The sequence below is a fragment of the Ailuropoda melanoleuca genome, unplaced genomic scaffold, assembly GCF_002007445.2.
Source record: "Ailuropoda melanoleuca isolate Jingjing unplaced genomic scaffold, ASM200744v2 unplaced-scaffold7480, whole genome shotgun sequence".
NCBI lineage: Eukaryota > Metazoa > Chordata > Mammalia > Carnivora > Ursidae > Ailuropoda > Ailuropoda melanoleuca.
In genome coordinates this window covers 748,353-820,441 of record NW_023250281.1, presented here as the reverse complement: position 1 = coordinate 820,441, position 72,089 = coordinate 748,353, and the positions used below count along the sequence as shown (strand labels likewise).

General features: G+C 42.4%; 2 pseudogenes; one reads left to right on the top strand and one right to left on the bottom strand.

Annotated features, from left to right (window-relative positions):
* Window positions 1–12,176: 12,176 nt before the first annotated feature.
* LOC100482973 lies at window positions 12,177–36,884 on the bottom strand (annotated as a pseudogene).
* Window positions 36,885–41,538: 4,654 nt separating this feature from the next.
* On the top strand, window positions 41,539–42,577 carry LOC100483227 (annotated as a pseudogene).
* The last annotated feature ends 29,512 nt before the right edge of the window (window positions 42,578–72,089 follow it).

Below are 72,089 nucleotides of genomic sequence, written 5' to 3'. Positions count from 1 at the left end.
TTCAACATGATAATAGGAAAAATATGCAGCCAAGGATAGTGTATCCATCAAGCCTGCCATTCAGGATAGAAGGAGAGATAAAGAGCTTCCAGGAAAAAACAAAAACAAAAGCGATTTGTGAACACTAAACCAGCCATGGAAGAAATATTAAAGGGGCTCTTTTGAGTGGTGAGAGAGCCCAAAAGTAACAGACTGAAAAGGAACAGAGACAATGTACAGAAACAGTAACTTTATAGGTAATACAATGCACTAACTTCATATCTTTCAATAATTACTCTGAATGTAAATGGATGAAATGCTCTAATCAACAGACATAGGGTATAAGAATGGATAAAAAAAAAACGAGACTCATCAATATTCTGTCTACAACAGACTCATCTTAGACCCAAAGCTACCTCTAGGTTGTACGTAAGCAGTACAAAACCCATTTATCATGCTAGTGGACATCAAAAGAAAGTGAAGTAGTCATCCTTATATCAGACATACTAAATTGTAAACCAAAGAGTGTAATAAGAGATAAAGGACACTGTATTATAATAAAGAGGTCTATGCAACAAGAAGATCTAACAATTATAAATAGTGATACCCCTAACTTGGCAGCAGCCAAATATGTAAAACAATTAATATCAAAATTAAAGAAACACTTTGATAACAGTACAACAGTAGTAGGGGACTTTAAAACCCCACTCACAACAAGGGACAGGTCATCTAAGCAGATCACCAAGGAAAAAAGGGGCTTTGAATGCCACACTGAACCAGATTAACTTAACATATCCATTCAAAGCATTTCATCCTAAGGAACAGAATATACATTATTTTCAAGTACACATGGATCACTCTCCAGAGTAGATCACATGGCAGGTCAAAAATCAGATCTCAACCAGTACAAAAGACTGAAATAATATCATGCATCTTTTCAGACCACAATGTTTAGAAACCTGAAGTCAGCCACAAGGAAACATTTGGGAGAATCACAAACACAGGGGGTCAAAGAACATCCTCCTAAAGAATGAATGGGTCAACCAGGAATTTAAAGCATATTTAAAATACTTGGAAGGAGGGGCACCTGGGTGGCTTAGTCATTAAGTGTCTGCTTTCGGCTCAGGGCATGATCCCGGTGATCTGGGATCGAGCCCCACATCAGGCTCCTCCACTGGGCGCCTGCTTCTTCCTCTCCCACTCCCTCTTCTTGTGTTCCCTCTTGATGGTTGTCCCTCTCTCTGTCAAATAAATAAATAAAATCTTTTAAAAAAATAAAATACCTGGAAAGAAATGAAAGGAAAACATGACAGTCCAAAAGCTTTGGGCTGCAGCAACGGTAGAAGTATAAAGCAGTACAGGCCTTCCTCGAGAAACAAGACAAGTCTGAAATATACAATGTAACGTAAAGGAGCTGTAAAAAGAACAGCAAAGAAAGCCAAAATCCAGCACAACAGAAATAATAAATATTGGAGCAGAAATCAATGATACAGAAATAATTTTAAAAATCAGTAGAACAGACCAATGATATCGAGAGCAGTTTCTTTGAAAGAATTAATAACATCAAGAAAGTCCTAGGTAGACTTATCAAAAAAAAAAAAAAAGAGAGGGAGAAAGGACCTAAAATCATGAATGAAAGAGGAAAGATCACAACCAACACCACAGAATACAAACAATTATAAAAGAATATTATGGGCAGTTACATGCCAACCAACTGGTCAATTTGGAAGAAATGGATAAATTCCTAGAAACATAGAAACTACCAAAACTGAATTAGGAAGAAATAGAAAAGCTGAACAGACAGCTGGTCATTGCATAACCAGCAATGCAATTGAATTGGTAATCAAAAATCATCCAATAAACATGAGTCAAGGTCTGATGGCTTCCCAGGGGAATTCTACCAAAGCAATAAAGAGGAATTGAGGATTGGGTGTTAACTCAACTAATGAAATGTTGAACACTAAATCAAAAACTAATGATATACTATATATTGGCTAACTGAACATAAAAAAATTAAAAATAAAGAAGAATTAATGCTTATTCTTCTAAAAGGATTCCAAAAAAAATAGAAATGCACTGTAATTTTCCAGTCATTCTATGAGGCCAACATTACATTGATCCCCAAACCAGACAAAGACCCCACAAAAGAAAGAATTATAGGCCAATATCCCTGATGAATATGGATGCAAAAATTCTCCCAAGATACTATCCAGGAGGTTCCAACAGTATATCAGGAGGATTCATCACCATGACCAAGAGGGTTTAATTCCTGACCTGCAGGAATAGCTCAACATTCGCAAATCCATCTATGTGATACAACATATTAATGTAAGAAAGGAAAAGAACCATGTGATCCTCTCAATAGATGCAGAAAAAGTATACGACAATATACAGCATTCTTTATGGAAAAGATCCCTCCACCATGTAGGAATAGAGAGAATATACCTCAATATCATTAAAGTCATGTATGAAAGGCCGAGAGTGAATATCATCCTCAACGGGGATAACTTCAGGAACCCTGTGGTGTACATGCTCTCCACTGTTGTTCAACATTCTACTGGAAGTCCTAGACACAACAATCAGACAAAAAAAAGAAATAGAAGGTATCCAAATTAGCAAAGAAGAAATCAAACATTCAACCCTTCACATATGACATGATACTGTGTGTAGAAGACTAAAAGACTCCACCAAAATTGCTAGAACTGATACAGATCCAGCAAAGTCACAAGATATAAAATCAAAGAACAGAAGTCAGCTGCATTTCTATACATTAACAATGAAGCAGCAGAAAGAGATTTCAAGGAATCAATCCATTTATAATTGCACCAAAAATTGTAAGATACTGAGGCATAAACCTGCCAAAGAGGTGAACGATGGACTCTGAAAACTATAGTATGATTATGAAAGAACTTGAGGAAGATAGAAAGACATGCAAAAACATTCAATGATCATAGATTGGAAGAAAACTATATTGCTAGAATGTCTATATTACCCAAGCATTCTAAAAATCTAATGCAATCCCAATCAATATACCATCAGCATTTTTCAAAGAACTGGAAGAAACAATCCTAACATTTGCGTGGAACCATAAAAGACCCTGATTATCTAGAGGAATATTGAAAAAGAAAACCAAAGTTGGGCCAACACAATACCTGACTTCAAGCTGTTTTACAAAGCTGTAATCATCAAGACAGTACAGTACTTGCAAAAAAACAGACACTTTGATCCATGCGACAGATTGGAGAATCCAGAAGTTGACTCTCAACTCTATGGTCAACTAATCCTCAACAAAGCATGAGAGAATATCCAAAGGAAAAAAATTCGACAGCCACATGCAGAAGAATGAAACTGGATCACTGTTACACACATTACACAAAGATAAACTCAAAATGGATGAAAGATGTGAATGTCAGACAAGAATCCATCAAAATCCTAGGGAGGAGCATAGGCAACGACTTGTTTGTGTTCAACTTCTGCACCATCTTACAAGACACATATTGCACGGTGCACTGGGTGTTATCTGCAAATAATGAATCATGGACACTACTTTAGAAACTAAGGATATACTGTATGGTGACTAACATAACATACTAAAAAATTATTATAAAAAAGACACATTTCTAAAGCCAAGGGAAACAAAAGTAAAAAACTAACCATTGGGACTGCCACAAGATAAAACAAACAAAACAAAACAAAACAAAATGAAACAAAACAACACAACTTTTGCACCACCAAGGAAACAGTCAAAAAACTAAAAGGGAACCTAGAGACTGGGAGAAGATATTTGCAAAAGTCTTTTCAGAAAAAGGGCTAATATCCAAAATCTATAAAGAACTTCTCAAACTCAACACCCCAAAAAACAAATAATCCAGTTAAGAAATGGGCAGAAGAAATGAAGAGATAAATCTCCAAAGAAGACATACAAATGGATAACGGCCACATGAATAAATGCTCAACACCACTTGCCGTCAGGGAAATACAACTCAAAACCACAATGAGGGTGCCTGGGTGGCTCAGTTGGACTTTACAAAAAACAAAAACAAAAAAAAAAAAACTCTACTAAGAAATTCTGTTCCTGGCGCACCTGGGTGGTGCAGTCCTTAAGCGTTTGCCTTCGGCTCAGGGTGCGATCCTGGCGTTCCGGGATCGAGCCCCACATCAGGTTCTTCCACTGGGAGCCTGCTTCTTCCTCTCCCACTCCCCCTGCCTGTGTTCCCTCTCTCGCTGACTGTCTCTGTCTAATAAACAAATAAATAAATCTTAAAAAAAAGAAATTCTGTTCCTATTAGGAGCATGAAAAAAAAAAGCTATAGGCTAGGTGAACATATCAACAAACCACATATCTGACAATGAAATTCTATCCTGAATATATAAAAAAACTCAAAACTCAACAGGAAAACAACACAAAACAAATACAAAAACTAACAAAAGAACTATCCAAACAGAAAATGGACAAAAAGGCATGAAAGATATTATGTCAAAGAGAATGTGCAGATGGCAAATAAGCACAAGGCAAAAATGTTCAACATCTCTAGCCATGAGGGAAATGCAAATGAAAAAATGATAATTATTCACTACTCCACACCTGTTAGGACAGAGGGTTAATACAACACACAGTAAATACATCACTGTTTGAAAGAGGCAGCTCTCCTACACTGCTGTTGGGAACGTAAATCAAACAGTGACTCTGATAAGACAGTTTGGTAGTTTCTACAGAAGCAAAACATAAACCCTATAACCTAGCAAGCACTGTCCTGGACCTTCATCCCAGAGAATGAAAATTTAATATCCCATGAAACACGGTGCACACATGTTCACTGCAGGTTTATTAGTAATAGCTGAAAGACTGGAAGTAACCAAACTGGGTGAAGGGTGCCTCTGTGAAGGGACATTTCTGAAATACCAGCAGCTTCCTGTGAATTTGTAAATCTACCTCTCTACCACCCTACCTATCTGTAGCAGTGCTCTACTTGTCAGCACACCTCAGAATAGTTCCCTAAGACTAGCAGTCCGACTCTGAATAACTGAATCTCCTAACATCCCTAATAAAGACACCAGGACCCTAATGTGTGGGAGTCAAGCAGCAGTGAAGGAGGCAGGAGGGGTCTGGTGCTGGTCTGTGATTTGGCAGGGGCTGTGCTGTGACACCCTGTAGCCCTAAGGAGCAGAGAAGGCCAGATAAGACAAAGGCCGCTCCTACACTGCTGTCCTCCCAAAGCTGATGTTTTGCCTTTGGGGAGGAAAGGCCAGGACAAGGACCTAGCTCACAGGCTATCCTCCTTTCTTCCCTCTCTCCTCCGGACTGCATCTGTCCCCCACCTTTGTAGATCCCTTCACCAACACTGCCATCTCCTGCCTCCATCTCATACAAACACCAGCAAACCAAAGTCACCACAGCTCTAGGCACTTCCCCTACCACCTCAGCTGGAGACACAGGTGGGACCCAGCTCACTGGGATTTGCACTTCACCTGAGCTTCCAGCCCACATCCCTGGAGCTAAGAAGGAACATCTCCCAGGAGGTGCCAGCCTGGAACCTCACCTTCCAACTCCCTTCTGACCCCCAATATTCCAATTTATCATAGAATCTTGGAAGTGTCCCCTTTCCTTCATGCTCAAGCAGATCCTACAGTCTCCAAGATGCACCTGTCCTCACCTCTCACACTGTGCCTTACTCTGTGCAAACACCCAGGCACATGAAGCACCCTATGTGAATCCCACATGTCTCCCCCAATTCCTGCTGCATTTCTTTGCTCAGAACGGAGCCCACCATCCTGGACCCTCACACCGTTCTGCCTATAGTCCTGACCCCACACCTCCTCACCCAGAGACAGGGAATGGTCCCATACCTCTGGACTCCCTCACCCTGGTTCCCTGGCCTTGTCACATTTGCTCTTCCAAGGACTGCATCACACAAGTACCTGTCATGGTGGAACACCTGCTGCCGTGGCCACAGTTTGAAGCCATAGCATCAGATTCCAACCTAAAATTTAGCCCATGATTTGCTGGGAGGAATCAAGTAGAAATGATTTATGCAGAAATACTTGTGTACAGACATACTGCTTCTCTTTTCCTTCTAATCGTAATGGTGCTGATCTCAGTTTTGCTTGCATTCTAGAAGAATATCTGATCATTTGATGTGGACAGGCAGGTTGTGCTCAGTGTCAGCTCTGTATACTTTGCCAACACTTTCTCAGAACCATGGAGACCACTGGCCAGCATCAGGAGAATGTGATGACTCACAGGGGACAGTAGTGACTGTAAGTCAAGCTGCACATCACAATCATTCAGGGGTTGTTTCTCATAACTTACTCAGAAATGACCATTTAAATTATTTAATTAGCACAGACACTTCAGGGAAGGTCTTCATTTGAATGAATAACCTCTCCACATCATGGACCTGAGCCTACCTCTCACTGCACTGCATGGCTTCTTATTTTAAGGTCTCCACACCTCCCTTAAGTTTGGAATAGCTCTCCTTCAACTGGAGGTTCTTGGACAATGCTTCCACAGTGCTCAGGGCCTGGGTCTCCTCTACAAATTCCTCCCATCCCCCCTCCTCATTTCCTGCCCTGAGTTTTCATACAAAGTCTTCAAACCACTGGACTGTTTCATTTCCTAGGGCATGGTGTCATTTTCTTCTGAGAACCCCGCCCCCCGCAAAATGCATAATGCAGAGATAGCAGGCCACAAGAACTCAGGCTAAAGTAAATCTGAAGTGAGAAGGGATTGGAATGTTCACTTCTCTGCAGAGTTGAAAGGCACCCATTCAGAGGGTTTGGGGTCAGGCTGGTGTTCCAGTGGCTTTTTAGCCTGGTGTTAAGCTGGGATGGAGGGCTCATAGTTTGAAGGCTCCCAGGTGGCCATTGGTCCCATGGACACAGTGGTGCAATGCTGAGCAGGTTTGGACGTCTCATAATTTGACACCCACTGGCAAACCCCCTGTTTGAGTGCTCTGTGCTCTGAGGAGGAGGAAGTATAAATGTCCAAGGGCACACGGTGAACTCTCTGTCCAGGGCACGGCTTGGCCAGGTGTAAAGCTGCATTGTTAGTCTCCAGGCCCAACGGCACCTGATGAGAATACTGTCCAGGTACCTGCTTGGCCTAGAGCAGAACTGCATTGTTCATCTCCAATTTGATGCACGCATGGTGAGACCACTTTCCAGGTGCTGAATTGTTGTTACTGATGTCAAAGGATAAATGGTGAGCCTACTATCCAGGAGCCCTCTAGGCCCAGCACAGAGCTATGTTGCTGGTATCTGGATCCAGGAGTATGTGGTGAACCCACTGTCAGGGTATTGCTCAGCCAGCCCAGAATTCCTTTTTTGGGCTCCAGGTCCAAGGGCACATAATAAGCCTGTCACCCAAGTTTCTGCTTGCCCTAATAGAGAGCTGATTGTTGGTGTTTGGGCCCGAGGGCACCTGATATGCCTGCTGTCCAAGTACAGGCTTGGCCTAGCACAGAGCTGAGTTATTGGTTGCCAGGTCCAAGGACACATGGTGTGCTTGTTTTCCAGGTGCCTGGTTGGCCTAGTGCAGCGCTGTGCTGTTGGTCTCCAGGTAAAAGGGCACATGGTGAACCTGCTGTCAAGGTCCCTGCTTTGCCTAGTAGAGAGCCAAGTTGTAGGTCTCCAGGTCCAAGGAAAAACGGTGATGAGCACTTGGTACAGGTGCATCCTTGACCTAGACCAGGTATTCTTGGTTGGTCTCCAGTTCCAAGGGCACATAGTAATCCAACTGTCAATGTGTCTGCTTGACCTACCCCAGGGCTCCTTTCTTGGCCTCCAGGTCCAAGGCTGCCTGGTGATCCTGCTGTCCAGATACCTGCTTGGCCTAGTGAGAGCTGAGTTTTTGCACTCCAGGTCCAAGGGCACAGGGTAATGCTTCTCTTCAGGTCAATCATTCTTCCAATACTGACCTGGGATGCAGGACTCATGGGTTCTTTGCACATGGCAAACCTGGTGTTCTCTGAACTTACCTGCATTGTGCTTCACTGGACTGGCCATCTTGTGGCATGAGGATTCTTTGTCCACCAAGTGTCTGTGTGACTCACCTGCCCAGCGTCAAATCGGTTCAGAAGGCTCCCAGTCTTTGGGTTCCTGGTGGGTGCTCTGTTTTGGGTACTGAGTTTCTGTATGTTATGCCGTGTTTGAGGGTTTGCAGTCTGTGGGCTACTGGTTGGCCAGGTGTCTGGGGGATTAGTTTGTCTGCTGCTGAGCTGGTTCAGATAGTTTGTGGTCTGAGGACTTGTGTTCCAAGGACTCACACTATGTCCACTGATGTGATGATTCCTTCTCCCAGTACTTACTTGTTTCCTAAAATTCACTCTCTGCCAGGTATCTGGAGACATTGTACACATCATGCACATCTGGGTTGGCTGGATGTTCAGGGCATTCATATGTCCCATGCTCAGCTGGTTTAGAAGACTCCAGAGTAGTAGTGTGCCCAGTACTCCCTCAGGATGTGGACTCAGCTTTCCTGTACTGAGCTTGGTTGTGACCCCACAGTTGTGGGGCCCAAGTGTCTGAGAATCCACAGTACTATGATTTTTGAAGGCCCACTCCCACGTGCCAAATGGGAATGTGTTTTTGAGCAGTCAGGCCATCCTCATAGTGGAAAATGGGTCCAGGAGCTGCCAAGTGTGGGTTAGAGGACTCTCAGGACCACAGAGCGGCACAAAGGTAGGTGGAAACATGAAGGTGGAGTGCAGAGTGTTGGCTACAGGCCCAGGGCAGGAGGTGTGGGCAGGGGGCTTGCCATCGGCAGGAGCAGAGAACAGGGCAGAGAACGCAATGAACAGAAGGACGGGCTGTGGATGAAGTACCATCTCTCTCCTCAGTGCGGCCTTGGCTGTTGCCGTGCTTTTATAACAGCCATGAGGCATCACAATGCCTTCTTGTGATGTGACCACCATGCCCTGGCCAATCATCAGGGTTTTCTCAGATTGGCCTCTTTTGGTTGGCTAATCACCAGGCAGTTCAGCTGGCCCATGACCAATACCTATCTCAATGATGCTCATGACATCATTGCCTGGAAACCATGTTAAAAAAAAAAAACAGGTAAACTTTCCTTCAAGATTAAGAATTAATCTGTAGGTTGTATTTATCATGACTGTCATGTAGGTTGTATTTATAGTGAACGTCATGAAAAACTCAACCAATACAAAGCTAAATGTGTCACACAGAGTCACCATTCACTAAAACACTGACACCAATGTTAAAGAAAACATGGGGTATTAGACCCCATGAAAGGTCACTCTTGAGGGGTAAGTCAGACAACATGTCACTACAGCAAATGCTAATCTCACGTCATCCATCAGAGCTTAAATATATGTATAGAAAAATGTAGGCATTATGTTTGGTACATCTTCCCACACTAAACCTAAACCTGGGAAGTATGAAGCTGTGTCACAAGTCATAACCTGTTTACAAAACTACATTCAGCCTCACAGAAGGGGGACAACAGAATCCAGCCTGTCAGCAAGTTCACAGTCTTCATGTCCAGATCCAATCAGAAAGTACAGGAGGGAGGAGTTAAGTTTGTCTCCTGCCTGGAATACAACTACATACTTATCAAATCATTCTGAACATCCACAAAATCAGAGATCTGAGAGTATAAATGCTGCAATGCTACATGTAGAAAAGCGACCACCTTTTGGAAGGTAGGAAGTGTGGAGACTTGAGGCAGGTGCGATACAGCTGAGGCTACAGCAGAGGGGAGAGATCTGCTTGAGGAGGCTACCACAATGTATTCTAAGCAGTGGGGTGCAAAGACAGATTTTTGGAAGTCTGGAGAAAGAAAAGTGGTATATATGTTCAGTGGAATATTATTCAGTTACCAAAAGGAATGCATTCTTGCAATTTGCAATGATGTAGATGTAACTAGAGGGTTTTATGCTAAGTGAAATAAATCAGTCAGAGAAAGACAAATACTGTATGATTTCTCTCATTATGTGTAATTTAAGAAACAAAACCGATGAACATAGGGGACGGCAAGAAAAAGTAAGATGAAAACCGAGAGGGAGGTAATCCATAAGACAATCTCTGCTGTAGGGAACAAACTGAGGTTTGCTGGAGTGGAGGTGACTGGGACATGGGGTGACTGGGTGATGGCCATTAAGGAGGGCACTTAATGGAAAGTGCACTAGGTGTTATACATGACAATGCATTACTAAATTGTACCTCTCAAACTAATGTATTACTAAATTACTAAATTACTAAATTGTACCTTTCAAACTAATGTAAAAAACCGGGGATGTGTATTTGTTCCCCACTGGCACACAGTAAGCTTCCATTAAGTACTTGCTGAAAATGTGAGGTCAGATGGATCTGTCTCCTCGCTGAACTGATACACAGGCTCTGGAGCTCAGGGGAAAGAAGAGTAATGAGCAAAGAGGTGCTCTCTGAAGCAGGGAGATATATGGGTTTCCCCGTGAGGACAATGAAGAGAAGAACATGTGGCCTAGAAATGAACACCAACCAATGCGACACAGAGGAAAAAATTAGCAAAGGAAGCTGAAACAGAAATCAGGAAAGAATGGAACCAGAAGTATAATTATCACTGAAATAAAGAGCGGGGTGTCCCCAAGAGTCCAGAGTTACCTGCTGCCTCTAGTCAGGCTGAGTGAGGCTAATTCCCCTGGATTGGATTTGGGTTTTTGTCACTCTCAGACAAACTCAATTCTGTTATATACATATAGTTTCTGACTCATTTTTTTAATGGAAGCATCATTGATACCCAATATAATTTTACTGTGATTGGACAAGGTTTTACCTTGTGCTACACTCACCCCAAGTTTAGGTACCGTAAGTCACCAGAGACACTTTTTACAATAATATTGACCATATTCCCTATGCTGTGCCTTTTGGCCTCGTGACTTATTCATCCCATAATGGGAAGCCTGTGTCTCCCACTCCCATGTTCCCCTCACCTCCTGTCGGGCAACCATTACTTTGTTCCTTGTATTTATAGGCCTCTTCTGCTTTTTGATAGTTTGTTTACTCATTTGTATCGCTATTCAGATTCCACATAGGACTGAAATCCTATGGTATTTTTCTTTCTCTGTCTGACCTATTTAACTTAAGTTTATACCATCTGGGTCCATCCATGTTGTTCCAAATGGCAACATCTCATCTTTTTTATGGCTGCGTAATTTTCCATTGTGTATATATACCACCTGTTCTTTATCCATTCATATCTTTGCTGTAGACAGTAAGATTTATTTCAATTTTTGAATTTGACAAAAAAATCACACTGTGCTCATATATATGTAGAGTGTGGACATGTTCAGATGAATAACATTAGGTAACATTGTTTCTCTTCAACCACATGACAATACTGCATATGCCATAACACTTGAAAACAACAATCCATCAGCAGTCATACAGACATGATTTATCATGTCTACACATGAGAAGAAAGTTGATATATTCCCAGCACTTTCTTTCTGAATAGTGGCTGTCTGTTTCCAGCCTAGCAGAACAGGTCCCCACACATGCTATGGAAACTATAGCTTTTAAATTCTAACAGTGGGTGTATTAGAAGTCCTGTTTTTCCAGATCCAAACACAAATAAGGAAGTTGCCATTTACAATAACAACCAGAATTTTATTAACAGGTTGGTGAAGTTTACCCTCCAATGTGTAAAATATTGCAGTGAGTAAAAATAAATAAAGCTGTGGTAGTCTTGTTTACATTATAGATCACAACACACACTAAACATAAAATTGTCCTTATCTTTCACAATCGAATCATTTAAATTCAAATTAGAGCTGTTCCACAAATTTAAGGAAAACAAACTGGTTCAAGAAAGGTTCAAAGACATTCACACCCTGACACCATTTGGCTCCAGTTGCCATGGAACACAGTGATGAAATACCCCGTGTGTTAATAGAAGGCACGAGGCCTGAATAGGCCATGCTCTCTCCTTATGCTGTTTTTCCTGTTACAGACCAGTGAATTCTTTGAGATGAAATTGATAAAAAATTCAGTACACAGTGCACTTTGATAACATATAGCATCTGAAATTATTCAAAGGTCTGAAAACAGTCTTTTAATGCAAGCCTGAATCATATTATATTCGGTCTCACCATCACTGGAAAAAATATCCTTCACTAAACCATGATACTCATTTGTAGCCATTTCACCATCTTCTATCATGGTCAGTGTTCAGGAGGCAAAGCCTGACCCAGAATTCTTGTTCATGTTTTCTCCAAGGGCTTCTGCATGCACAGTGGCATTCTGCTTCTGTCTCCTTGTTTGGCAACTGCAGGCATGAGTATCAGGGCTTACCACACGTCTGACAGGGAAATGACACCCAAGATGCTATCTGCTTCACTTGTGACCTGCAGCCCAGAGGTCACCCCTCACTGATATGTCCAGGATTTCCAGCTTACCGTACATAACAACACCCTCAAGACACTGTGAGTGGAGCTGAGGGCCTGGGTCCCTGTGATATCTAGGTTACTGAACGTTTTCTCAGCAGCAAGCTTAATTACATCAGACTTGGAATAAATATCCATAACTTCTCCTACTCATGCAACACAGGGAAGGCCAGCAGCTGTCTTTCTACAAAGACATTCAAGGATGTACTGACGGGGGTCTCCTGGTGGATGAAGGGATGTTGCGGTGTGTTCCAAATGCAAGAACATCCAGGTCCTGCTTCATGAAGGCAGGCTTTGGCAGACCAGACCTAAAATGCTGGGGGAATATGAGGATTCCTTAGTGGGTACATATACAAATTGCAGACCACTGATCGATCAATAACTGGCAATGAGTGGATTTTATTAGTGATTAATGGGTATAGCATGGAAGACATTTGCATCTGGAGCTATAATCCCTGAAGGCTTACATGTTTCCTGGGGATGAGGCTCCCTCCCTGTTTATTTTTTTAAGGTTTTTTTTTTATTGTTTTTATTTTTATTTGTTTTAATAATTTTTATTTTGTTACATTAGTCACCATACAGTACATCCTCAGTTTTTGATGCAATGTTCCATAATTCATTATTTGCGTATAACACCCAGTGAACGAACCATGCAATATGTGCCCTCCTTAATACCCATCAGTGGCCTATCCCAATCCCCCATGACCCTCCCCTCTGAAGCCATCAGTTTGTTTCCCAGAGTCCACAGTCTGTCATGGTTCCTTCACCCTTCTGTTTACTCCCCCTTCATTCTAACCTTCCTCCTCCTACCGATATTCCTATTTCTTTCTTTTTATTATCATAATATTTTTAATTATATTATGTTAGTCATCATACAGTACATTCCTGGTTTTTGATGTAAAGATCAATGATTCATTAGTTGCGTATAACAGCCAGTGCACCATACAATACATGCCCCTCTTACTACCTAACACCAGTCTTTCCCATTCCCCCACCCCCTCCCCTCTGAAGCCCTAGTTTGTTTCTCAGAGTCCATAGGCTCTCGTGCTTCATTTCCCCTTTGATTACCCCCCTTTCTTTATCCCTTTCTTCTCTGACTGATCTTCCTAGTTCTTCTGTTCTATAGATGAGAGAAACCATTTGATAATTGTCTTTCTCTGCTTGACTTATTTCATTCAGCATTATCTCCAGTGCCGTCTATGTTGCAGCAACCGTTGAGAAATTGTTCTTTTTGATAGCTGAGTTGTATTCCATTGTATATATGGACCACATCTTCCTAATCCAGTCATCTGTTGAAGGGCATCTTGGCTCTTTCCACAATTTAGCTATTGTGGACAGAGCTGCTATGAACATTGGGTTGCATATGGCCCTTCTCTTAACTATGTCTGTATCTTTGGGGTAAATACCCAGTAGTGCAAATGCTAGATCATTGGGTAGCTCAATTTTTAACTTTTTAAGGGACCTCCACACTGTTTTCCAGAGTGGCTGTACCAACTTGCATTCCCAGAAACAATGTAGGAGGGAACCCCTTTCTCCACATCCTCTCCAACAATTTTTCTTTCTTGCCTTGTCAATTTTTGCCATTCTAACTGGCGTAAAGTGGTATCTCAGTGTGGTTTTGATTTGAATTTCCCTGATGGCTCATGATTGTGAACACACTTTCATGTGTCTGTTAGCCATTTGCATGTCTTCATTGGAAAAGTGTCTGTTCATATTTCTGCCCATTTTTTATTTGTTTTTTTGTTTCTTGGGTACTCAGTTTGAGAAGGTGTTTGTAGATCTTGGATGCCAGTCTTTTCTCTATAGTGTCATTTGCAAATATCTTCTCCAATTCCTTGGGCTGCCTCTTAGTTTTTTTGGCTGTTTCTTTAGCTCTGCAGAAGTTTTTATCTTGATGAAGTCCCACAAGTTCATTTTTACTTTTGCTTTTTTTTTTTGCCTTTGGAGATGTGTCATGAAAAAGGTTGCTGTGGCCAATGTCATAGAGGTTGTTGCTTATGCTATTCTCTAGGATTTTAATGGATTCCTGTCTCACAATGAGGTCTTTCACCCATTTGCAGTTTATCTTTGTTTATGGAGTGAGAAAGTGGTCAAATTTCATTATTTTGCATGTAGCTGTCCAATTTTCCCGGCACCATTTATTGAAAAAACTGTCTATTTTCCATCAGATGTTTTTTCCTGCTTTATCAAAGTTTAGTTGCCCAAAGAGCCAAGGGTCTATTTCTGGGTTCTCTATTTTGTTCCATTGGTCTATGAGGTCTGTATTTGTGCCAGTACCAGGCTGTCTTTGGGATCACAGCTTTGTAGTACAATTTAAAATCTGGCAATGTGATGCCCCCATCTTTGTTTTTCCTTTTCAACATGTCCTTGGTTATTCAGGGCCTTTTCTGGTTCCACACAAATTTAAGGGCTGTTTGTTCCAGTTCTTTGAAAAATGTCCTCGGTATTTTGATCGGTAGATTGCTCAAAGTGTAGATTGCTCTGGGTAGCATGGACATTTTAACTATGTTAATTCTTCCAATTCATGAGCATGGAATATTTTTCCATCTTTTTGTGTCTTCTTCAATGTCTTTCAAGAGTGATTTGTAGTTGCTAGAATATAGATCCTTTACCTCTCCGGTTAAGTTAGTTCCAAGATAACATGATTTTTTGTGCTATCGTAAATGGAATGGATTCCCTAATTTCTTTTTCGTCAGTCTCATGGTATGTGTATAGAAATGCAACTGATTTCTGAGCATTGATTTTGTATCCCACCACATTACTAAATTGTTCCATAACTTCTAGTAGTTTGGGGGTGGATTCCTTTGGGCTTTCCATATAGAGTATCATGTCATCTGCAAAGAGAGACTGTTTGACTTCTTCTTTGCCAATTTGGATTCCTTTTATCCCTTTTCTTGTCTGATTGGTGTTGCAAGGACTTCTAGTACTATGCTGAATAATAATGGAAAGAATGGACATCCTTGTCGTGTTCCTGATCTTAAGGGAAAGGATTCCAGCTTTTCCCCATTGAGAATGATATTTGCTGTAGGCTTTTCATTATTTTGTCAAATGCTTTTTCTGCATCTATTGAGAGGATCATATGGTTCTTGACTCTTTTCTTGTAAAGGATGCTGTATTTTGTCAAATGCTTTTTCTGCATCTATTGAGAGGATCATATGGTTCTTGACTCTTTTCTTGTTGACATAAACTATCACCATGATAGATTTGTGAATGTTGAACCACCCTTGCATCCCAGGGATGAATCCCAGCTGGTCATGATGGATAATCCTTTTAATGCACTGTTGTATCCTACTAGCCAGGATCTTGTTGAGAATTTTGGTGTCCATATTCATCTGGGATATCGATCTGTAATTCTCTTTTTTGATGGGGTCTTTGCCTAGTTTGGGGACCAAGGTAATATTGGCCTCATTCCTGGAAACCTATAAACTACCGAGACTGAAACCGGAAGAAATTGATTTTTTAAACAGACCAATTAATTATGAAGAGATTGAAGCAGTGGTTAAAAACCTTCCAAAAAACAAAACTCCAGGGCCTGATGGATTCCCTGGGGAATTCTACCAAACATTCAAAGAAGAAATAATACCTATTCTTCTAAAGCTGTTTCAAAGAATAGAAACAGAAGGAAAACTCCTTCCCTGTTCAAATCTTATGTGCCTCTAATTCATAAATCTGTACCAGGGTTGAATTATGCCATGTCTGTGGTGTTTTAGGGACTCTGTAATTGTTAGCATTCCTACAAACTTTGTTTTTGTCCTCTCCTGCAGTGTCGCTGCTGGAACACCATTGGCTGCTAAGACACAGAAGGCTTTCTAACTTGTAATATCAATGACAACACGCTTGGAAGATTTGGAAAGATGCGGTGATCCTTGTGTTACCTCAGTGCATGAAAACCCACATTCTAAGTCTTCTGCTTCCTCTTCCAACTGGAATTTCTCTCACAAGCTGGCTTCCTGTTCCAGGGGCTGCAGCCCACTGCTACCAAAGAGGGGGAGGACCAGGATTTGCAGGTACTTCTTGGTGTTATTCTGGCCAGGGTTGCAGGGGCACCAGGGTGTGGGCTGGGACTCTTCAGGGTATGGGCAGATTGTGGGGCCTAGGGTTGCTGATAGTTTGTGGGGGTGTGGTGTGGTGTGCAAATATGAAAGTTCTGGAGAGGCACTGGGGTGCATAGGCACTGGGTTTTGGGCTGGTACCCTTTGGGAGGTGTGGGCAAACTGGGGGAGATCTGGTGGTATAGACAGGGACTCCTGGCTAGGCAAGCAGGGAAGTGGTGTTTAGGCTGATGGACAGCCCTTATCAATTCCTTTCTGGTGGAAACCTGGGTTGTTTCCACGCCTTGGCTACTGTAACTCATGGTACAATAAACATAGGGGTGCATGCATCTTCACAATGAGGGAACTTGGGCAGGTTAGCTGAAGCTGATGTGGATACAAGCTGGTGTCACAGGGCTCTCTGTGCAGAGGGCTCCTTGGCAGGGTGGCTGGAGTGGAGATGGATCAAGAGCTAATGTTTTCTGGGGTGCTCTTCATAGGGCGTGCCCTAGCAGGACAGCTGTAGCTGATATGGATGTGGGGTGGAGAGTCCCAGGGCACTCTGCAGAGAAGACACTTCAGGAGTGTAGCAGCAGCTCAAGTAGATTCAGGATTGGTGGAGCTTCTCTGTACATAGGATCTCCTAGCAGAATGCCTGAAACTCAATTGGGTGAAAGCTGGGGTGTCCTGGGGTCTTCAGCCTTGTGAGTGTCCTGACAGAATGGAGACATGGGGGTCCTGGGCTTTCCACATAGTTGGCTCCTTGTCAGGGAAGCTGCAGCTGAAGTAGTCAAGGTCATGTGGCTCTCCATGCAGGGGTGCCCTAGCAAGCTGGGGTCTGCAAGCATGGAGTGTTCTGGGGTGCATACCACCTGTGTCTGCTCAGTGTGTTATCTGGAGCTGTCATGAATGATGACCAGGGATGTCCCCGTGTGTGCTATGCTGGGGCTGCCTTCTTGGCACATCTGGGTTTGAGTCGGCTGGGGACCCAGGGCTCAGCAAGGTAGTAAGCTGCCTGGGGTGCTCAGTCCCTGCTTCTGTCCATGTTATCAAGGTGGAGGGCAATCGGAACCATGGCTCTTGCCCTTACCTCGGCACAGAAGGAGATTCTGCACCAACCCCTCCACATTTGGGGGGGGGGTTCTCGAAGGATGGATCCTTCATATCCTGGTTGCCCTTTAAACTGCAGCTTGTTTTCTGCGACCCAGGGCAGACAGATCAGCTTCCAGCCCCCAGAAGTATGTCTCACACTGCAGTTGGCAAGATGGTGAGGGTGTCTCTGTTGTGTATTGTGCAGAACCTGTTCAGTCAGCCCTCCATTCTTCTTCAGAAGGATCTGCTCTATAAATAGGTGTAGACTTGATGGGTCCATGGAGGAGGTGAGTTCAGTTCTCACCTTAGGTGAGGTGAGTTAGGTCCCCATCTTGGACTTTTATCTTTATGAATTTACTCAAATTATCCCACTTGTCAGTGTCTCCATTTCCTGACTGTAAAACAGTCTCTTTTTCTTTCAGGATCCAATAGCCTTATTTGGTGAAGGAGCTGGGCACACAGTAGGTGCTCATTAAATGTTTCTCCCTCCTCTTGTACAACATTGTGCTCTCCAAAACAGATATCCTTGTTCTGCAAAATGCTCCTCCCGTTCTTGATGTCTGAAATTTCTGAGCACAGTATGGGAAGACCCACCCTACTCCTGGGCTTGGCACCTCACAGGTCACTCTGGCAACTTTACCCTTGCCACTTGCTTGCTTTCTCTCCACCTACTCAACTGAGAGGTGAACATCTGGGTCTACCCTCCTCTATAAATCCTCATCCCTGGGGGCAGGCTAACTTCAGAATCCATCAAGGATCATGAATACTTAGGAGCCAAGGGAAATGCTGAGCCACTTGGCCAGTCCTCCCAAGGGTTTTAGAAATCCACTGCTGATGGTTGGATTTTGGAAAACATTCCAGTGGAGGGCCTAGGAGGGTCTTAGTGGTTGAGTAGTGAAGGTTTAACTAACGTACATCTATGGAACTGGAGGATCACATCCAGAGGAAATTTTACATTCATCTGGCAGCCAGAGCCAGACATGAAATGGAAAGGAGAGCAGGAAGTAATATTTGCCGAGTGCCCAGAGTGGATGTTTCCCTGTGCCAGGCCATTGATACAGGACTTTTCTCTGAACCTGGTAACAATTCTACAGAGTGGTCATGCTCTTGTGTGTCCCTATTTTGCAGATGAGGAAAGTGACATTGATTGGACTTACCTTAGCATGTAGCTGTGCTATAACATGGCACATGGAAGAAGGCTATAGAGCCTAGTGGGTCAGGGTCCCCATCATAGCTCCACCTCCTCCTAGCTGTGTGACATTGAGTACATTCCTGAAGCTCTCTGATTCTCAGTCACCTCATCTGCAGCATAGGATAGCAATGCCTACCCCATAAATGTGGTTGAAGATTGAAATGTCATTGCAAACCTAAAACTTGTACCCATGTTTCTGACACACAGTAAACACTCAAGAAATACTGTCTGTTTTTGCTGTTACATAATATTTCTATTATTGATTTTACTGCCAAAAATCCCAAGCTACAAACGAGGGTGCATGGATTCAAACCTAAATCCTTCTTGGATCCAAAAGAAAAAGAATTAGAACCATAACCATGTTTAGAAAAACCTGGTCATACTCATTCCTTCAAGCTTCTTGGTTACATTTACTAATGCCAGGTATGCTGCTAGGCACTAACAATACAGAATAAAGAAGATCCTTCTGTTTAGGGGATTACAGGCTAGAAAAGTAAAGTAAATTGTATTATTTGTCCCTATTCTTTCACCTTCCCTTCATGGCCATAGCCCTCCAAATTTACCACATTTACTCTTCTTTTTGAATGTGTTGGTTGTATGACTTGCTTTGGCCAATGGAACATGAATGTACTTGTTGCAAAAAGAGACTTTAAATGGCCCAAGTTTAGATCCAAGTTTAGCCACAACGTCTGAGAGGTCTCGGGTCAAAAATGGTTTATGCCAAAATACCAGTGCATACATACTCTGCTTCTCTTCCCTTCTATCAGAGTGGCACCCACCTCAGCGGCTAGCCTTGAGATGTAAAGGTGTCAGTGTGTGTGAACAGTGTTGACTCGGATGGGCAGGTCATGCTGTCAGCTCCCTATAGTTCACCGCCACTTTCTCAGAGGCTTGGAGACCGCTGGCCACCATAGTGAGAATGCAGCGACTAGTGTGATGCCAAGGTGACCATGATGCTGAGCTGTGGATTACAAACACCCTGAAACTCTTCTTTTGCATTTCAACACAAGTATTTATTTAAAGCTGACATATATCCTGAAGCTCATGCCACCTCCGTTCCAGGAGGTAACCCACGCAGCAGCTAAACTTCCCTTCTATGTCTTCCTGGGGTGGGCATGTGTGGTGAAATCCCCCCTTAGAAAAATGTGTTCTAGAAGGCAAAACCTTCCAAGAAGCCCTGACTTTGGACAAAGAAGCTCAGAAGCTCTGGGACCTCAGCCTGCCCCTGACACCTCCATCTCCACCTCCCCCTCCAGTAGGGAGGACTTCTCCTCAGGCTGGAGGAGCTCAGCCTAGGACTCCTCTGTGCTCAGGGCCTGGGGGCCAGTGCTTCCCTGTTTCGCAATAGGAGTACTATTTGGTAGCCAAAAACGTGGTCATGGTGGGTTGTCAAGAGAAGTGGGAGGTCCCTGAGTCCAGAACACTGTATGCATCTTCAGGGCTCATATTCTGGAAGGCAGCATGGAGCGGGGTGCATGGGGACTGGTGGAAAATGCTTCCAGCCAGCTCACACCGGCCAGGCAGAGATGCTGAGTTCTACAGGTGGAGGAGGCCATTTGAACAGGAAGGGAAAGCCTGGGCCTGGACTCCCATGATGCCTGTGGGTGGATGTCAGAGTGTGGGAAGTGGTGTTGGCAGGTGGCCTTTGCTGTGTGGAGCATCTGCAGGGGCACAGAGGTGTCGGTGGCTCTCCATGTGGGTTACATATTCCCTTTCTGAGCAGGGAGTCTGGTTTGCAGATCATGGCATTAGAGAAGGGAGGCGGGCAGGCATGCATGGCAATCTGAGGTTGGTTGAGGGCTGGTCTACCTGCGTGTGTGGTAGGTGCCAGTGGCGTGGAGATGGGAGGAGAGGTGGAATCCTCTCTCCCCTATTGGAGCCCTGTGGAAATTGCTTTTGTAACTGCCTGCACTAGGACCCCTAAGGCACCATAGGGTCGCTGGCCAATCACCAGATGGCTGTCCCAGCCCCTCTCTCATCCTGGCCAATCACCATGCAGCTGTGCCCACCCCCATCTACCGTGCACCCTACCAGGCCTCTTTCTCTGCACAGCACTTCCTTGCCAATCACCAGGGACCTACTGCTGTCCTACTCTCACTGGCCAATCATCAGGTGGCTCTACCTTGTGATCTTTTTCATGTGGCCAATTACCAGGAAGCTTTCACCTCTTGCCTTCTGCCTTCCTCCCAGAGCCACCACCTTGTACCCAGTCACTTGGCCCAGCTCTACTGAGGACCCTCTGGGGCAGAGCCTGGCTCACTCTTTGCTATGGCCCAGACTTCCTCCCCGAGGTGAGAAATGGGAACTGGGGGAGGTGACCTGACACTCACAGGTCCTGGGATCTAAGAACAGTCATGGGCACTGAAGCTCTGCCAGGGTTTTCCCCACTGGTCAAGGGAGCCTGGATCCCTCAATTACTTCACCTGAGAGCCGGTTTTGAGCCCAGGGCCCTGGGATGGGCTTCAAGCAGAGTGGAGCAGGGACAGGAGAGGGGGGACTCAGAGGAGAGGAAGGGTCTTCACACCATGGGTTCTGAGCACCAGAGGGCCTGGGCGTCCCATCTGTGGATGTGAGTGTTGGTCCCCGATGGCACCCCAAACCTCCTGTGTCTTTGTTGCCTGTCCACAAGCACCCTTGTGTTTCCTACTAGGAATTTATGGTGCCCTGTAGCAACAACTACCAGGAACCTTTGGGAAAATCCATGGGCATTACTTGCAAGACCTGGAAATGACACAGAACCTAGGGCTGGGCTCCTGCTATTAACTGGGTGGTTGGTGGGGAACAAGGGTTTCAGAGCTCACTCTACATTGGTGAATTTAAATGTAAGTGCAAGAATTCCAATCACAGGAAGAGAAAAGGAAAGTGGTCCAAATATTCAGGTGTCAAAATCCACCCAGATTCTCTAAAACAAAGGAGCCTCAGGGTGCAGAGCTGGACTGGAGTTCTCCTTGATTGGCCAGCAAAGTGTTTACTGGAGACCGCCCTCTTTGAGGTGGAAACATCTGCCATCAAAGCTTAAGTCAGGATCTTGCATGGTGTCAAAGAGAGGGGAAAAAAATCAACTCTCAGGTCTTACAGCACAAGCTACCCTGTGATGTTGACACATCAGAGTCCATGGTGAGGGCATTCACTGGCTGGGTAGCTGCTATGCTAAAATCACAAGTAGAATGGGTCAACCCAGAAAGGACACATCTAAATAGACATGAGCAGAAATTTCTCTAAAGAAGACATACAGATGGCTGACAGACACATGAAAAGATGCTCAACATCACACATCATCGGGGAAATGATCATCAAAACCACAATGAGATTCCTCTTCACACCAGTCATAATTACTAAAATTAACAACTTATGAAACAACGGATGTTGGTGAGTATACAGAGAAAGGAGAACCCTCTTACGCTGTTGGTGGGAATGCAAACTGGTACAGGCACTCTGGAAAACTTTTCATAAAAAAAAAACTGAAAAATAGAGTTACTCTATGACCCAGCTATTGCACTAGTAGGTATTTAACCAAAGGATACAAACATAATGGTTCAAAGGGGTACATGCACCCCAACATTTATAGTGACAACGTCCACAATAGCCAAACTATGGAAAGAGCTCATTCCCATCGATAGAATGTATAAAGAAGATGTGGTCTGTAAGGCAAAGGAATATTACTCAGCCATCAAAAATAATGAAACCTTGTCAACTGTAAATATGTGGCTGGAACTAGAGGCTTTTATGTTAATCAAAATAAATCAATGAGAGACAAAAAGCTATATGATTTCACTAATATGTGGAAATTAAGAAACAAAAGGAGTGAACATAGGGGAAGGTAGGGAAAAATAAAATAAGAAGTCAGGGAGAGAAATAATAAGAGGCTTGTAACTCTAGGAACCCAACTGAGGGGTTGTTGGGGGGCAGTACAGGGATGGGATAGCCAAATCAAAACCAATTCCACTTCAGTATAAGCCTAGTTTCAACATGCTTTGCCTGGTTATTTACATAAGTGCAGCAAGAGTAGCCATTCATTATGAAGGCCATTTTATTTATTTATTTTTAAAGATTTTATTTATTTATTTGACAGAGATAGAGACAGCCAGCGAGAGAGGGAACACAAGCAGGGGGAGTGGGAGAGGAAGAAGCAGGCTCACAGCAGAAGAGCCTGATTTGGGACTAGATACCACAACGCCGGGATCACGCCCTGAGCCAAAGGCAGACGCTTAACCGCTGTGCCACCCAAGCGCCCCCATTATGTAGGCCATTTTAAACCAGCTATGCGGAAACTTTTCATGAGGAATCTCAGATAAATTTGAACAGCATCTCAAGGTCAGAATCCCAGCCAAATGCTCTCCATCAGATGTTGACTGTAAGCCCCAAAGACTTGAGTTAATCTTTCTTCTTGATGACTCAAAAATATCCTGAGGTTTTTGCACTTGCCCTTCTAGAAGTGAGCTTCCTCCCTCACCAGATAAGGCTTCTGGAACCTTGCAAACAAGGTGTCAGGCTGCTATTTCCAAGGGCTAGAATGTCTTCAATAAGTCAACCTTATTCCTTCGAGCTGTCTGGTCAGATCTGAGTCTATGCACCTCTATTAAATATGCCATTCCAGTCAAAGAATGACAAACATTTCCATTTGTGTTCTGTCACAAGGAGAACATATTCTTATTTAACTCACATATAAAAATATGTTACCACAAAAACAGAAATTCTCATTAAGTTTCTAAATTATGGAGGAAAAAAGGAAAGAATTCTCACCCCTTAACTTCTTGCCAAAACTAAGTAGTAAACAGTTGTGAATTGTGCTGTATCACCACTCTTTAGATCAGAATACTTATGAATACATTTCATAACTCCCAGAAACATGTGCTTTTTCAGAGTATAATCTTTCAATTAAGCACAAAATGTGTTCACTGAGAGACCCAAATTTCTTTTGAGTTTCACAGTAATGAGAAAGCCAATAGTAGGGAATCCTGTGTTCAGTAACTTATTTTATATTATTTTGAAATCATTTAAATATGCAGTGAATTTGAGCTCATCCTTTAACTTCAGCAGCAATAAAGATTTCCACTTACCCAATAGATTTGGGGAAACTAAAAGTTTACCTATAATTTCTGGTGTGACGGCAGAGTGAATTGGAAACACTAGGGCTGGAGAGGAGCGAGGTTATGGCCCCTGCTGGGGGTGTGTTGGCCCAGGATCAGAGTGGAGGGTCCAGGAAGCAGCTGGGTGGAAATGGTGATGCCCGTGCTCATCCACTCACAAGGAATGACACACTCTGGAGGCTGAGGAAGGGCTCACAAGCACTGCTAATGCAAGCGCAGGGCTGAGAAATGCTGGCACCTACCTTGCAGGTGGGTGGACCACAGCAGGAAGTGAGGCCCATTCACACCAGGCTCCTCCACTTACCTGCAGGTGGCCTTGTGGATACATCACCTGCTCCTGTTCCTCCAGGCCCCATCCACAGCCTGCCTCCTTCCCTGGTGTCACACCTCAGGAGGAGGTTGATCTCTGACCAGGTGATGATGCTATTTGTTGTTCAAACACACAGGGATCTTAAGGTACTTGACACATCAGGCATATTTAGTGGAGACCATCTGTGTGTCTTCGGGACAGATTCTGGGAATGCAGCATCCCAGACCTGCCTGGGGTCTTATGACCTTGGTCTTTTATGTGTCCAAGTGGCACATTCTTTCCTTGTCACTGATAGTCTGTTTGTGTGAACAACTCAAGCTGTGGCCGGAAAAGGCCACCATTTGTGCCAATGTCACAGAAGCTCTCCCTGCATCCTGGAGAACTCACATTCAGTGTGATGTCAGTGTAGAGTGTTCCATAAGATGATAACATGGAGAGATTGTGGGGACCAGGGAATGGGGTAATCAGAGGTCCTGGGCCCTGTCTCAGAGGGTTATGTCTTGGTCATAAAATGACAGTTCAACACATTATGGTGTGTTGAGCTGTCAAAAATTTCTACAATAATAACATCATCTGTTCTGGGAAAGTAAATGGAAGCTGTGCGCACAAACACTGTCATTAAAATGAAAACTGACAAAGAAAACAGCAATCTCAAGAAATCCAGCTAATTCTGTCTCAGCAGCAGGCCACCTGCACCCACTGCCCAACACACCTGCATGATAGCCCCAGGTAAATTAGTGTATGCTTTTCAGGATATTGAATGAAAGGGACCGGGATTTTCATTTAGTAGTTTATTCTCCTCGTATTGATCCTGATTGTGCTGGATCTCTCACAGGGTCCTGGGTGTCTCTTTAGGGGATGTGTAGGTGAAGGAATGATGAGGTCCAATGGTCAACCAGGCTGTGGGGGTGTCTTTGGTTCTCAGTGTTGTGAGGTCCCTTCCTTCCAGAAGCAGGGCTCAGCAGGGCTCAGAGGCAGCAGTGAAACCCCAGTATAAGAGCAGACTAACCTGCCCAGCAAGCTTCACTCATACGTGGTAACAGCCACCTGACCATAGGCCTATTGATGTTTGAAAGCTCACAAAATATCCAAGACATTTGCTAAATGATCATATGTTTGAAGAAAGAGCTCAGAGATGGTGACAAGCAGGGAAGTTGTGCTTATGTAAAACAGTCACTAGAGTAGTTAAAATACCTATTTGTTCATTACAAAGGGTGAGAAGACAATTAACCTGCTGTCCCACCCACCTTATCCCAAGTTCTTGCTCTGCACTCTGGAGTAGAACCTGCAGCCAACAGGAGGATGTGATGCCTTATAAGGTGTAGTAGTGAGGGTAAGCTGGGCAGTACATCACAGTCCCCCAGGGGTTGTTTCCTGTAAATTACTCATTCTGAAATGATGACTTTAAATTATTTATTTAGTCCCCTGATAAATATTAAAACTCAAGCCGCACCTCCATTCCTACACGTGACCACACTTTTCCAATCTCCACTTTTATGCCATCTTGGATGGGTGGGTGAAGGGACATCACCCCTTGGAAGACATTGTCTGGAAGGCAAAAGTTTCCAACAAATCGTTCACATACCCAAAGTATCTCTCCACCTCATAGACTTGAGCCTGCCTCTCACTCCACTACTTGAGCTGTTTTTCTAAGGTCTCCACCTCTCCTTCCAGGTAGGAGCACCTCTGCTTCATCTGGAGGAACTAAGCCAAAGACTCTTCTGTACTCAGGGCCTGGGTTCTCTTCTACAATTCCCTGCAGCCCCCCACCTCATCTTCTGCTATGAGTTCTATTTCAAATTCTTCAAACTTCCAGTTTGGCTCCTTTTTGTGCATTGTATCCTTTTCTCCTGAGGAGAACTCCCCAAAATAGGGAAGCTATCCAGGTGACAATCTACAAGGACCTTAGGTTGAAGTCCATTCTAAGCCAGTGGAGACTCAATTGCCCTGGAATCGGCTTAGTTAAAGGGCCTCCAGTCAGCCAAGAGTTCTAGGGTTTTGGCCCAGTGCAGACCTGGGTTGGAGGAATGATGACCAGAGGGCTGCCAGCCAGCCTGTGTTCTGCTCTGTGGACCCAACTGCCTTGTGCTCTACTGGGTTGGAGGGCTTTTGGTCAGAGATCAACTCCTCAGCTGGGTGTCCAAGATACTCAGCCAAAGGCCAAGTTGAAACAGAAGCCTTGGGGTCCCAGATTTCCCAGTGGATCTGGTGGTCTATGGATTCAATTGGAAGTTGTCTGTTCCATTAGTGGGTCCCATTTGGAGTGAGTCCAGTCATCCTGGTGTCTAAATGAGTCCCTTGCCCCCTGCCAAGCTGAGTTGGAGTGTCTGAAGTTTCCTGGTCGGCCCAGTGTTGTGAGGACTCAATTTTCCTATGCTTTGTTGGGCTGAAGAGCTCTCAGGTAGAGGATTCCCACTCAGCCCAGTGTCCAGTGGACTCCTTTTTCCAGTGTGCAGCTAAGCTGTGGGTGTCATGATCTAGGGCATCCAGTGGTCCTGGTGTTCTGGGACTGTGATGCTGTGTTCCTGACTGCATTAAAAGACTCCACCCCATTTTTCCCCCAGTGTCCATGTGACTGATTTTCCTGGTGCAGAGTTGAGTTGGAGGTCTTGAGGTCTTAAAGCTCCTGCTGGGCCAAATATCCAGATAATATATTCATCCGCTTCCAGGTCTGGGAGGAGGGGTTTAGGAGAGAGGGCTCATGAAAATCCTGGTGTTATAGAAACCTGATTGCCTTATGCTCTGCTGGGTTGGATAACTAATTTTCTGAGGGGTTCTGCTCAGTCTACAGCCCAGGTGATTCATTTGCCCAGTACCAAACTGCGTTGCAGAGCTCCTAGCTTGAGGGTTCCTGGTTTTCTGGGGACCTGATTGTCCTGTGCTGTGCTGCATTGCATAGGTTGTGGTCTGAGGGCTCCTAGTCAGTATGGTCTCCAGGAGATTCTTTGTGAGTGTTCTCTCAGGTGAAATCCTCATAATCTGAGGGTTCCTGGTCATCCTCATGTCCAGGGGATTCTTTGGCTGGTGCTGAGCTTCTTTGTACAGCTCATGGCTTTAGCAATCCTGGTAGGCCTTTTGTTCTAGGGGACACCAAGGCCTTGTGCTCTTTTGGGATAAAGTGCTCCTGATCTCAGTCAGGCAGGTATCCAGGTGAATCATTTGCCAAGTGCAGAGCTTGATGTTGGAGGTAGGCTCCTGCTTGGTCTGGTTTTGTTAGGACTCAATTGTTCTGTGCAATTCAGAGAGGGAGAGATCCCCAGTAGAGGACTCCCATGCAGACCAGTGTGCAGGGGTCTCCTCTCTCAGTGCCAAACTGAGTTTGAAGGCTCATGGACTGGAGGTCTTGGCAAGCAGGGTGTTCTGCAGATTTGAACTACTTGTGCTCTGCTGGATTGGAGTGTTCCTGTTCAGAGGACTCTCCTTCAGCCGAAGGGTCCTCACTTGGCATTGCAGAGCTCGGTTAGAGATTTCATATTCTCAAGACTCCCAGGCAGACTGGACTTATGAAGATTCAGTTGCCCTGTTATCTGTTGCGCTGGAGAGCTTGCACTTGGCTGAGGGTCTTGGTGATTCCTTTGCCTGGTACAAAGCTGAGTTGGAGGGCTCATGGTCCTAAGGCTCCTGATCATGCCACTTCCCAGATGACATGTTTTCCTAGTGCCACACTTGGTTGGAGGGGTTTTGTTAGAAGGATCCTGGCAAGTCTGGTGTTCTGGGGACTTGACTGCCTTATGGCTCTCCCACAATTTGACAACAGAAAGAAATAAAAGGCATCCAAATTGGGAAGGAAGAAATAAAATTTTCACTATCTGCAGATGACATGATACCCTTTACAGAAAACCCTGAATATCCCCCCCCACAAAAAAAACACAAAAAACAACTATTAGAACTGATCAATGAATTCAGTAAAGTCAGTGGATACAAAATTAATGTGTAGAAATCTGTTGCATTTGTATACACTACTAATGAAGGGGCAGAAAGAAAATATAGGAAAGCAATGCTATTTGCAATTGCACCGAAAATATTAAGACACCTAAGAATAAACCTAAAGAAAGAAGTGAAAGACTTGTACCCTGAAACCCCAAAACATGAATGAAAGAAACTGAAGATGGCAGGAAGAAATAGAAAGACCTTTCATGCTCAGGGGTTGGAAGAACAAATATCGTGAAAATGTCTTTACTACCAAAAGCAATCCACACATTTAATGCAATCCCTATCAAAATACCAATAGCAGTTTTTACAGAGCGAGAGCAAGCAATCCTACAATGGGTATGGAGCCACAAAAGATCCTCAATAGCAAAACCAATGTTCAAAAAAAAAAAAGAGGAGTTTCCATGAACCCAGCCTTCAAGATATATTACAAAGGTGTTGTAATAAACGTCATATGGTACTGTCATAAAGTTAGATATATCAATCAATGGAACAGCATAGAAAACACAGAGATAGATTCACATTTATATTACATCACATTCCATATATATATGGAACGAGATATTACAATTTGCAATTACCTGAATGAAGCTACAAGTTATTATGCTAAGTGAAATAAGTCAGTAAGAGAAAGACACATACCATATGATTTCACTCCTATGTGAATTTAAGAAACATAAGAACAAAGTGGAAAAAACAAGAGAGGAAAACCAATAAACAGATCTTTAAATCTAGAGAAGTTGATGGTGACCAGAGGACGGTGTGGGGGATGGGTTAAATAGGGAATTTGGATTAAGGAGTGCACTTCTGAAGAGCAGCAGGTGTTGTCTGCAAGTGTGGAATCACTATGCTGTATACGTGAGGCTACTATTATGCTGTATGTTAACTAACTAGAATTAAAATAAAATCTTAAAAAAAATTTAAGTGGTTACAAATGATCTAACTTTAGGTGCAATGGGCAATTGGTGCAGCAAACACAAAATGCTGTTAAGATATTTCTCTTCAGGGGCTCCTGGGTGGCACAGCGGTTAAGCGTCTGCCTTCGGCTCAGGGCGTGATCCCGGCGTTGTGGGATCGAGCCCCACATCAGGCTCTTCTGCTATGGGCCTGCTTCTTCCTTTCCCATTCCCCTGCTTGTGTTCCCTCTCTCGCTGGCTGTCTCTATCTCTGTCAAATAAATAAATAAAATCTTAAAAAAAAAGATATTTCTCTTCAATGATTTTAAAATATGTAATGGAATTCACTTTTCATTTAAGTGTTGCAAATGGTTCTCTGTTTATATGCTTGAAAACAGTTATGAACTTTTAAAAAATATCGGTATCAAGATACAGATGTAGTGAAGAGAAGGGCCATATGCACCCCAATGTTCATAGCAGCATTGTCCACAATAGCCAAACTATGGCTTCCTTTCCCATTCCCCTGCTTGTGTTCCCTCTCTCGCTGGATGTGGTCCATATATACAATGTAATATTACTCAGCCATCAGAAAGAACGATTACCCAACATTTGCAGCAACATGGACAGGACTGGAGGAGATTGTGCTAAGTTAAAGAAGTCAAGCAGAGAAAGACAATTGTCATATGGTTTCACTCATTTGTGGAACATAAGAAATAGGATGATTGGTAAGAGAAGGAAGGGAAGAATGAAGGGGGGGTAAACAGAAGGAGGAATGAACCATGAGAGACTATGGACTCTTGTAAACAAACTGAGGACTTCAGAGGGGAGGGGGATGGGGGAAGGAGATAAGCTGGTGATGGGTACTAAGGAGGGCACGTATTGTATGGTGCACTGGGTGTTATACTCAAATAATAAATCATAGTACATCAAAAACTATGGGTATACTGTCTGGAGACTAAAATAAAATAATAAAAAATTATTGTTATTTAAAAAAAAGAATGATTGGGTAAACCAGGGAATTAAAGATGAGCTTAGGCAATTTATGGAAACCAATGAGAATGAAAACACATTGGTCCGAAAACAATGGGACACTGCTAAGGCAGTCCTGAGGGGAAAATACATAGCCACCAAAGCCTCACTCAAAGGAATAGAATAATCTAAAACGCGGTCCTTACATTCTCACCTTAACAAGCTGCAACAGGAATAGAAGAACAGGCCTAACCCATGCACAAGAAGGCAGTTGATCAAGATTAGAGCCGAGATCACAAAATTAGAAACCAGGAGAACAGCAGTGCAGATCAATAAAACTAGAAGCTGGTTCTTTGAAGGAATAAATAAGATCAATATGCCACTGGCTACACTTAATCAAAAGAATAAAGGACCCAAATTAATAAAATTATGAATGAAAGTGGAGAAAGCACGACCAACACCAAGAAAGATAAACAAATATTAGCAACTATTACCAACAACTATATGCCAATAAATTAAAAAAAAAACTGTAAGAAATGGATACCTAACTGGAAAGCTATAAACTACCAAGACTGAAAAAGGAAGAAATTGATTTTTTTAAATTTTTTCTTTTATAATAATATTTTTATTATATTATGTTAGTCAACCTACAGTACATCCCTGGTTTTTGAAGTAAGGTTCGATGATTCATTAGTTGCGAATAACACCCAGTGCACCATACAATATGTGCCCTCCTTACTACCCATCAGCAGCCTATCCCATTCCCTAACACCTCCCCACTGAAGCCCTCAGTTTTTTTTCACAGAGTCCATAGTCTCTCATGATTCATTCCCCCTTCTGATTACCCCCCTTTCTTTCTCCCTTTCTTCTCCTGCCGATCTTCCTAGTTCTTATGTTCCATAGATGAGAGAAACCATATGATAATAGTCTTTCTCTGCTTGACTTATTTCACTCAGCATTATCTCCTCCAGTGCCATCCACGTTGCAGCAAATGTTGAGAAATCATTCTTCTTGATAGCTGAGTAACATTCCATTGTATATATAGACCACATCTTTTTAATCCAGTCATCTGTTGAAGGGCATCTTGGCTCCTTCCACGATTTAGATATTGTGGACAATGCTACTATAAACATTGCGGTGCATATGGCCCTTCTCTTCACTATGTCTGCAACTTTGGAGTCAATAACCAGTAGTGCAATTGTTGGATTATAGGGTAGCTCCATTTTTAACTTTTTAATGGACCTCCACACTGTTTTCCAGAGTGGCTGTACCAACTTGCATTCCCACCAACAATGTATGAGGGATCCCCTTTCTCCACATTGTCTCCAACAATTGTTCTTTCTTGCCTTGTCAATTTTTGCCATTCCAACTGGCGTAAGGTGGTATCTCAGTGTGCTATTGATTTGAATTTCCCTGATGGCAAATGATTTTGAACATTTTTTCATGTCTGTTAGCCATATGTATGTCTTCATTGGAGAAGTGTCTATTCATATCTTCTTCCCATTTTATGATTTGTTTATTTGTATCTTGTTTATTGAGTTTGAGAAGTTCTTCATAGATCTTGGGAAACAGTCTTTTACCTGTAGTGTCATTTGCAAATATATTCTTCTATTCTGTGGGCTGCCTCTTAGTGTTTTTGACTGTTTCCTTAGCTGTGCAGAAGCTTTTTAACTTGATGAAATCCCACAAGTTCATTTTATCTTTTGTTTCTCTTGCCTTTGGAGATCTGTCATAAAAAAAAAGTTGCTGTGGCTGATGTCAAAGAAGTTGCAGCCTAAGTTCTCCTCTAGGATTTTGATGGATTCCTTTCTCACATTGAGGTCTTAGATCCATTTGAAGTTTATATTTGTGTATGGTGTGAGGGAGTGGTCAATTTTCATTCTTTTGCATGTAGCTGTCCAATTTTCCCAGAACCATTTATTGAAGAGACTGTCTTTTTTCCACTGGATATTTTTTCCTGCTTTTTCAAAGGTTAGGTGCCCAAAGAGCCAAGGGTCCATTTCTGGGTTCTCTATTCTGTCCCATTTGTGTATGTTTCCATTTTTGTGCCAGTACCGTGCTGTCTTTTGGGATCACAGCTTTGTAGTACAACTTGAAATCCAGCATTGTGATGCCCCCAGCTATATTTTTCCTTTCCAACAATTCCTTGATGATTCCTGGCCTTTTCTGGTTCCACACAATTTTAAGGGCTGTTTGTTCCAGTTCTTTGAAAAATGTCATCGGTATTTTGATCAGGATAGCTTTGAAAGTGTAGATCGCTCTGGGTAGCATGAACATTTTAACTATGTTAATTCTTCTGATCCATGAGCATGGAGTATTTTTCCATCTTTTTGTGTCTTCTTCAATGTCTTTCAAGAGTAATTTGTAGTTTCTAGAATATAAATCCTTTATGTATCTGGTTAAGTTAATTCCAAGATAACGTATGATATTGGTGCTATTTTAATTGGGATGGATTCCCTAATTTCTCTTTCTTCAGCCTCATTGTTCGTGTAAAGAAATGCAAATGATTTCTTTTTTTTTTAAGATTTTATTTATTTATTTGACAGAAATAGAGACAGCCAGTGAGAGAGGAAACTCAAGCAGGGGGAGTGGGAGAGGAAGAAGCAGGCTCACAGCAGGGGAGCCTGATGTGGGGCTCGATCCCATAACACCGGGATCATGCCCTGAGCTGAAGGTAGACGCTTAACCACTGTGGCTCCCAGGTACCCCCAAAATGCACCTGATTTCTGAGCATTGATTTTGTGTCCCACCGCATTACTGAATTTCTCTATAACTTCTAGTAGTTTGGGGATGGATTCTTTTGGGTTTTCCATATAGAGTATCATCTCATATGTGAAGAGAGAGGGTTTGACTTCTCTTTGACAATTTGGATACCTTCTATCCTTTTTTGTGGTCTGATTGGTGTTGCAAGGACTTCTAGTACTATGTTCAATAATAATGGTGAGAGTGGGCATCCTTGTCATGTTCCTGATCTTAAGGGAAAGGCTTCCAGCCTTACCCCATTGAGAATGATATTTGCGGTAGGCTTTTCATAGATGGATTTTATGAGAGTGAGGAATGTTCCTTCTATCCCTACACTCTGATGGGTTTTAATCAGGAATGGATGCTGTATTTTGTCAAATGCTTTTTCTGCATCTATTGAGAGGATCATATGATTTTAGGCTTTTTTCAGGTTGATATAATCTATCACACTGATAGATTTGTGAATGTTGTACCACCCTTGCACCTAGGGATACAGCCCACTTGGCCATAATGGATAACCTTTTAATGTACTTTTAGATCCTATTAGCTAGGTCCTTTTTGAGAATTTTGGCATCCATATTCATCAGGGGAATTGGTCTGTAATTCTACTTTTTGATGGGGCCTTTGCCTGGTTTGGGGATCAAGGTAATATTGGCCTCATAGAATGAGTTTGGTAGCTTTCCTTCTGTTTCTATTTTTTGAAATAGCTTTAGGAGAATAGGTATTATTTCTTCTTTGAATGTTTGGTAGAATTCCCCAGGAAATTCATCAGGCCCTGGAGTTTTTTTTTTTGGATGGTTTTGAATCACTGTTTCAACCTCTTCATAATTAATTGGTCTGTTTAAAAAATCAATTTATTCCTGTTTCAGTCTTGGTAGTTTATGGGTTTCTGGGAAGGCCTCCATCTCTCCCCAGTTCCTTAATTTATTGCTATAATGCTCTTTATAAAAGTTTCTAATAAATCTTCCTATTTCATTGGTGTTGGTTGTGACCTCTCCCTTTTCATTCAAAATTTTAATAATTTGTGTCCTTTCTTTATTCTTTTGGATATGTCTTGCCAATGTTTTATCTATTTTATGTATTCTTTCAAAGAACAAGCTTCTAGTTCTGTTGATCTGCTCTACTGTGCTCCTGGTTTCTAATTCATTGATCTCTGCTCTAACCTTGATCAACTTCTTTCTCGTGTGTGGATTAGTCCTGTTCTTCTGTTGCTGTTCTAGCTTCTTGAGGTGAGAATATAAAAACTGCATTTTAGATTTTTTATTATTTTGAATGAGGCTTGGATGGCTATGTATTACCCCCTTAGGATTGCCTTTGCAGTATTCCATAAGTTTTGGACCGCTGTGTTTTCATTCTCATTGGGCTCCATAAATTTTTTATTTTGATTTTTAATTTCCTGGATTATCCAATCATTCTTGAGCAGGATGGTTCTTTTTCTCCAAGTGCTTGAGTTTCTTCCAATTTTTTCCTTGTGACTGAGTTCCAGTTTCAAAGCATTGTTTTCTGAGAATATGCAGGGAATAATTTCAGTCTTTTGGTATCGGTTGAGACCTGTTTTGTGACCCAGAACATGGTCTATTCTTAAGAATGTTCCATGGGCATTAGAATAGAATGATTATTCTTTGGTTCTAGGGGTGTAGTGTTCTATATATATCTATGAGGTCCTACTCGTTGAGTATAGCATTCAAAGCTCTTGGTTCTTTGTTGATTCTCTGCTTAGGTGATCTATCTATTGTTGATAGTGGAGTGTTGAGGTCCCCTACTATTAAAGTATTTTTATCTATATGTCTCTTTATTCTGGTTAAGAGTTGGCTTGTGTATCTTGCTGCTCCCCTGTAGGGACATATATATTTATAATTGTCATATCCACTTGTTGGATACATCCTTTAAGAAGAGTATAGTGCCCTTCTGTATCTCTAACTATAGTCTTTAGTTTAAAATCCAATCTGTCTGATATGAGAATTGCTACCCCAGCTTTCTTTCGAGGTCCATTGGCATGAAAGATGGTATTCCGTCCCTTTACTTTCAGTCTGGATGTATCTCTAGGTTCAAAATGAGTCTCTTTTAGACAGCAAATGGATGGGTCATGTCTTTTTATCCAATCTGCAACCCTGAGGCATTTTATGGGAGCATTTAGGCCATTTACATTAAGGGCAATTATTGAGAGATATGATTTTAATGATGCCATGTTGCCTGTAAAGTCTTTGTTTCCATGGATTGTGACTTTCTGTTCGGTATCACTCTTGGGACATTTTTACTTTTATAGAACTCCCCTTAATATCTTCTGTAGGCCTGTTTCATGGTTACGAAATAGGTCAGTGTCTGGCGATTCTGGAAGGTCTTTATTTCTCCATCAATTCTGAATGACAGCCTTGCTGGAGAAAGGATCCTTGGTTGTATGTTTTTCTCTGAAAGAGTTTCAAAAATGCTTCCCCCCCAATCCTTTCTCACATTCCAGGTCTCTGTAGACAGGTCTTATGTAATTCTGATACCTTAGCCTTGGTATCTGAGAAATTTCTTTGCCCTGGCCGTTTTCAATACTGTATCCTTGGATCTAATTTTTGCGAATTGCACTGACGTGACATGGCTAGGTTTGCCGTGGTTGAGCTTGGGAAGGGTCCTCTCTGCCTCTTAGACATGAATGCTTGTTTCTTTTTCCAAGGAGAATTAAGTTATATTCTTTATTTATCAATCAATACCAGAATTTGTCATTGATACAGATATTTTTTAAAAGTTCATAACTGTTTTCAAGCATATAAAGAGGAACCATTTGCAACACTTAAATGCAATATGAATTCCATTATACACTTTAATATCAATTAAGGGAATTATCTTAACAGCATTCTATGCTTGCTACACCAATTGCTCATTGCACCTAAAATTAGATCATTTGTAACCACTTAAATTTTTAAAGATTTTATTTTAATTCTAGTTAGTTAACGTACAGTGTAATAGTAGTTTCAGGTATACAATGTAGTGATTTGACACTTGCAGACAACACCTGGCGCTCATCAGAAGTGCACTCCTTAATAGCCATCCCCTATATAACCCATCCCCCACACTGTCCTCTGGAGACCATCAACTTCTTTGTGCCTCTCTTGTTTTTTCCCCTTTGCTCTTATGTTGCTTTAATTCACATATGAGTGAAATCATATGGTATTTGTCTTTCTCTTACTGACTTATTTCACTTAGCATAATACCTTGTAGCTTCATTCAGGTAATTGCAAATTGTAATATCTTGTTCCATTTTACACAATCAAAGACACATGCCATGTTTTCTTTAATAAAAATGTGAATCTATTTCTGTGTTTTCTATACCGTTCCATTGATCTATATGTCTAATTTTATGACAGTACCATACAATGTTGAATACTACACCTTTCTAATATATCTTGAAGACTGGGTTCATGGAACCTCCTCTTTTGTTTTTCGTTTGAACATTGGTTTTGCTATTGAGGATTTTTTGTGGTACCATATACATTTTAGGATTGATTGTTCCAGCTCTTTCAAAACTGCTGTTGGTATTTTAATAGGGATAGCATTACATGTATGGATTGCTTTGGGTAGTAAATACATTTTCACAATATTTGTTCTTCCAATCCCTGAGCATGAAATGTCTTTCCATTTCTTCCTGTCACCTTCAGTTTCTTTCATTCATTTTGGGGTTTCAGGGTACAAGTCTTTCACTACTTTGGTTAGGTTTATTCTTAGGTGTCTGACTATTTTGGGTGCAATTGAAATTGCATTCCTTTCCTAATTTTTCAGTCTGCCAATTCATTAGCAGTGCATAGAAATGAAACAGATTTCTACACGTTGATTTTGGATCCTCTGACTTTACTGAATTTATTCATCAGTTCTAATAGTTGTTTGTGTGTGTGTGTGTGCGTGTGTTTTGTTTGTTTGTTTGTTTTTTTCATGTGTGGGGGCGTATTCAGGGTTTTCTGTATAATGTATCATGTCATCTGCAGATAGTGAAAATTTTATTTCTTCCTTCCCAATTTGAATGCCTTTTATTTCTTTTTGTTGTTTAATTGTGGGAGAGCCATAGGGCACTCAAGTCCCCAGAACACCAGACTTACCAGGATCCCTTTAACCAAGCGTAGGACTAGGATAACATGTCATCTGGGAAATGGTGTGATCAGGAGCCTTAGGATCATGAGCCCTCCAACTCAGCTTTGTACCAGGCAAAGGAATTACCAAGACCCTCGGCCAAGTGCAAGCTCTCCAGTGCAACAGATAACAGGTCAATTGAATCCTCAGAAATCCAGTCCATCTGGGAGTCTTGAGAATATGAAATCTCTAACCGAGCTTTGCAATGCCAAGTGAGGACACTTGAGACCAGGTTGAGGGAGAGTCCCCTGAACAGGAGCCTTGCAATCCAGCAGAGCGCAAGGTAGTCAAGTCTCCATAACACCCTGCTTTCCAGGACCTCCAGGCATGAGCCTTCAAACTCAGTTTGGCACTGAGAGAGAGACCCTTGGACACTGGTCTGCATGGGAGTCCTCTATGTGGGAGCTCTCCCTCCCCAAATTGCACAGAACAATTGAGTCCTAACAAAACCAGACCAAGCAGGAGCCTTCCTCTAACATCAAGCTCTGCACTTGGCAAATGATTCACCTGGACACCTGCCTGACTGAGATCAGGAGCGGTTGATACCAAAAGAGCACTGGGGCGTGGTGTCCCCTAGAACACAAGGCCTACCAAGAGTGCTAAAGCCATGAGATGTACAAAGAAGGTCAGCACCAGCCAAAGAATACCCTGGACATGAGGTCAACCAAGAGCCGTCACATCATGAGGCTTCCAACTCAGCAGAATACTCGCACAAGAATCCCCTGGATATCAGGCTGACTAGGAGCCCTGAGAACACAAGCTCCCCAATGCAGCACAGCACAGGACAATCAGGTCTCCAGAAAACCAGGAGGCTCAGGCTAGGAGTTCTACAGCACTATTTGGCAATGGGAAAATGAATCACCTGGACTGTAAACTGAGGAGGAAACCTCAGAAAATGAATTATCAATTTTGCCATTCTAACTGGCATAAGGTGGTATCTCAGAGTGGTTTTGATTTGAATTTCCCTGATGGCTAATGATTTTGAACAGTTTTTCACGTGTCTGTTAGCAATTTGTATGTCTTCATTGGAAAACTCTCTGTTCATATCTTCTGCCCATTTTTTGGTTTGATTATTTGTTTCTCATGTATTGAGTTGGAGAAGTTCTTTGTAGATCTTGGATACCAGTCTTTTATCTGTAGTGTCATTTGCAAATATCTTCTCCCATTCTGTGGGCCGTCTCTTAGTTTTTTTGACTGTTTCATTGGCTGTGCAGAAGATTTTTAACTTGATAAAGTTCCACAAGTTCATTTTATCTTTTGTTTATCTTGTCTTTGGAGATGTGTCATGAAAAAGGGTGCTGTGGCCAATGTCAAAGAGGTTGCAGCCTATGTTCTCCTCCATGATTTTGATGGATTCCTGTCTCACACTGCGGTTTTTCATCCACTTGGAGTTTATCTTTGTGTATGGTGTGGGGGAGTTTTCAAGTTTCATTCTTTTGCATGTAGCTGTCCAATTTTCCCAACACCATTTATTGAAGTGACTGTCTTTTTTCCACTGTATGTTTTTTTCTGCTTTGTCTAATTAGTTGTCCAAAGAGCTGAGGGTCCATTCCTGGGTTCTCTATTCTGTTCCATTGGTCTATGTGTCTGTTTTTGTGCCAGTACCATGCTGTCTTTGCGATCACAGCTTTGTAGTACAACTTGAAATCCTGCATTGTGATATCCCCAGCTTTGTTTTTCCTTTTTAAATCTTCCTTGGTGATTCGTGGCCTTTTCTGTTCCACACAAATTTAAGGGCTGTTTGTTCCAGCTCTTTGAAAAATGTCATTGGAATTTTGATAGGGATAGCATTGAAAGTGTAGATTGCTCTGGGTAGCATAAACATTTTAACTATGTTAATTCTTCCGATCCATGAGCATGGAATATTTTCCCAACTTTTTGTGCCTTCTTCAATGTCTTTCCAGAGTGATCTGTAGTTTCTATAATATAGATCCTAATTCTTTTCATTTTGGATCCAAAAATATTTAGGTTTCAATCCATGCACCCTTGTTTTTAGGTTGGGATTTTTGGCAGTAACATCAATAATAGTAAAATTAAGAACAGACAATATTACTTGAGTGTATACTGTGTGTCAGAAACAGTGGTTAGAGTTTTAGGTTTGCAGTGACATTTAAATGTTCAACCACATTTATGGCGTAGGCAGTGCTCTCTCCATGATGTAGATGAAGTGACTGACAATCAGAGAGGCTCAGGAATGTACTTAATGTCACACAGCTAGGAGGTGGTGGAGCTATGATGGGATCTAACACACTAGGCTCTATAGTCTCCTTCCATTTGCCACGTTATAGCACAGCTACATGCTAAAGTAAGTCCAACCAATGTCACTTTCTTCATCTGCAAAATAAGGACATTCAAGTGCATGACCACTCTTTAGAATTGTTATGAGGTTCATAGAAAGTCCTGTATCAATGGCCTGGCACAGTGAAGCATACACTCTGGGCACTCAGCAAATATTACTTCCTTCTATCTTTTCCATTTCATGTCTGACTCCTGCTGCCAGAGTGATGTAAAATTTTCTCCCTCATGTGATCCTCCTAATCCACAGATGTTCCTTAGTTAAATCTACACTACTCAACCACTAAGACTCTCCTAGGCCCTCCACTGAAATGTTCCTCCAAATTGAACCACTGGCAGTGGATTTATAAAACCCTGGGAGGACTGTCCCAGTGGCTCATCATTTTCCTTGGCTGCTAAGGTATTCATGAACCTTGATGGATTCTGTTGTTAGCCTCCCTCCAAGGACAAGGATTTACAGAGGAGGGTAGACCCAGGCACCTGCACCTCTCAGTTGAGCAGGTGGAGAGAAAGCAAGCAAGTGGCAGAGTAAAGTTGCCAGAGTGACGTGTAAGGTGCCAAGCCCAGGAGTAGGGTGGTTCTTCCCAAACTGTGCTCAGAAATTTCAGACCTCGAGGGTGGGAGGAGCAGTTTGTCTGTCGAATCAAGGTTATTTGTTTTGGAGAGCACAGTGTTGGATGAGAGGAGGGAGAAACATTTAATGAGCACCTACTGTTTGCCAGGCACCTTAGCCAAGTAAGTTTATTGGATCCTGGAAGAAAAAGAAACTATTTTATAGTCAGGAAATGGAGACATTGACAAGTGGAATAATTTGAGTAAATTTATAAAAATAAAAGTCCAAGATGGGGATCTAACTCACCTCACCTAGGTGAGAACTGAACTCACCTCCTCCACAGACAAATCAAGTCTACACCTATTTATAGAGCAGATCCTCCTGAAGAAGAACTGAAGGCCGACTGAACAGCTTCTGTACAACACATGACAGAGACACCCTCACCATCCTGTCAACTGCATTGGGAGACATACTTCTGGGGGCTGTAAGCTGATCTGTCTGCCCTGGGTCACAGAAAATAAGCTGCAGTTTAAAGGGCAAGTAGGGGGATGCCTGGGTGGCACAGTCCTTAAGCATCTGCCTTTGGCTCAGGGTGTGATCCCAGCATTCTGGGATCGAGCCCCACATCAGGCTCCTCCACTGGGAGCCTGCTTCTTNACCAGTCCTTAAGCATCTGCCTTTGGCTCAGGGTGTGATCCCAGCATTCTGGGATCGAGCCCCACATCAGGCTCCTCCACTGGGAGCCTGCTTCTTCCTCTCCCACTCCCCCTGCTTGTGTTCTCTCTCTTGCTGGCTGTCTCTCTCTGTGTCAAATAAATAAATGTAATTTAAAAAAAATAAAGGGCAACTAGGATATGAAGGCTCCACCCTTCAAACCCCCCCAAATGTGGAGGGGGTGGTGTAGGATCACTTTCTGTGCCACGGGGCTAGAAAGAGCCATGGTTCTGATTCCCTTCAACCTTGGTAACATGGACAGAGGCAGGATCTGAGCAACACAGGCAGCCTACAGCCTCACTGAGTCCTGGGTCGCCCACCCACTCAATACCACCTGTGCCAAGAAGGCAGCCCCAGCATGGCACACACTGGGACATCCAGGGTCAGGATCCTTGACAGTTCCTAACATCACACTGAGCAGACACAGGTGGTAAGCACCCCAGAACACTCCATACTTGCAGAACCCTGCTTGCAAGGGCACCTGTGAACGGAGAGCTACATACCTAGACTGCTTTAGCTGCAGCTGCCCCAAAAAGGAGCCCCCTATATGGAAAGCCCAGGAACCCCCAGCCTACACTCTGTCAGGACACTCACAAGGCTGAAGACCCCAGGACACCCCAGCTTTCATCCACTTGTGCTCCAGGCATCCTGCTAGGAGATCCTGTGCACAGAGAAGCCCCACCAATCCTGAATCCACTTCAGCTGCTGCTACCATCCCAAAGGGCCTTCTCTGCAAAGAGCCCTGGAACACTGCACCCCACACCCACTTCAGATACAGCTGTCCTGCTAGGGCACCCCCTGTGCAGAGCACCCCAGAAAACATTAGCTCCTGATCCGTCTCCACTCCAGCCACCCTGCCAGGGGGCCCTCTGCCCAGAGAGCCCTGTGACACCAGCTTGTATCCATTTCAGCTTCAGCCAGGCGGCCTGGGTGCCCTCAGTGTGAAGATGCATGTACCCCTATGTTTATCTTACCATGACTTACAGTAGTCAAGGTGTGGAAACAACCCAGGTATCCACCAGAGATGAATTGATAAGGGCTGCCCTTCATCAAACCACCACTTCCCTGCTTGCTTACCAGGATCTTCTGCTGCTCCCCTAGATCCCCCACTATGTCAGTACCATCTTGAGGTTCACAGGGCACACCATGGTGTCCCCACTCCCCTAGCCACAGAAGCACCTAGAAGTAGCTGTGAATCCTGGTCCTCCTCCTCCTTGTTAGCAGCGGGATGCAGCCCCTGGACCAGGAAGCCAGCATGTGGGAGAAATTCCAGTTGGAAGAAGAAGCACAAGTCTCAGAACAAGGGTTTTAATGCGCTTCATGGGATCACACAAGGATCACCTCATCCTTCCAACTGTTCAATGTGTGTTGTCATTGATACTACAAGATAGAAAGCCTTCTGTGCCTTAGCAGCCAATGGTGTTCCAGTAGCACCACTGCGGGAGAGGACAAAAGAAAGTTTTGTAGGAATGCTAACAATTACAGAGTTCATAAATACACCACAGACATGGCATAAGTCAACCCTGGTACAGGTTTATGAATTAGAGGCACATACGTTTGAAACAGGGAAGGAGCTTCATCCCCAAGAAACACATAAGCCTTCAGGGAATATAGCTCCAGATGCAAATGTTTCCATGCTGTATACTCACTGATCACAAATGAAATCCACTCATTGCCAGTTATTGATCTTATAAGTGGAATACAATTTGTACACATACCCACAAAAGAATCCTCATGTTCCTCCATCATTTTATGTCTGGTCTGCCAAAGCCTGCCTTCATGAAGCAGAACCTGGATATTCTTGCATTTGGGACCCACCACAACATCCCTTCATCCACCAGGAGACTCCCATCAGTACAGCCTTGAATGTCTTTGTAGAAAGACAGCTGCTGGCCTTCCCTGTGGTGCACGAGTCAGGAGAAGTTGTGCATATTTATTCCAAGTCTGATGTAATTAAGCTTGCTGCTGAGAAAACGTTCAGTAACCTAGACATCACAGTGACCCAGGCCCTCAGCACTGCTCACAGTGTCTTGAGGGGGTTGTCAAGTACGGTAAGCTGGAAATCCTGGACAGATTAGCGTGGGCTGACCTCTGGGCTGCTGGTAACAAGTGAAGCAGATAGCATCTTGGGTGTCATTTCCCTGTCAGATGTGTGGTAAGCCCTGATACTCATGCCTGCAGGTGCCAAACAGAAGCAGAATGGCCACTGTGCATGGAGAAGCCCTTGGAGAAAACGTGAACAAGGATTCTGGATCAGGCTTTGCCTCCTGAACACTGACCGTGATAGAAGATGATGAAATGGCTATGAATGTGTATCAGGGTTTAGTGATGAGTATTTTTTTCCAGTGATGTTGAAACTGAACATAAGACGATTCAGGTTTGCATTAGAAGACTGTTTTCAGACCTTTGAACAATTTCAGATGCTATATATATTATCAAAGTGCACTGTGTCCTGAAATTATTATTTTTCATTGCAAAGAATTCACTGGTGTGTAACAGTAATAGAACATAAGGAGAGAGCATGGCCTAATCAGACCTCATGCCTTCTGTTAATACATGGGGTATTTCATTGCTATGGCCCATGGGAGCTGGAGGCACATGGGGCTGGGGTGTGAATATCTTTGAACCCTACTCAAGCCAGTTTCTTTTCCTTAGATTTGTGGAACAGCTGTAATTTGAATACAAGTAACAAATTTGTAAAACTTAATAGGATTTTTAGGTTGTGTGTTTTATGTTCCTTAATGTAAACAAGAATGTTTTACAACAGCTTTAGTTATTTTTACTCACTGCAATATTTACACATCGTGGAGGGTTAACTTCATCATTCCCATCAATAAACCATTGGCTGATATTGTAAATGTCAACTTTCTCATTTATATTTGGATCTGAAAAGGAGAAGTCTTCTACTATACCCAGTGTTAGAGTTCAAAAGCTGAAATTTCCAAAAGCATGTGTGGAGTCCTGCTCTGCTAGAGCGGAAACAGGCAGCCATTATAAGGAAAGAAAGTTATGGGGAAATGTGGATTTTTCTCCTCATATATTGAAGTATAAAATCATGATGTCTGTATGACTGCTGATGGATTATTGTTGTAAAGTGTTGTTATGGCATGTGTGGTATTGTCATTGGGTGAAGAGAAACAATGTTTTCCAATGTAAGTCCTCTGAACATGTTCCTACTGTGCATACATATGAATATAGTGTGATTTTTTATTTTTTTTTTGGCAGATTGAATTACTAAAATAAATCTTCTGTCTACTACATATAGATGAGTGAATAAAGAAAAGGTGATATATAGACCCAATGGAAATTTACTCAGCCATAAAAAAACGATGAGATCTTGCCATTTGGAAAAGGAGGGACCCAAAGTGCATAAACTTAAGTGAAATTGGTCAGAGAAAGACAAATACTGTAGGATTTCACTCATAAGTGGAATCTGAAAAGGAAACAAATAAACAAACAAGCAAACAAGCAGAATCAGACCTATAAATACAGAGAACAAAGTAATGGTTGCCAGAAGGGAGGTGAGTGGGGCATGTAGGAAATGGGTGACGGGAAGTGGGAGACACAGACTTCCCATTATGGGATGAATAATCATGGGGCTAAAAATCACAGCATAGGGAAAAGAGTTGATGGTATTGTAATAGTGTCTCTGGTGACCCATGGTAGCTACACTTGTGGTCGGCATAGCAGAAGGCAAAAACATGTCCAATCACTCTAATGTTCAACTGGTGCCAACATGATATTGTGTGTCAGCTATGTTTCGTTTTATGAGTCAGAAACTGTATATGTAAAACAGAATTGGGTTTGTTTGACAGTGATGGAAACCCAAATGTAATGCAGCTGGAATTAGCCTCACTCAGCATGTCTAGGGGCAGCAGGTAACTCTGCACTCTTGGGGACACCCTGCTCTTCAGTTCTGTGATAATTTTACTTCCAGTTCCCTTCTTTACACGTTTTTGTTTCAGTTTCCTTTCCCAGCTTTTTCCTTTGTGCCCGTTTTGTGGGTGTTCAGTCCTAGGCCACATTCTCCTCTTCTCTTCATGGTCCTTACAGGAGAAGCCCATGTGTCTCCCAGTTTCAGAGAGCACCCTTCTGCTCTGTCCTCTTTCCCCTCTGAGCTCCAGACCCTGTGTAACTGCTCAGTGATGAGAGACCTCTGAGCTGTCTTTCAACAAGTAATTGATGGGAGCTTCTTTTGTGCTGATGGAGAACAAAATGGAAGGTTCCTGAACACATTCATTTTTTTTTCTTAAATTAGTATCAGGGGTACAATGTAGTGATGCATCAGTCGCATATAACACCTAGCGCTCCTTCCATCAAGTCCCCTCCTTAATGCCTGTCACCCAGTTACCCCATTCCCCCAACTGCCTCCCCTCCAACAACCCTCAGCTTGTTGCCTGTGGTTAAGAGTCTATTATGGTTTGCCTCCCTGTTTTCATCTTATGTTATTTTTTCTTCGCTTCCCTTATGTTCATTGATTCTGTGTCTTAAATTAGGTTTATGAGAGAAATCATACACTATTTGTCTTTCTCCAACAAACTTATTTCACTTAGCCATATACCCTCTAGTTCCATGTATATCATTGCAAAGGGCAAGATTTCATTCCTTTTGGTGGATGAGTAATACATCAGTGTATGTAACACCACAGCTTCTTTATCCAAAATTCAAAAGGTTCTGATTTTGCAACACGCTGCCTATGATACTTTGGGGCATCATCCTCAAGCGGAATCCCTCCCCACACTGCATCCTCAGCCATGTCACAACAGATTCATGTCTTCAACCTCCTACCTTCCAAATGGTGGTCACTTTCCTACTTGTAGCCTATAGCATTTGTATTCTCAGATCTCTGATTGATTTCTTGAGTGTTCAGAATGCTTTGATAAGTATGTAGTTATATTTAAGGGAGGAGAGAAACTTAACTGCTCCCCCAGAACTCGCTGATTGGAGGTTGGATATGAAGACTGTGAGCCTGCTGACAGGCTGGATTTTGTTGTCCTCCTTCTATGAGGCCAAATGTCATTTTGGCAACAGGTTATGACCTGTGGCATAGCTTCATTCTTTCTAGGTTTGGTTTAGTGTGGGAAGATGTATGAAACTTAATGCCTACAATTTTCTACACTTATATTTAAGCTCAGTAGCATTTGTTCTAAAGACATGTTGTGTGACTTACCACACAAGTGTGACCTACCACACAAGTGTGACCTTTGATGGGGTTTAATGGCCCATGTCTTCATTAACGTCTGTGTCAGGGTTTAGTGAATGGTGACTGAGTGACACATTTAGCTTTGAACTGGTTGAGTCTTTCAGCCTCAGCATGACCTTCACTACAAATACAATGTAAATACTATTTTTTTATCTTGAAGAAAATTTTGCCTATTTTTTTTTGTTTGTTTTTTAACATGGTTTCCATTAGATGATGTCATGAGGGTCATCTGTCATTGGCCAGCTGAACTGCCTGGTGATTGGCTACCCAAATGAGGCCAATCTAAGAAATACCTGATTAACCAATTATGGTGGTTACATCACAAGAAGGCATTGTGATACCCTGTGGCTGTTATAAAAGCACGGCAACAGCTGAGCTGCACTGAGGAGAGAGATGGTGCTTCAGCCACAGCTCTTCCTGCTATTCATTGCATTCTCTGGCCTGTTCTCTGTTCCTGCCCATGGTAAGCCCCCTGCCTACTTCTCCTCCCCTGGGCCTCTCATCAACACTCTACACACCACCTTCATGTTCATACCTACCTTTGTGTCCCTCTGTGGTCCTGAGAGTCCTTGAACCTGCACTTGGCAACTCCTGGAACCGTTTCCCACTCTGAGGCTGGCCCTGCTACTCAGGGACACATTCCCATTTGGCTCATGGGAGGGGGATTTCAGAAATGAGAATCCCCCCATGGGAGGGGGATTCTCAGCCACTTGGGCCCCACACAGCTCTGGCATCAAAACTGGGCTCAGTATAGTAAAGTTGAGTCCACATCCTGAGGGAGCACAGGTCACACTGTGGTCACTGTGGAGCCCTCCAACCTGGCTCAGCACAGGGCACATGAATGCCCTGAACATCCAGCTGACTCAGATGTGCACAGTGTGTACAATGCCTCCAGACACCTGGCAGAGAGGGAATTTTATAAAACAAGAAATCATCACATTGCTGGTTTCTGTGTGAGTCATTTGAACTAGGTCCTCAGACCACAAACTGTCTAAACAAGGACAGCATTGGACAAATTAATTCCCCAGACACCTGCCCAACCAGGTGCCCACACACCACAAACCCTCAAACACAACAAAACACACAGAAATTCAGTCCTCAGAACAGAGCCCCATCCAGGAATCCAAAGACTGGGAGCTTTCTGATCCCATTTGACACTGGGAAGATGAATCACACAAACACTGGGTGGACAAGGAGCCCACATACCTCAAGCTGGACAGCCCATTGGCCCATAAGGCAAGTAAGACCATAGAACACTGGCCTTCCCATGTGCGAAGTAACCACGAATCCTGCATCCCAGCTCAGTATCTGGAGAATAATTCACCTGAACAAAAGCAATACCATATGCCTTTGGACCTGGATTCCAAAATCTCAGCTCTCTACTAGGCCAAGCAACCACCTGGACAATGGCTCACCAGGTGCCCTTGGACTTGGAGACCAGCAATGCAGTTCTCTATTAGACCAAGCAGGCAACTGGGCAGCAGGGTAACCATGTGCCTTTGGACCTGGAGACCAATAGAGCAGTTCTGCAACATGCCAAACAGGCACCTGTATACCAGGCTCACCATGTGCCCACCAACCTGGACATCAAAAAATCAGCTCTCTAGTAAACCAGGCAAGCACCTGGACAGCCGGATTACCATGTGCCCTTATACCTAGAGACCAAAAACTGAGCTCTGCACTAGGTCAAGGAGACACCTTGGCAGGGGGGTCACCATGTGCCCTTGGACCTGGAGACCAACATTTGAACTCTCTGATAGGCCAAGCACATACCTGGACAGTAGGCTCACCATGTGCTCTTCAATCATGACACCAACAATGCAGCTCTGTGCTAGGCTAAGATGGTACCTTGACTGCAGGCTCCCTGTGTTCCCTTGGACCTTGAGACCAAGAACGGAGCTCTGGGCTAGGCCACACAGACACCCGGACAGCTGGATCACCAGGTGCTCTTGGACCGTGGGGCCAAAAACTCAGGTCCGCACTAGGCCAAGCAGGTATCTTGACCGTGGGCTTACCATGTGCCCTTGGACCTGGAGACCAACAACTCAGCTATCTGATGGGTCTGATAGTCCAAGCAGGCACCTGGACAGCAGGCTCACCATGTGCTCTTGGACTTTGAAAGCTCAAAACTCAACTCTGTACTCAGTCGAGCAGGCACATTGAGAGTGGGATCACCATCTGTCCTTGGACCCAGACACCAAAAACACAACTTTCTAATAGGCCAAACAGGCACCTGCATTGCAGGCTCACCATGTGCCCTTGGACCTGGAGATCAATAGCTGAGCTGCTCGATAGGCCAAGCAGGCACCTGGACAGGGAGTTCACCATGTGCCCTTGGACGTGGATATTTCCTTTCCCCTTGATCACAAAGCACTCAAACACAGGGCTTGCCAGTTGGTATCAGATTATGAGACGTCTAAATGTGCTCAGCATTGAACCAGTGTGTCCACTGGAGCCATGGCCACCTTGGAGCCTTCAAACCATGAGCCCTCCATCCCAGGATAGGACTGGGCTAGGAAGCCACTGGGACATCAACTTGACCCAAAACTCTAGGACTGGTTGCCTTTCACCTCTGCAGAGACGTGAGCATTCGAGTCCCTTCCCACCTTAGATTTACTTCACCCTGAAGTCCTTGTGGCCTTCTCTATGGGCATTACTCATTTTGGAGGGAAAACTCCACCATGGTCTAGGAGATGAAATAGTTTATTAGTTCGAGGACTTTTTATTAAAACTTAGGGCAGGAAATGAGAAAGCACAATGGGAGAAAGATGTAGAGGAGACCCAGGCCCTGATCATTGTGGAGTCTTTGGCTGAGATCCTCCAGTTGAAGGAGAGGTACTTCATCGTCAGGGGAGAGGTACAGGCCTTAAAACAAGAGGCCAGGCAGTGCAGTGAGAGGCTCAGCTCCACGTGGTAGGGAGGTTCTTCATTCAAATGAAGTTCCTCCTGGATGTTTCTGCCTTACAAGGGTTAATGTTTGTGCACCCACCCACTATGGCATAGAAGGGAAGTTGGGAAATGTGTGGTCATCTCCAGGAGTAGTTGTGTGCTATGAATTTGAATATTAGGCAAATAAACAATCTTAAATGATTATTTCTGAATAATAATTTATAAGAAACATCCCCTGGGTGACTGTAATGTGCAGCCTCTCTTAGAATCACTACTGCCCCTTATGAGTCATCATAGTCTTCTGATGTTGGGGTCTCCACACCTCTGAGAATATGTCAGGGAAGCATGCAGAGCTGACACTGAGCATAACCTGCCCATCCCCATCAACGCTTTCAGACATACTGATCTCTAGAAACGAAGCACAGCTGCTGATATGACTATGATTCTGATTGGAAGGAAAAGAGAAGCAGTGTGTATGTCTTTACACAGTTATTTCTGCATAAAGCCTTTGGCTGAGACCAAATATAGCAGATTTTTGCTAAATTTGAGGTTGGAGCTTGATGTTACACTTCAGACTGTGACCATGACAATGGGTGTTTCTCAGCAAGAGGTACCTGTGTGATGCAGTCCTTGAAAGAACAAATGTGACAAGGCCAGGGAACCAGGGTGGAGCAAGTCCACAGGCATGGGACTATTCCCTGTCTCTGAGTGAGGAAGTGTGTGGTCAGGACTGTAGGCAGAATGGTGTGAGGGTCCAGGATGGTGGGCTCTGTTCTGACCAAAGTATCAAGGCAGGGATTGGGGGAAATATGGGATTCACATTGGCTGCTTCAGGTGCCGTGGTGTTTGCACAGAGTAAGGCACAGTGTGAGACAAGTGCAGACAGGCACACCTTGGAGACTGTATTGTCTGCTTTGGCATGAAGGAAAGGGGCCCCTTGCAAGAGGCAGAGCTGAGATTCTTTGATGAATTAGACTGGAGGTCAGAAGGGCATTACGACGTGAGATTCCAGGCTGCCTCATCCTGGGAAATGTTCCTTCTTAGCTCCAAGGAGGTGGTCTGGACCCTCAGATGATGTGTGAATCCCAGTTTGCTGGGGCCCACCTGTGGCTCCAGCTGTGGTTTTGGGGGAAGAGTCTAGAGCTGTGGTTCCTGGGCCGAGCTCATTCAAGACAGTGTGCTCATAGCACCTGGGCATACACAGATGGGAGCCATGAGGAAGCTTCCTCTGGGGGTGGGAAGTGATCCTCAGGGGACTTTGGAAGTGGGAGGCTTGCATCCCTAAGGTGGCTGGTGTCTGAGCTGATGAAGGTGCTGTTTTCAGGAGTCAGTCTGAAGGCTGGTCGAGTCCAGATCACTAAGATATAAGGGGATGTGGGTTGCTTATGTGATCCCAACACTTGGAACCTCCTGTGCTTAGCTGCACAGATTCTGCTCACTGTACATTGGGTTCCACAATCACTAGGCTCCTGGATGGGCTGGCACCCAGAGCTGCTCACCCTTTGAGTCCCCAGTTTTTCATCTGTAAAATGGAGGCACCTTTGGTGGGGTGGTTGTTGTGTGAGCAGGAGTCAGGAGATGGCAGGTTTGGGGAGGGGATCTACAAGGGCAGGGGACAGATGCAGTCCAGAGGAGGGAGGGAAGAAGGAAGGGTAGACTGTGAGCTGGGTCCTTCTCCTGACCTTTCCTCCCCAAAGGAAAACATCAGCTTTGGGAGGACAGCAGTGTGGGAACTGCCTCTCTCCCATAGCTGGCCTTTTATGCACATTAGGGCTACAAGGCATCACAGCCCAGCACCTGCCAAGTCACAGACCAGCACCAGAACCCTCCTGCCTCCTTCACTTTTGCTTGATACCCACACCTTAGGGTCCTGAGGCCTTTAGGGATGTTTGGAGATCCAGGAAGCCAGGTGGGACTGTACCTTTAGGTATCTATTCTGAGGTGTGCTGACAGAACAGTGCTACGGATAGGTAGGGTGGTAGAGGTAGATTTGTACATTCACAGGTAGCTTCAGGCAGTTCAGAAGCATCTCTTTACAGAGGCACCCTTCACCCATTTTGGTTGTTTCCAGTCTTTTGGCTATTACAAATAAACCCTCAGTGAACATTTGTGCACAGTGTTGCATGGGATATTGGATTTTCATTCTCTGGGATAAACGTCCAGGAGAGTGCTTTCTAGGTTATAGGGTTTATGTTTTGCTTCTGTTCAAACCTATCAAACTGTCTTACCTGAGTGGTTATTCTATTTATATTCCCACCATCAGGGAAGGAGAACTGGTTCTGTGCAAGTTTGATGTTTTTACTGTGGTTTATATTAACCAGATGTCCTAACAGGTGGGGAGTATGATAACTCAGTCAGGTTTTCATTTGCATTTCCCTCATGGCTGGAAATTTGAACAGTTTTTTCTTGTGCTTATTTGCCATCTTCATGTTCTTTTTGATGTAATGTCTGTTCATGTCTCTTTGTCCTTTTTCTGTTTGGGTAGTTTTTTTTTTGTTTTTGTTTTTGTTTTGTTTTTTTTTTTCCTGTTGAGCATTGAGAGTTCTTTATATATTCTAGATTGAAGCTCTTTGGCAGATATTTTGTTTACAAACATGTCCACCTAGTCTATAGCTTTATTTCTGTGCCCCTAATATGAGCAAAGTTCTTAGTAGTGTAAAAGATTTCAATATTGGTAAAGTCCTGTTTATTAAATGTTTTCTTTTATGCAGTGTGCTTTTAGTGTTATTGTTAAGAACCCACCAAATTCTATGTCCTGAAGATATTTTCTTGTGCTGCTTTTTAAAAAATTTATACTTTCATGTGTGTTTTTTTTTGAATCGATGATGTCATAAATTTGAGTTCACGTTTGTATAAGGGGTGAAGTTTAGTTGTAGGTACTTTGGTTTGCTTTGGATTTGTTTCTTTTCCAACTCATGTCTAATGGCTCTGACACATTTTGTTGAAAAGACTGTTGTTCTCATCAAGTGGATTATTCACTGTCAAAAAATAGTGAGTCAACCTGGCATAGGTGTACTTCCGGGTCTTTTCTTCCCTTTTATTGATCATTTCCTCTACCAATCTTCAGATGGAGCATACTGATTCCTCCCATTTCATTCCTTTTCCTTTATTTTTTACTTTTTAATTTTTTAAAAAATTATTTTATATTTACATTCAAGTTAATGCATTCTGCATTTTTAGTTTCGGGGTAGAATTCAGTGAGCCATTGTTTGCATATAAATTGCATATGCATATATTGCCTAATATATATTTAACCTGTTCTTTATCCCATCATCTGTTGATGGACACCCTAGAATTTCCCATATTTGGTAACTGTGGACATTTCTGCTATAATCATTGGGTTGCAGGTGCCACCTTGAATAACTAGGTTTGTACCCTTTGAATAAATAGTAGTGCAATTCCTCCATTGTAGAGTAGGTCTATACTTTTTTCCAGAGTGACAGCACCAGTTTGCATTCCCACCAATAGGATAAGAGAGTTCCCCTTTCTCTGCATCATTGCCAACATCTGTCTTTTCCTTACTTTTTAATTTTAGCCACTCTGAGGGGTGTGAGTTGGTATCTCACTCTAATGTGTTTTCTTTTTCTTTTTAATAATAATTTTTATGATATGTTAGTCACCATACAGTACATCCTTAGTTTTTGATGTAGTGTCCCATGATTCATTATTTGTGTATAACACCCAGTGCTCCATGCAATATATGCCCTCCTTAATACCCATCACCAGCCTATCCCAATCCCCCACCCTCTCCCCTCTGAAGCCCTCAGTTTGTTTCCCAGAGTCTATAGTCTCTCGTGGTTCATTCCCCCTTCTGTTTACCCCCTTCATTCTCCCTTTCCTTCTCACCAATCTTCCTATTTCTTATGTTCCATAAAAGAGTGAAACCATATGATAATTGTCTTTCTCTGCTTGACTTCTTTCACTTTGCATAATCTCCTCCAGTCCCATCCATGTTGCTGCAAATGTTGGGTAATCGTTGTTTCTGATGGCTGAGTAATATTCCATTGAATATATGGACCACATCTTCTTAATCCACTTGTCTGTTGAAGGGTATCTCACTCTGGTTTTGATTTAGATTTCACTCATGTTGAATGATCTTGAGCACTTTTTCATCTCTCTGTTGGCAATTTGTGTCTCTTGCCTGGGGAAATGTCTGTTCATGTCTACTCCCCATTTCTTGACTGGATTCTTTGTTTTTTGGGTCTTGATTTTGTTAAGTACTTTATAAATTTTGGATGCTAGCCCTTTATCTGATAAGTCACTTGCAAATATCTTCTCCCATTCCATAGGTTACCTTTTAGTTTTGCTGGCTTTTTCCTTGGCTGTACAAAAGATTTCTATTTTGAGGAAGTCCCAATAATTCATTTTTGCTTTTGTTTCCCTTGCCTCAAAAGGTATGTCTAGCAAGAAGTTGTTGTGGGTGAGCCCAGACAGGTTTTTGCCTGTGTTCTGTCTCAAATTAAGGTTTGTCATTCATTTTGAGTTTATCCTTGTGTGTGGTATATGAGAATGGTAGTTTCATTCTTCTGTATGTGGCTGTCCAGCTTTCCCAACACCACTTGTTGAAGGGACTGTCTTTTTTTCCATTAGATATTCTTTCCTGCTTTGTTGAAGATTAGTTGACCATAGTGCTGAGGGTCCATTTCTGGGTTCTCCATTCTGTTCCATGGATCAATGTGTCTGGTTTTGTTTGAGTACTGTATCGGGTTGATAATTACAGCTTTGTAATACAGCTTGAGTCCAGAATTGTTATGGCCCAGCTTTGTTTTCCTTTTTCAACATTTCTCTGGACAATTGGGGTCTTTTCTGCTTCCATACACATTTTAGGATTGTTTCCACCAGCTCTGTGAAAAATGCTGATAGTATTTTGAGTGGGATTGCATTGAATATCTAGAATGCTTTGGGTAATATAGAAATTTTAACAATATTTTTCTTCCAATCCATGAGTATGGAGTGTTTTTTCCATGTCTTTGTGTCTTCCTCAATTTCATTCATAAGTGTTTTACAGTTTTCGGAGTCCATCTCTTGACCTCTTTGGTAGGTTTATGCCTCAGTGTTATAGTTTTTGGTGTAATTATGAATGGGATTGATTCCTTGATATCACTTTCTGCTGTTCCAGTGTTATTTTATAGAAATGCAACTGACTTCTGCACATTGTTTTTATATCCTGTGACTGTTGGATTCCTGTATCATTTCTAGCAATTTTTGTTGGAGTCTTTTGGGTTTTCTACACACAGCATCATGTCATCTGGGAAGAGTGAAAGTTTGATTTTGTCTTTCCTGATTTGGATGCCTTTTATTTCTTTTTATTTTCTGATTGCTGAGGCTAGGAATTCCAGTATAATGTTGAACAACAGTGGTGAGAGTGAACATCCCTGTCATGTTTCTGATCTTAGAGGAAAAGATCTTCATTTTTTCCCCAATGAGCATGATATTCACTCTCAGCTTTCATATCTGACTTTTATGATATTGAAGTATTTTCCTTCTATCCCTACATGGTGGAGGGATCTTTTCAAGAAAGGATGCTGTATTTTGTTATGCATTTTTTGTGCATATAGTGAGAGGATCATATGGTCCTTGTTCTTTCTTATATTAATGTGGTGTATCACATTGATAGATTTACATATGTTAGACCACTCCTGCAGGCCAGGAATTAATCCCACCTGGTCATGGTGAGTAATCCTCCTAATGTCTGTTGGATCCTATTGGCTAGCAACTTCCTGAGAATTTTTACATCCATATTCACCAGGGATATTGGCCTATAATTATCCTTTATGGTAGAGTGTTTGTCTAGTTTGGGGATCCAGGTAATGCTGGGCTCTTACAATGATTTGGAAGGTTTGTTGGCATATAATTGCTCATAATATTCTCTTATATTTGTTTCTATTTCTGTAGGGTTGGTTGTGGTCTCTCTTCATTCATTTCTAATTTGCAGTCCTTTCTTTCTTCTTTTTGATATGTCTGGCTAGGGATTTGTCATCTTATTAATTCTTTCAAAGAAGGAGCTCTTGGTTTCATTGCTCTGGTCTAGTGATTATGTTTGATTTCTATATCATGGATTTATGCTCTAATCTTTATTATTTATCTCCTCCTGCTGGATTTTGGCTTTCTTTTCTGTTCTTTTTCCAGATCTTTTATGTTATATTGTGTATTACAGACTTTTCTTGTTTCTTTGCCGAAGGCCTGTATTGCTTTATACTTCCCTCTTACGACTGCCGTTGCTGCAGCCCAAAGCTTTCTGACTGTTGTGATTTCCTTTTCATTTGCTTCCAAGTATTTTATGTAGCCTTCTTTAATATCCTGGTTGAACCATGCATTCTTTAGGAGGATATTCTTTGACCTCCATGTATTTGTGATTCTTCTAAATGTCTCTTTGTGGTTGAATTCAAGTTTTTAAGCATTGTGGTCTGAAAAGATATGTGATATGATCTCAATCTTTCTGAACTGTTTGAGACCTGATTTTTGACCTAGTATGTGATCTATTCTGCAGAATGTTCCTTGTGCACTTGAGAAGAATGTGTATTGTGTTGCTTTAGGATGAAATGTTCTGAACATAACTGTGAAGTCCATCTGCTCCAGAACGTCATTAACAAAGAATTTTTTTCCTTGGTGATCTGCCTAGATAATTTGTCCCTTGCATTGAGTGGGATGTTAAACTCCCCTGGTATTACACTATTATAATCAAAGTGTTATTCATTGGTTTATATATTTGGCTGCTCCCAAGTTAGGGGCATCACTGTTTACAATTGATAGATCTTCTTGTTACATAAACACCTTTGTTATAATATAGCCTCCTTCTTTCTCTCTTATTACAGTTTTTGGTTTACAATCTGTATATCTGATATTAGGATGGCCACTCCAGCTTTCTTTTGAGGTCCACTGCCATTATAAATGGTTCTCCAGCCCTCATGTTCAATCTAGAGGTGTCATCGGTCTAAAATGAGTCACTTGTAGACAGCACATCAATGGGTCTTGTGTTGTTGTTGTTGTTGTTTTCTTTCGCATTCGGATACTCTATATCTTTTCATTGGAACATTTTTTTCCATTTACATTCAGATTAATTATTGAAATATACAAAGTCAGTGCCATTTTATTACCTGTAATGTCACTGTATGTGTACATTATCTCTGTTCCTTTTTAGTCTTTGTGACTTTTGGGCTCTCTCTACACTCAAAGGATCCCCTTTAATATTTCTTGCAGGGCTGTTTTAGTGTTCACAAATTACTTTCATTGTTGTTTGTTCTGGAAGCTGTTTATCTCTCCTATTTTGAATTATAGTCTTTTTTTGAGAAATTGAAAATTGGTGTTTATTGAATATGTATATTTTGAACCTTTAATATTTTTTTTTCCATTTAAAATTTAAGAAATGGAGAGCAATACCATATTACACTGACTATAACCTTAAAAAAATGAGATGCCCCCCCATGTAGAAACTAATCCATTGGAAGTTAAAGTAAACTGATAATTAAAATTTGATTTTTAACCTTTTTCTTAATTTTTTTCTTAAATTTCCCTAATAGATTCTTTTTTTATTGAATAATATTTTTATTATATTGTGTTAGTCACCATACAGTACATCTCTAGTTTTTGATGTAAAGTTCCATGATTCATTACTTGCATATAACACCCAGTGCACCATGCAATATGTGCCCTACTTAATATCCATCACCGGCTATCCCATTCCCCTACCCCCCTCCCCTCTGAAGCCTTCAGTTTTTTTCCCAGAGTCCATAGTCTCTCATGGTTCATTCCCCCTTCTGATTAAGAATATGTGGTCCATATATACAATGGAATATTAGTCAACCATCGAAAAGAATGATTTCTCAACATTTGCTGCAACATGGACAGGACTGGAGTGAAATAAGTCAAGCAGAGAAAGATAATTATCATATGGTTTCACTCATTTATGGAACATAGGAAGTAGGAAGATCAGTAGGAGAAGAAAGGGAAGAAGAAGGGGGGTGGTGAATGACAGTCTTGGTGGATATACTATCCATGGCTGCATATTTTTCCCATTTAGCTCATTGAATGTATCATAACAGTCCTTTCTGGCCTGCTAGGTCTCTATGGACAGGTGTGCATCCATGCTCATATGTCAACCCTTGGAGGTTAAAGGCTTCTTGTCCCAAGCTGCTTTCAGAATTTTCTCTTTATCTTTGAAGTTTGCAAGCTTCCATATTATATATCAATGTGTTGACCTATTTTTATTGATTTTCAGGGGTGTTCTCTGTACGTCCCCAATTTGAATGCCAGTCTCCTTCCCCAGATTAGGGAAGTTCTTATGTATAATTTGTTGAAATAAACTGTCTGCCTCTTTCTACTTATCCTCATCTCCTGGGAACCTCTAATATGGATATCATTTCACTTTATGGAATTGTGGATTTCTTTAAGTCTCCCTTCTTTATCTAATAGTTTTCCTTGTCTCTTCTTCTCACCATTCTCATTTTCCATCATTTTATCTTCTATGTCACTGATTCATACTTCTGCCTCATTCATCAACTTTGTATAACCTCCATCTGAACTATATCTCAGTAATAACATTTTTAGTGTTGTCCTGAGTAGATTTTAGTTCTTTTATGTCTTCAGTAAGGGATTCTCTATTGCCTTCTATGCTTGTTTCAAGCCCAGCTAGTCTTTTTATAATCATTGTTATCAGTTCTATCTCAGACATCTTACTTATCCATATTGATTAAATCCCTGGCAGTGAGTGCTACCTTCTGTTCCATTCAAATAAGTAAGAAAGTAAAAAAAAAAAAAAAAAAAAAAAAGGAACANAAAAAACAGTGACAGCAATGACAGCAGAGAGAAACAACAACAACAAAAATGAAAAACAAAATAAACAACAATAGAAAACAAACAAAAACTAGATCATGGGTATGTTTTGGACTACTCTTTAAAAGAAAGTAGATGCCAAAATAAGAAAAAAAAAGAAAGAAAGAGAAAAACTTATAAACCAATTCAATGAGAAGAAATAGAAAAAAATATGTACATAACATATAAAACATAAATGTTAAAAATTTAAAAAAGAATTAAAAATTTAAAAATAACAAAAATAATAAAAGACTAAAGAATACAAATGGAAATAATGCTATATACTGTGTTCTGTACGAGCTGAAACTTTGCAGCCCTTTATGATCAGTAAACTTGTGAATGAGTTGTTTGTGCTGGACTTCTGGGGGAGGGGATCTGTTCAGTTAATTCTCAGGCGGACTTATTTGTCCTAGGGGAATAGCTCTTCCAATGCAGAGGGAGGCAGGCTTGATGTAAGCTGTTCACGCCTCCAGTAGGTGGTGCTGTTTTGTTCCCTATAGGCTTTCAGCTCTGTTGGACAAGATGAATAGGGCAGCACCCACTCTCTAGCCTTGGAGGTGAAAATACAGCCTCCCATTCTTCAGTGAGCCCTCTCAGGGAAGCAATCTATCATTCTTCCTGGTTTTTCGGGAGAACTCTGTGTTCAACCCTGTCTTTGCGTGAGCATTTTTTATCTCAGGCACACAACTGTGTTTCAAAACCCCAAATTTGATAAACTCCTTGGGTGCAGACCCACTCTGTTCCTCCCAGGGGAGGGAGGAGGGTCTCGCCACACTTCTGCCTTCTGCTGAGCCCCTGCCAGGTGAGTGATTGGATGATCATGCAATGGTTCGTAGTTTATGCAACACAGAGCAGAAAACAAGCCACCACACTCCATGGTTCAGCCAGCTTCCCTGTTCCTATGCTTGGGAAATCTGCTGCACCAAGAAACCACCTGTTCTTGTGACCCCAGGGATCCTCATACCACACTGTCACACCTTGGATTCTTCCTCGTTTCACCACCTTAACACCTTTAAGCTGGGAACGTCCCCCATGTAGCCAACTTCCAAAATTTCCAGTTTTGTGCTTTGCTGCTTATAGTACTTTGCAGTAGTATCCTCAAACAGGATACCCTCCATATCCTCAGCTATATCACACTGGATTCAAGTCTCCCCACCTCCTACATTCTAATCTGTGGTTTCTTTTCTATTTGTAGCCTTGGAGCATTTGTTTTCTCAGAGCTCTGATTGATTTTTCAGGAGTTCAGAATGACTTTATCACCTCCTCATTGTATTCAAGGGACCAGACAAACATAGGGCCCCCCTACTCCTCCACCATCTTTACAATGCACATACATTTTAATCACTGGATTTCTGATTGCATTTGGTGTGAAAAGATGTTAGGCCTGACAACAAAGAACTCAATGTCCCCAGGGCAGAGATCCATCACACATGCCCTGAAGAAGTGCACAGGTGTCCTAACCAAGGCATCCATCCACCACACAGGCCCGGCAGGCATGCACAGGTGTCCTACAAGCCCTGGATACTTTCCTGTCTTGAACCCAGGCCATGTCACCTGCTTCAGCACCCTGCCAGGCCCCACAGACACTGAGGTGCCTGCCCCCTGAAGCAAGCCTTGACAGCACCCTAGGGTTTGCTCAGCATCCCTAACACAACCAGGAACTCTCTGCTTGTGGCTTGGAGTACAATTTTCAGGAATAGCCAGTGACTAGATTTTTGCCTCAAATTGGTTTCTAACTCACTTTTTCTCTTTGTTTCTAATCTAATTGGCTTCTACATGTTATCTGACTAGATGTAAATATGGCCGCATGAAACCTCTGAATGTTTTAGTTACATTTAGTCTGACCTTTAAAAACAAAAGGGAAGCGGAGCCACTGACCTGTGTAATGGGCTCTCTTTGTGACAGGTGTTTCCCCTGCATTGAAATGTCAGCCATTATGCGTTCTTTCTGGGTCATTTTTTTTTGAAATTAACACACAGTGTTATGTTATTTCAGTGGTACAGTGCAGTTATTCAATTCTGTGTCTTACTCAGTGCTCATCATGGTAGGTGTGCTCTTCATTGCTTTGTTTCTTTCTCCCATCCCCCACCCGCCTGCTCTCTGGGAGCCATATATATATATATTTTTTTAATCTAGTTAAGTCTGTGTTGAGGTTTGTCTCTCTTTGTTTTTTCCTTGGCCTGTTTGTTTTGTTTCTTATATTCCACATATGAGTGAAATCATAGGGTATTTGTCTTTCTCTGGTTCATTCGGCTTAGCATTATACTCTCTGGCTCCTTCCATGTCATTGCAAATGGCAAGATTTCATTCTTTTTGATGACTGAATAATATTGTGATATTACAAATATCTTTATTTATTCATCAGTCAGTGGACACATGAGCTGCTTCCATACTCTGGCTATTGCAGATAATGCTGCTATAAACATAGAGGTTCATGTAACCTTTTGGTTTAGTGTTTTTGTATTGTAGTGTGATTACTGGGTTGCACAGTAGTTCTATCATTAACTTTTGAGGAAACTCCATACTGCACCAGTTTGCAACCCCACCAAGAGTGTGAGAGGGTTCCCCTTTCTCTGCATCCTTACCAACATCTGTTGTTTAATATGTTTTTTATTTAAGCCATTCTGACCAGTATGAGGTGGTATCTCTTTGTAGTTTTAATTTGCATTTCCCTGATGATGAGTGATGGTGAGCATCATTTCATGTGGCTGTTGTCCATCTGGATGGCTTCTTTGGAAAATGATTGTTCATGTCTTCTGGCTAACTTTTGATGTGATTGATTATTTGGTTTTCGGTGTTGAGTTGTATAAATTCTTTATATATTCTGGATACAAATCCCTATAATAATTTAAAGATGGATAGTGAATTAAATAAATTCTCAAAATGATTTATAAGCTAATGTTTAATTTTTATTTATTTCTTTCATTTTTAAGAATTATTTTTATTTAAATTCAATTAGGAATCATATAGTACCTCATTAGATTTGGGTGTAGAGTTTAACAATTCATTAGTTGTTTATAACACCCAGTGATCTTCACATCATGTGCTCTCCTTAATGCCCACCACCCAGTTACCCATATGTCCACCTGTCTCCCTTTCCACAATTGTCATTTTCTTTCCCAGAGTCAGAAGTCTCTCATAGTTTGTTTTCCTCTCTCATTTCTTCCCATTCAGTTATCCCTCCCTTCCCCTATGATCCTCTGCACTGTTCCTTGTATTTCACATATAAGTGAAACCATATGTTAATTGCCTTTCTCTGATTGACTTATTTCACCTAGCATAATACCCTCCAGTTCCACCCGTGTCAATGGAAATGGTAGGTATTCATCCTTTCAGATGGCTGAGTGATATTCCATTGTATATATGAACCACATCTTTACCATTCATCTGTTGAAGGACATCTTGGCTCCTTCCACAGTTTGGCTATTGTGGACATTGCTGCTATGAGCACTGGGGTGCAGTTGCCCCTAACTACTACTGTATATTTGGGGTAAATACCTACTAGTGCAATTGCTGGGCCATAGGGTAGCTCTATTTTTAACTCCCTGTGGTACCTCCATTCTGTTTTCCACAGTGGCTGCACCAGCTTGGATCCAACCAACAGTGTAAAAGGGTTCCCATTTCTTTGCATCCTTGCCCACATTTGTTTTTTTCCTGAGTTTAATTTTAGCCATTTTGATTGGTGTGAGGTGGTATCTCATTGTGGTTTTCATTTGTATTTCCCTGATAACAAGTGATGCAGAGCAATTTTTCATGTGTCTCTTGGCCATTTTTAAGTCTTCTTTCGAGTTGTGTCTGTTCATGTTTTCTGACCATTTCTTGACTGAATTATTTCTTTTTTGGCTGTTGAGTTTAGTAATGTCTTTAAATATCTTGGATACAAGTCCTTTATTGGTTATGTCATTTGCAAATATTTTCTCCCATTCCATAGGTTGCCTTTTAAGTTTTGTTCACTATTTCCCTTGCTGAATGGAAACTTTTTATCTTGCTACAAGACCTGTCACAAGAAGTTGTTGCTCCCTGGGTCAAAGAGATTGTTGCCTGGGTTTTCCTCTAGGATTTTGATGGATTCCTGTCTGACATTTAGTTCTTTCATTCAGTTTGACTTTAGCTTTGTGAATGTTGTAAGAGAATGGTCCAGTCTCATTTTTCTGCATGTGGCTGTCGAATTTTTCCAGCACCATTTATTGAAGAGACTGTCTTTTTTCCATTGAATATTCTTTGTAGTTTGTTGAGGATTAGTTGATCATTGAGTTGAGGGTTCATTTCTGGGCTCTTTATTCTATTCCATTGATATGTGTCTTTTTTTCCTGCCAGTACTATGCTGCTGCTGATCACAGCTTTATAATATATCATGAATTTAGACACTGTGATGCCCCCAGCTTTGTTTTTCTTTTTCAACATTCCCCTGGCTCTTGGGGACTTTCTAGTTCCATACAAATTTAGGATTGTTTGTTTCAACTCTGTGAAGAAAAAATGTTAATGATATTTTGATAGAGATTGCATTGACTTTGTAAATTGCTTTGGGCAGCAAAGACATTTTAACCATTTTTATTCCTCCAATCCATGGAATGTTCTTCCCTGTCTTTGGGTTTTCCTCAATTTCTCTCATAAGTATTCAGTAGTTTTTAGAGTACAGATTCTTTACCTCTTTAGTGAGGTTTATTCCTTGGTATCTTATGGTTTGTGGTACAGTTCTAAATGGGATTTAGTTCTTAATTTGTCTTTCTTCCGTTATATTGTTAGTGTATAGAAATACAACTGATTTCTATACATTGATTTTGTATCCTGCCACATTGCTGAATTGCTGTACGAGTTCTAGCAATTTTGGGGTGGAGTCTTTTCGGTTTTCTATATAAAGCATCATGTCATCTGTGAAGTGAGAGTTTGACTTCTTCTTTGCCAGTTTGAATGTATTTTCTTTCTTTCTGTTGTCTGATTGCTGAAGCTAGGACTTCCGGTGCTATTTTGAACAATAGTGGTGAGAGTTTGCATCCCCGTCATATTCCTGACCTTAAAGGAAAAGGTCTCAGTGTTTTCCCATTGAGAATGATAGTCACTCTGCAATTTTCGAACATTTTCATACCAAACTCTCTCTTGTGATTAAGTTCCGGTTTTAAAACATTGTGGTTTGAAAATATGCAGGGAATAATCTTGATCTTTTGATATTGGTTGAGACTTCATGTGTGACCCAATGTGTGACCTATTCGGGAGAATGTTCCATGTGCATTGGAGAAGAATAAGTATTCTCTTGTTTTAGGATGGAATGTCCTGTATATATCTGTGAAGTCCCTTTGGTCCAGTGTGTCATTCAAACCCTTTGTTTCTTGGTTGATCTTCTGTTTCAATGATCTTTCCATTGCTGTTAGTGGCTTGTTGAAGTCTCCTGCTAATACTGTATTGTTATTAGTGTCTTTTGTTTTACCTTGGTTATGAATTGGTTTATATAATTGGCTGCTCCCATCCTGGGAGCATAATTATTTACAATTGTAAGACCTTGTTAGATCTTTTATGATTTAGTGTCCACATCTCTTGACTACAGTCTTTGGTTTAAAATCTAAGTTGTCTGATATCAGGATTGTTACCCCACCTTTCTTTTGAGGTCCATTAGCAGGGTAAATGGTTATCCACCTCGTCATTTTCAGTTGGAGGTGATTTTATGTCTAAAATGAGAGTCTCGTAGACAGCATATGGGGGGGGTCTTACTTTTTTATCCAGTTTGATACCTTGTGTCTTTTGATTGAAACACTTAGTCCATTTATACTCAGAGTAAGTATTGAAAGATATAAATTTAGTGTCATTGTATTGCCTGTAAAGTCCCTGTGCCTATTCCGTGTTTCTTTCTGGTCTGTGTTACTCTTGAGCTGTCTCTTCACTTACAGGATTCCCCCTTAATATTTCTTGCAGGGCTGGCTTGGTGGTCACATTACTTTCAGTTTCTCTCTCTCCTAGAAGCTCTTTATCTATTCTTACTTCTGAATGACAGCCTTGGTGGATAAAGTTGTTTTGGCTGCACTTCCTTCTCATTTAGAATATATCATTCTCAGGGCCGCCTGGGTGGCACGCGGATAAGCATCTGCCTTTGGCTCAGGGCGTGATCCCGGCATTATGGGATGGAGCCCCATATCAGGCTCCTCCGCTATGAGCCTGCTTCTTCCTCTCCCACTCCCCCTGCTTGTGTTCCCTCTCTCGCTGGCTGTCTCTATCTCTGTCGCATAAATAAATAAGATTTTTTAAAAAAGAATATATCATGCTCGAATATATCATGCCAACACTTTCTGGCCTGCCATGTTTCTATGGATAGGTCCGATGTTCTGGTGTTCCTCCCTCTGTATGTAAGGAACCTCCTCTCCTGAGCTGCTGTCAGGATATATTCTTTTTCTGTATTACTTTCAAGCCTCACTGTTATATGGCGGGATCTTGATCTATTTGTATTGATTTTGGGAAAGGTCCTCTCTGCCTCCTGGAAAAGAATTCTTGTTTCTTTCCCCAGATTAGGGAATTTCTAAGCTATGATTTGCTCAGATATACCTTCTGGACCTCTCTCTCCACTCACTCAGGCACCCCAATAAATCTGATTTTTTTTTCCTTTTCAGGCCATCATTAAATTCTCAAGGCCTTTCTTCATGGGCTGGGTTTTCTTTCTCTCTTTTCCTCAGCTGTCTTCCTTTCCATCAGCCTGTCCTCTAGATCACTTATTCTCTCTTCTGCATCATTGACCCTAGCTATTAGAGCATCCCATTTAGACTGCATCTCATTCATAGTATTTTTTATTTCAGCCTAATTAGATGTCATTTCTGCCTTAGAGATTCCCTGCTTTCATATGTCCTTTTTTCAAACCCAGCTATTAACTTTATAATTGCTATCATGAATTCCATCTGTGACATCTTACTTATATCGATATTAATTAAACCTGTGGCAGAGAATATTGCCATTGGTTTTCTTTTGTTGTGCCTCCGTCTGGTCATTTTATCCAGAGAAGGAATGGTCAGTGAGTGAGCAGTCCCAAGTATTAACCCTGACCCAAGCAACATACACTCTAGACAAATCCGAAAGATTAGAAACCACCACAGAAAGGCAACAAAACCAAATGAAAACAAAAAAGGGGGGAGGGGTATAATCTGACAGGGTGGACAAAGTAGGTTGATCTACTTCTTCCTGACTGACTTTTGGTCTCTGCGTTAGAAGAACATACATCCCAAAATTGCTAAGAAAACAAAATACAGTGAATACAGTCAAAAAAGGACTAAAATGAAGCATATATCTATAAAATGTAGATGAAAAGAATAAAAGTTAAAAAGCAACTTTAAAACATAAGATAGTACAATGAGAATCTAGTTCAAATAGGGAAAAGTTAAAGAAAGAAATGGAAAATTTTAGACATTTTCTGAATTTCTATTTTCTGAATACCTAAAAGATAAAAGAATCATGAAAAATCACCTAGAGCTCAATATACTATTTTCCCCAGGTGCTGGAGTTCTATAGTCTTGTGGGATCCATAAAGTTGTCCACCTGTCCTTCCTGTCTGTCTTCTGGGGGAAGGGCCTGCTGTGCTGCTCCTCAGGTGTATTTGCCTAGGTGGAATTGCCTCACCCCTCGCCAGGGGGCTGGATTCAGTGTAAGCTGATTATCTGTGTGACTTTTTTCCTTGGAGGCTCTATGCCTCTTTAGAGGATCACACCTTTTTCTCTGGCCAGAGCTGAATGATCACAGTCACCCTCTTCAAAAACCCCCCTGGGACAAACAGTTTTCAGTTTTGTGTGTGACAATCTCTGCAGACTCTTGTTGTGTGTGCCCACTGTAATGGTCCCGGGGGGAGTCCCAGGGACACACAGGTGTCACAGCCCTTTGTGTCCCTAGGATGTCATGTGGTTGCAGGCTTGTGTGCATACTGTGCTATGCTCCTTCCTGGGCCATGGCTGATTTTTGCTCTGCTGTCCTTTCCAGGGCCGCCCCCTCCCTGTGAGGTATTTTGCTGTAGTAAGCACAGCCATTTTGCCCCTCCCAGGGGATGGTAAGTGGCCCACACATTCCAGTCCTTTGCAGGGTGCTCAGGCAGAGATCTGTCACCCAACTCACCAAGCTTGCAGTGTATGGTGCTCTGAGCTGAGAGTCTCCTCCTGGGCTCACTGGCAGTAACAGGTTTCCCCACTCCCATGCTTGGGCACGCTACTGGTTCAGGAAACATATACAGCCAACACATACAACCTGTGTCAGATGCTGTACTCTGTTAGGAACAGTGATATGAAGCAAGGAGAAAAAGGAAAGCATGAGGCATCTGCACAGAGGAGACATTTAAGCACATGGAAGGAAGTGTGGTGCACTTAGTTTCATCCCCTTTTCACATTTACGCTCAAGACTTTACAGCCTTGTGCTATTTCTGTGGAAACAGCACACTTCAGGGAACCCCTTGGTGTACCTGCTTCCCAAACATATCAGATTCAAGTGAGACCCAGCGGATGGGTGAGAACTCCCCTCCCTGTACTTCTCTGAGCACAGACAGCATTTCTGGTGAAGGACAAGTGTTTCAGTCACTGCCCTGTAACCCCAGTCCTGTGCAGTGGTGCTCATCATGAAAGACTCTCAGTCTCAGTGTCCAACCTTCAACGTGTTCCCAGCACAGATAGTGAACAGCATTTCTGGTTTCTTCAGGCCCCTTAAAAAAATAGCAACTAATAGGATTCTAAATCAAAGAATTCTGGATTGTAAGCCAAATAGAGTGAATTTATATCATCTTGTTGTCTTTTATTTTCTTTTTAAGAAATGGAATTATTATCATAAAATATTTATTGAATATATTTGGCTTACATTTGTGAAAACAGAAACACTGTTTTCCTAAGATAGGTTTAAATAAGTGAAGTGTTGTACTAGTAAAACAGGTGACCAGGCCAGGGAACCTCATCCTGGATTAAATGGAAATTTGTGTGTGTGCAGTGCTGACAGCAACATATGATAACATGCAAAGTATCTGGCATCCCTTTTAAATGATATTTTAAATTATATATGGGAATATAAGCATCTGTACATGTTTTAAATTTTTTAAAAATATTTTATAGGGGTGAGGGGAAGGCCAGAGGGCCAGAGAATCTTATGCAGGTTCCACACCTAACTTGGAGCCCAGTGTTGGGGCTCCATCTCACATCTCCTGAGCTGAAATGAAGCTGAAATCAAGAGTCAGATGCTTAACTGAATGAGGCACCCAGGAGCCCCAGTCATTGGTACACTTATTAAAAAATGTTGTTGTACTAAACCACTTTTATGTGAATGGCTACAGATTAAAATGAAGTAGCCACATTGGTGGGTATCATAACTTTATCAATGATACATTATGAACAACGGGCTTTAGGACTTTGATGGTTACTAGGCATTTTCTATTTAAAATTCAACTGAATCTGACAAGCTCTAAGCCACAAAGTTGATATTGTCCAGATAAGTAAGGATGGTTATTGTTAGGATAGGAACCACTGATGGCATGGAGAACAGAGAAGAACCCTTTTCTGAAAGTCATTGAAATATAACAGAACCATTACAGTTCTATAACCTGTCTCTACCATGGGTGGTAATGAAATCTCACAAAACCTTAGCTAAGATGGTGATTGTCTTGAATCCGGGAATTCTCCAGTTTCAAATGTTCTGAATTTCTTTCTTTCTTTATGATTCAGCTTTTTTTCATTTTATGTTTATATGTTATATATATATATATATATATATATGTTATATTTATGGATATATAGGTTAATTTTTTCCAAGGATAAATAAGTCATGTGCTTTATTAATTAATCAATACCAGGACTGGTCATTGATACAGATTTTTCTTAAAAAAATCATAACAGTTTTCAAGCATGTAAACTGAGAACCATTTGCAACAATTAAATGCAAAGTGAATTCCATGTAACACTTTAATATCATTGAAGGGAATTATCTTAACAACATTCTATGTGTGCTACACCAATTGCCCATTGCACCTAAAATTAGATCATTTGTTATCACTTGATTTTTTTTTAAGATTTTATTTTAATTTCGTTTAGTTAACATACAGCATAATAGTAGTTTCAGGTATATAGTGCAGTGATTCAACACTTGCACACAGTACCTGTGCTCATCAGAAGGGCACTCTTTAATCCCCATCCCCTATTTAACCCATTCCCCATACCCTGTCCTCTGGTGACCATCAAATTGTTCTCTAGAGTTACTAGTCTTTTTATTGCTTTGCCTCTCTCTTTTTTTCTGCCTTTGCTCCTATGTTTCTTAAATTCACATATGAGTGAAATCATGTGGTATTTGTCTTACTCTGACTGACTCATTCTGTTTTTTATATATACACAAACATACATGCCACGTTTTCATTAATATAAATATGAGTCTATTTCTGGGTTTTCTATACTGTTCCATTCATCTGTATGTCTGATTTTGTGACAGTACCATATGATGTTGATTACTGCACCTTTGAAATGTATCTTCAAGACAGGAATTATGGAGATTCCTCTTTTGGTTTTCTTTTTTAACATTGCTTTTGCTATTGGGGATCTTTTGTGGTTCCATACAAATTTTCGGATTGCTTGTTCGAGCTCTGTAAAAACTGCTGTTGGTATTTTGATAGGGATTGCTTTAAATGTGTGGATTGCTTTGGTAGTAAAGACATTTTCACAATCTTTGTTCTTCCAACCCATGAGCATGAAATGTGTTTCCATTTCTTCCTGTCATCTTCAATTACTTTCATCTTTGTTTTGTAGTTTTCAGAGTGCAAGTCTTTCACTTCTTTGGTTAGGTTTATTCTATGTATCTTATTTTGGGAACAATTGCAAATAGCATTGTTTTCTTTTTTTTTGTTTTGTTTTGTTTCTGCTGCTTCATTAATAGTTTATAGAAATGCAACAGACTTCTGCACACTAACATTGTGCCCTGTGATTTTAATGAATTCTTTGATAAGTTCTAATAGTTTTTTGGTGGAATCTTCAAGGTTTTCTGTATCAAGTATCATGTCATCTGCAAATAGTAAAAATTTTACTTCTTCTTCCATAGTTTGATTGCCTTTGATTTCTTTTTGTTGTGTAATTGTGGAAGAGCCATGGGGCAGTCAAGTAACCAGAACCCCAGACTTGCCAGGAGCCCTCTGACTAAATCCCTCCAACAAGCATGGCAGTAGGGAAACCTATCATGTGGACAGTGGGGTGACCAGGTTCCGTAGGACCATGAGCCCTCCATCTCAGCTTTGTACAAGGTAAAGGAATCACCAAGCCCCTGGGCAAAGTGCAAGCCCTCTGGTGCAACAGAGAACAGGGCAATTGAATGCACAGAAAACCAGTCCTCCTGGTGAGTCTTAAGAATATGAAATCTCTAACCAAACACTGTAATGCCAAATGGGGGTCCTTAACAACAGGCTGATGGAGAGCCCTCTGAACACGAGCCCTCCAATTCAGCAGAGCACAAGAATGTCAAGTCCACAGAACAAACTGTTTACCAGGACCTCCAGTCCATGAGCCTTCAAACCCAGCTTGGCACTGACAAAGGAGACCCCTGGACACTAGGCTGAGTGGAAGTCCTCTAACTGGGAGCTCTCTCTCCCAGAAGCACATAGAACATTTGAGTCCTAACAATGCCAGACCAAGCAGGAGCCTTCCTCCAACACCAAGCTCTGCACTTGGCAAATGGTTCATATGGATACCTGATGACTAAGATCAGGAGCCCTTCATCCCAACAGTGCACAGAGACAGAGTCTTCCCTAGAATGCTAGGCCCTTAAGGAGTGCTAAAGTAAAAGAAGCTCAGCACTGGCCAATGAATCCCCTGGACATGAGGCTGACTAGGAGCCCTCAGATCATGAGGCCTCTGACTCAGTTGAACACTGGGCACAAAAATCCGCTGGGTACCAGGATGACTAGGGGCCCTCAGACCCAAGCTCTGCAACCCAGCAGAGCACAAGACAATCAGGTCACCAGAAAATCAGGACCCCTCGAGCTAGGAGCTCTGCAACAGAGTTTGGTACTGGGCGAATGAATCACCTAGACTGTAGACTGAGAAGGAGCCCTCAGAACACAAGTTATCCAATCCAGCAGAGCATAAGGCAATCAGGTTCCCAGAACACGAGGATTTCCAGGAGCCCTCTGAACAAAAATCTTCCAACCAGAGCTGGAAGTGGGTAAATGTATTTTCTGGACAGTGGGCCCAGCAGGAGTCTTATGACCTCAAGGCCTCGAACCCAACTCTGCACCAGGGAAAAGAGTCACAAGGACACTGGAACAAAGAGGGGGGTGTCTTCTAATGCAGTAAAGAACACAGCAACAATGTCCCCAGATCACCAGGCCCACTGGATACCCTGAGACCGTGACACCCGAAACCCAGCTCCACACTGGGCAAAGGAGTCCCAGGGACACTGGTCTCAGTGGGAGTCTTCTGCCTGGGAGCTTTCCAGCCCAACAAAGTAGAGGGGAATTGAGTCCTCACAACACTGGGCCAACCAGAAAACTTCAGACACTCCAACTCAGATTGGCAGTAGGCAAAGAGCTCACATGGACACCAGGATGACTGGACTCCCTCCAAATGAGGCCCACCAATGGAACAGACAACTGGCAATTGAGTCCCTAGAACACCAGACCCACTGGGAAATCTGGGACCCCAAGGCCTCTGTTTCAACTTGGCCCTGGGCCGAGTCTCTCAGACACCAGGCTGAGGAGATGATCTCTGACCAAAAGCCCTCCAACCCAGTAAAGCACAAGACAGTTGGGTCTGCAGAACAGAACACAGGTTGACTGGGAGCCCTCTGGTCATGACTCCTCCAACTCAGCTCTGCACTGGGCCAACACCCTAAAACTCTAGGCTGACTGGAAGCCCTTTACCTAAGGCGATACCAGGGCAATTGACTCTCCACTGGCTTGGAATGTACTTCAACCTAAGGTCCTTGTAGATTGTTACCTGGGTAGCTTTCCAATTTTGGGGAGTTCTCCTCAGGAGAAAAGGATACCATTCCTGAAAAGGAACCAAAACAAAAGTTTGAAAAATTCAAAATAGAACTCATAGCAGAAGATGAGGTGGGGGCTGGAGGTAATTGTAGAAGAGATCCCAGGCCTTGAGAACAGAGGAGTCTTTGACTAATTACCTCCAGATGAAGGAGAGGTGCTCCAACCTGGAAGGAGACGTGGAGACCTTAGGAAAAGAGGTTAAGTAGTTGTGAGAGCAGACTCACGTCTATGAGGTGGAGAGATTCTTTGGGTACATGAACGACTTGCTGGAAGTTTTGCCTTCCAGGCAATGTCTTCTAAGGGGTGATGTCCACGCACCCACCCATCCAGGATGGCATAAAAGGGGAGCTTGGAAAAGTGTGGATATCTGTAGGAGTGAAGGTGTGGCATGAGTTTTACTATTTATCAAGGGACTAAATAAATAAGTTAAAGTCATCATTTCAGAATGAATAATTTACAGGAAACAACCCCTGGGTGATTGTGCTGTACAGCCCAGATTACACTCACCCTACTCACCCTTCACCTTATAAGTAAGACATTCTTCAGTTGGTGGGCAGGGGGCTCCATGACTCTGAGAGAGTGTCAGTGAACTATGCAGAGCTGACCCTGAGCACAACCTTACTGCCCCCTTCAATACTTTCAGACATCCTGATTTCTAGAAACCAAGTTTAGCTGCTGAGGTCAGCCCCATTCTGATTGTAAGGAAAAAAATAAGCTGTATATCCATACATAGGGATTTCTGCAAAAACGAGTTTTGTCACTATCCTTACCACTCACTCTTTGGCAATTAGAGTTTGGACCCAGACATGAAGACTCCAACTCTGGCCACCGCAGCAAGTATTTCCTGACTACATGTTCCTGTGTGATGCAGGCCTTTGGAGAGTAATGTGACAAGAAGACAAGGGAACCATGGTGGAGGGATGTCAGAGACATGGGACCATTACCTATCTCTGGGTGATTTCCTGTGGTGTGGGGTAGGCAGGTTCAGACTGGAGTGAGGATCCTGGATGGTGGGCTCTCTGCTCTGAACAAAGAAGCACTGCATAATTTGGGGGAGACACTCAGATTCCTACTGGCTGCTCCTGTGTAGGGGTGGATGGGCATAGTAAGCAGAGAAAGAGACAGGAACAGGTATGAACAGGGGCATATGGAAAACTGAGGGTGTATGTGAATATGGAGGGAGGTGACTACCTCTAATAGGCAGAGCTGAGATTCTGCCATGCATTGGACAGAAGAAAGGAGGAAAGTAAGTTTCCAAGTTTGTCTTCTCCCTGGAGATTTCCCTTTCACCTCTTCAAGTGATGATATGGGAGCTCAATAACTTGTGACTACCAATGTGCAGAGATCTGCCTGTGGCTGTAGCTGAGGTGGAGCAGAGTCTAGAACCATGGTCCCTTGGGGGAGCTCAAGTCACTGTGCTCATAACAGCTGGGCATAAATTGATGGCAGCCTTGCAGAAGCTGGTAGTTGGAGGGAAGGTAAAAATGAGGGGGACTTGAAAGGAGAAGGGTTAGCCTCTCTAAGATGGATGGTGTCTGAGCTTATAGGAGGGTTACTGCTTTCAGGAGCCAGTGGGGAGGCTGGTGAAGTCCAGGTCACTTGGATTTGAGGGGAAGTGGATCACTTACGTGATCCCAGAGCTGTGAACCTCCAGTGGTCAACAGCTCAGACCCTCTTACCCCACACCTGTTTCTAGCCACAGCAGGCTCTTGGAGGTGCTGGAAACTATTCATCCAAGAGTCCCACACAGAACCACCAGTCTTTACTAAGTGTCTGTGCCTTAAAGTATTGTCCTGCTGAGAAGGAGCGTGTAGTCCCCTGGACCCAGAGTGGGCCTGCTTTGCTGCTGAGTAAACCATGCACTGTAACCAAATCCAGATGAGACCTGGAAGAGATGGAGCATCAGGACAGCAGGACATTGTAGAAGGTTGGGGACTAAAGCTAC